This window comes from Hyperoodon ampullatus (genome assembly GCF_949752795.1).
Source record: "Hyperoodon ampullatus genome assembly, chromosome: 12".
NCBI lineage: Eukaryota > Metazoa > Chordata > Mammalia > Artiodactyla > Ziphiidae > Hyperoodon > Hyperoodon ampullatus.
Window position 1 is genome coordinate 38766481 of NC_136925.1, and position 72089 is coordinate 38838569.

At 38.0% G+C, this 72089-nt stretch overlaps 1 protein-coding gene across 1 annotated transcript; it reads right to left on the minus strand.

Annotated features, from left to right (window-relative positions):
- Positions 1 to 11752: 11752 nt before the first annotated feature.
- Positions 11753 to 48898, minus strand: OSTM1 (osteoclastogenesis associated transmembrane protein 1; the record flags this gene model as incomplete). Its single annotated transcript, XM_079716151.1, has 6 exons — positions 11753 to 12061; positions 15817 to 15982; positions 18256 to 18423; positions 22953 to 23050; positions 34091 to 34205; positions 48494 to 48898. 6 exons carry the CDS (start codon positions 48896 to 48898, stop codon positions 12006 to 12008), a joined length of 1008 nt encoding a protein of 335 aa, XP_079572277.1. The 3' UTR covers positions 11753 to 12005.
- Positions 48899 to 72089: the final 23191 nt, after the last annotated feature.

Genomic DNA, 72089 nt, shown 5'->3' on the forward strand with positions numbered 1-72089 from the left:
AAAAAAAAAAAAGTAGCTTAAGCAACATGGAAGTTTATTCCTCCTTCACATAAAATCTGAGTGGGCAGGCCTGAGTTGGTAGGGTGCTCCATGGTGTCAAGGACTCAGGCTTGTTACTCTGCTATGCATGGCCCTTGTCCTTTTCTTTCAAGATGGAGCTCCAGCCATCACAGCCACTTTCTAAGCAGCAGGATGGAGAAAGGGGAGAAAGATAAAGGGCCTTGTGAAATAATAGAAAATATATATTGGTCACTGCCTCCCAGGTCCAGGCACAGAGATCTTAAAACCTTTGTAATTTCCTAAGTGATAAGGGCACTAGGAGCATCTTTTGTTCTGATATTTGGCCTTTGACCCCAGTTCCTGACACAGAGCTCCTAAAGCCCTTGGAATTTTGGATGATAGGAATTTTGTTATTCTAATGAGGCAACTCTTGGTGGGCTCTTGAATAGCTTCAGGATGGGGGCTGGTAACCAGAAAGACCAATCCATGATTAGAAGCTTGGAATTTCAATCCCACCCCTATCCTCCGGGAAGGTCTGGAAAGGGGCTGATGATTGAGTTAATAATTGATCATACAAAGCCTTTATAAAAATCCCCAAAGTATCGGGGGTTTGGAGAATTTCCAGGTTGGTAAACACATCCACGTGTGGGGAGGGTGATGTACCCCAAATCCACAGAGACAGAAGCTCCTGATCTCAGGACCCTTCTGGACCTCTCCTCTTCATCTGGCTGTTCATCCGTATCCTCTACCATATCCTTAATTATATAATAAACTGGTAACTGTGTTTCCCTGAGTTCTTTGAGCCATTCACAAGGAGAGTGTCATGGGAATCCCAATTGTAGCCAGTCAGTCAGAAATATAGGTGACAAGCTGAAACTTGTGATTGACATCTGAAGTAGGGGTGGGATCTGAGGCTATCTCCAGGTCGTGTCAGAGTGGAGTTAGATTGTAGGACACCCAGCCGGTGCCAGAGAGTTGCTCGATGTGTCAAACCCCACACACCTGGCATTAGAAGTGAAGTGTAGTAGTAGCGTGAGAGTAAAGGAGGAACGTGGAAACTCACCTACACCAGTTCTCTCTTAAAACAAGCGTCCTAGAAGTTGCCATTCAACACCCCTGCTGTGAGCCCGTGGGCCACTAACCTCAGGTGGATGCCGCTCCTCTCCCCCACTTCAGGGAGGCTGGGAAATGTCATCTTTATCCTGAGAAGTCAGGCGTCCAGTGCAAACTTCTGTAGCTATGGAAGAAATGAAGAGCAACCACTGGGGGCAACAAGCAACTTCTGTAAAGACGTCTTCCTCTCTACCGCTCTCCTTCCTCACCACAGTCAATAGGAAAAGAAGGCAAGGAGATTTTTTTTAAAAAACCGGTGTCATCTTGACAGTAGAAGAGGGCATTTTATAGTGGTTTTCAGCTTCTCAGAAGAGGTATGGTGTGAAACTAAAAGAAAACCAGAGGGATTTCCCTGGTGGTCCAGTGGTTAAGACTCCACGCTTCAACTGCAGGAGCCACGGGTTTGATTCCTGGTTGAGGAACTAAGATCCTGCATGCTGCTGTGGTGAGGCCAGAAAAAACAACAAAAACAAACCAGAAAGCTGTACTGTCTCATTCTGCCCCACCTTGAACTCTGCTCAGAGCCTGGTTTCCAAACATGAGCAATCAGTAGACTTTGTCTTAGACTGTTGCCACTGCCCAAACATACCAAGCAGTCAGAGCACAAATCTGGATAAATATAGCATTGACTGTAACTGGAATTACAGAATACATTTCATATCTGAGACGTGGAGACAGCCTGCCACGCGACATGCAGGACCTTAGCTCCCCAACCAGAGATGGCCCAGCCAATCATAGCACCTCATTCTCCTGGGCACAGTGATTGGTCCAGGGAAGGGCATGTGCCCCAGTCTGGGCCAATTAGAGCCCTTTTCTGAGACCAGGTTGGAGCTGGAGGAGAAGGGGTCTTGCTTTTTGGAAGTATGTCAATGGGGACTGCCAGCAGCCATATTTTTTTTCACTACATGAAGAACACCTGTCTGCAGTAGGAAAGAATGAAGACAATATAGACAAATGGGTAGAGGGCACAGGTGGCAACCTCCCTGCAGTTCCTCAGTCCAGTCAAACCCGAAGCTAGATCAATTTCTGGACTTCCCAGTTAGGTAATCCAATAAATCTCCTTTAATGCTTAAGCTAGTCTGAGTGGATTTCTGTCACTTGTACAAGTCTGAACTAAAAAAAAAAAAAAAAAAAAGTAAAAAAAAGTTAAACAACATGCTCTTTCTATTAGAGATACACTTAATAAACTTCTATGAGTCCACAGTAAATTCAGCGAGATGAATGCTTAAGCAGGTTGGTATCTAAGAAATATTCGTTAGCATACTATGGACAAATCAAAAGTGTTATAGGAGAATGTTGAGGAAGTCAGTTTTGCTCATTTTTGCTGTCTTCCTTCTTACACTGGTAGTTTTTGCTTTTGAAATTGTAAGAAGAAAAACAATGAGTCAGTCAAGAGAGAAGGAATAGATAGAGAGGCAGTAAAAGGAGGTATGGGAACCGAGTGATGGAGAAGGGAATAGTGAGAGATGACACCGAGTATCAGAGCTCCAGCCTGGGAGTCAGGGGACCTGGGTCACAGCCCTGGCTCTGCCACTACGGCTCCATCTGCTTGGGTGAACCACTTTGACTAGTTGTAATTTCTACACCTGAAAAATAAGGAGGCCTGGAATAGAGGTGATTAAGGTCCATCTTGGCTCTAATAGTTGATCCTTCTAGTATATTCTTATTTCTAGCAGGAAAATGAAGGACGCAAGGGAGTAGGGTGCATCACTATTGGATTCACTGCTGTCAAGAGCATGACCTCAGGTTTCCCAAGAGGTCTAGCTCAGAAGGCAGCTGTTCCAATACCCCCAAACCAGCCTCAGATCATCCCAGGCAATTGAGGCTCTGGCTTTTCCCTGGAAGGGTCAAAACTTGGTCAACAATTATTAGACTGGGGGTAGAGGTATATCCAAGACTGAGCTCCTTGTTTATAACTCATTAAGGAATTCATCAGACGCCCTGGGCAGAGAGGGCAGAACCCACCTAATTGCCTTCTTCCTTCCCCACCCTTTTCCTGCCCACTGAGAAATCCTGAGCCATATTAGATCCTATACAAAGGAGCATGCTGGAACTCATCCAACATAGCAAGCGCAGCCTGCCCAGCAGAGACCTGAGCAAACCAGTTTCACACAGGAAAATTCAATTGCCTGCTATTGTCACAGCCAGGGAGGCAGGGGAGGAGCACTCCTATCCATCACAGCAATTTAAGTAGGAGGAGAGATGAGAATGGGAAGAAGTGATGAATAAACACGGGGAAAGAAAGCTCTACAGAAGTGTGCTCCTGCTCAAAAGTTGGGGTTGTTGGGCTTCCCTGGTGGCGCAGTGGTTGAGAGTCCGCCTGCCGGTGCAGGGGACACGGGTTTGTGCCCCGATCCGGGAAGATCCCACATGCCGCGGAGCGGCTAGGCCCGTGAGCCATGGCCACTGAGCCGGCGCGTCCGGAGCCTGTGCTCCGCAACGGGAGAGGCCACAACAGTGAGAGGCCCGCGTACCGCAAAAAAAAAAAAAAAAAAAAAAAAGTTGGGGTGGAAGGGTAGTGTCTGAGAAGAAAGGAGTTTTCTTCTAGCTCTTTTAAACCATTTCCCCCATTTCAGCTAAAATAGCCAGCAAGAAATTTCTCAGTTCTTAGAGTGCTGACAAGTAAGACTTAGCACACAGCAGGTGCTTAATAAATCTTTATTGAATGAATAAATCAGTGAATGGATGGAAAAATCTGTTGGTCACCATACTGACTCTCTTTGACGAACCACAAAAATGGAATATGCTCCACGGAAGAGAAGGCATGATGAGGATGGGGCTCCTTGCAGGCTCAGCTGAGGCTAATGGTCCCCTCTCCAGACTATCCAGGCAGAGTCATAATGGGTCACATCACACAGAGGTTATTTCCTTCAGTCAAGGAGCAATTACTGGGCCCTTCTTTTGGGTTCAGGACCATATAGACGTTAGTCCCTGACTTCTGAGACCTTGCAGTCTAACTGAAGAGATAGTCTTAGCCCATATATAGAACAATGATATGAATCATATAAATCACTAAATAATCAGTCTTAAGTAATGTAGGGAGAACTATATTGCAATTAGAGTCCAAAGAAAAGAGATGAGTGGGGCTCAAACAGTCTAGAAAGATCCATTGGAGTGGGATTTGACCTTGATGCAGAGAACAGACAAATGTGCATTCACTTGGGGAAAACTTGGGTTAATTTTCTGGACTCTGATTCCACCTGAGTCACAGTGCTATTTTCCAGATGCATAGTCAAGTCCCCTTCCAACTTCCCTTCCACAGTCTGCATGGCAGGCGAGATTTTCATCACCGTTAGAGCAGAGGGGGGCTTCACAAAGAGCAGTGTAATTTGAGTGCTGATGAGGCCAACAGGTTTGATTCTGAAGATTGTTATTGCTGCCAGGCTATAACCTAGACATATAAATGTACTGCTTCAAATGTTCCATCAGGAGAATCGGCTGGGGAGCACTAATCCTAAGTGAGACCATCTTGATTACAAAGGAAGAAATGACAACACCATATTGCTTAACTGCTGAACCTTACAATGAAACACAAAGTGGCATTAACGTTCTCTGCCTGTAATGCTGCAGTTTAAGCAGTTAATCTTATTTTAGCTGAATGGCATGTTCATTACAGCAAATAAGTAGGTAATGTGTGGGATTACTGAAAGGAAAGATAAATTAAACCAGTTATGGTTATCATGTTGATTTTATTTTAACTGTCCGATTTAACTTGGTATTTGTCAAGAGTCAGATCTAATATACACTCATTTAGCAGAGATTAAGCAGATGGGACTCTTGCCCAGAAAAGGTATTACATGCAACTTAAGATGCTACTTTTAAGGGCAGCAATCCATGACACTCGATACTGGCTCTAGCCTGGAATCTTCAGTGCTTAAACTGGAGGGTTCCTGAATGGTAAGATAGCACTTCTCTCTTTTCATTAAATAGTTATGTTTTCACCATTTATGCTTTTCAAGGGCAGCTGAAGGACTTTTCTTCAAGGTCTCAAACATCTTTCTGTGTGGACCTGCTACAAAACAGTGTGTAGTTCAGGAATGTATTTTATCTTGTTTACATGTGCTTTCTTCAAACAAGTGTTACCCTGACTCCAAAAACCCTTCACTGAACTACAGGTACAAGAGGAAAAAGAGATATAGTCCCTGAACTGGAAAGAATTACAATCTAGTCAGGAGAGGTGGGATAATAATCCCAAACATAAGGAACCTAGGAAACAATGTGAGAGGGTGTCTAATCAAGTGCCAAATTGCATAGTGCAATTGAGCAGTATGAAGTACTAGATACTGGGCACTGCACTGTAGGCTCTTCATATACCTAATCTCATTTAATTTGCACAATAGGGCTTCCCTGGTGCGCAGTGGTTGAGAGTCCGCCTGCCGATGCAGGGGACACGGGTTCGTGCCCCGGTCTGGGAAGATCCCACATGCTGCGGAGCGGCTAAGCCCGTGAGCCATGGCTGCTGAGCCTGCGCGTCTGGAGCCTGTGCTCCGCAATGGGAGAGGCCACAGCAGTGAGAGGCCCGCGTACCACCAAAAAAAATAAAAATAAAATAAAATAAAATAATAATAATAATTTGCACAATAATCTTGTGAGGCCAGTATTATTACCTCCTATTTGTCCAAGGAAGGAGAAGTAAATTGCCTGTCCAAGGAAGGGAAAAAGCAGGAGTTTAAACCCAGGTCTAATTCTAAAGGCCTCATTTTTTCCTTTATGACAAGCTGCTTCCTTAAATATGAAGAGTCAAGAGCAGAAGAAAATCATAAAAGATGTCATGAAAGGAGTGGAATTGGATCTGAGTCAGAATGCACCTTCAATCCAATTTAAAAACAAAAAAGTTCTTTACCAGTACCCACTTGACAATCAATTTTACTTCCAGAAACAGCCTAAAGAAATAACCTTCTTTCCACATAATACAACGACCTTAAAACATTTTAACTCCAAGAATCCTCTTTTGATTTTTATGCCATTGTTATGTGTTTTCATTATATATATGTTAATCCCACAGGGCATTATTGTTGTATACAGTCAATAATTATTCAGGTTTATTTATCTATTTTATCCTTCTGTGTCTTTGGGTTTCCACCTAAGTTCATTTTATTTCTGCCTGAAGAACGATCTTTAGTATTCCCTTTAATGCAGGCCTTGTTTGTGGTAATTCTCTCAGACTTTATGCCCAGATATGCCTTATTCCCCTTTCAATTTTGAAGAACACATTTTTGCTGGGCATAGAATTCTAGATTGTCAGTTACTTTCTTTCAGCACTTTGAAAATACTCCGTTTACCTTCCCGCTTTCATTATTTCTCTTGAGAAACTAACAATAATTTTAATTATTGCTCTCATGAAGGTAATGTCTTTTTTCTCTAACTGTATGTATGTATGTATGATTTTCTCCTTGGTTTTCATTTACTATGAATGTGACTAGGTTTCTGGGTTTGTTTTAAATCCTTTTTGCGCTTCTTAAACTGTGACAATGTTTTTCACCAGTTTGGGAATATTCTCAGCTATTATCTTTTCAAAAATTGTTTCTGTTCCATTTTTCTCTCTCCTTTGCTTCAGGGACTCTAAATACACTTATATTAAATCTTCTCATGATATCCCCTATATCTCTTACCCACCCCACCCCCGTTTGTATTTACAAACTTTTTTCTCTCCAGGTTTCCTTCTGGAGATACTCTTCTAATTTATTCTTAATCATCTCTTCAACCATGTCTTATTGGTTATAAAACCCTTCCACTGAGTTAATTTCAGCTACTATATTTTTTGGTTTGGGATTTAGTTCCTATTTATGTTTTCCATCATTATCAACCCTGCTTCTTTTGTTTCATCTCTTTACCCATTAAACAAATTGCACAGCAATTTGCTGTCAAGAAAAAACTTGACAACAAAGAAGCAATCAATGAGTTCCAGTCCCACTTAGGATATAGAAAAACAAGAAGCTCTGCTCCTACAAACTATGTTTCTTTGGGCAGAGTACAGAAGGAAGAGTAGCAGCCAAAACAGTAAGAGGAAAAAACCCGAAATTTTAACAAATGCTTAAAGACAAAGTATGGGCCAGTGTGACAGCTTAGAATCTCCAGGAGCCGCAGATACAAGAAGGGTCTGCCCTCACTTGCCAGCTCTTTTCCATAGGCCTCCACTGGGTGTTCATAAGAAAAATGGGGGGCAGATCAGGAAAACTGAAAGAGCCACCCTTTGGTGACACAGGCATGCAGATAAACCATCTGCCACTGGGGTAAAGGCATGAAACCCATGTTCTTTTATACAAAGAAAGAGCCATTTGCCACTAGTGGAGTGGTACAAAACCTTCCTGTTCCCTGGTTCCAGGAAAAGGCTGTGGTAGAGAAGGAGTTGAAGGAAAAAGCATCAGATGCTGGAGGGGGGTAGGAAACCCACCTGTGGCCAGGATCCTGCTCTAATGCAAAGCATTAGGTCTGCTGCCAGTGAGAGAGGGACAGGAAACTTACTCTCATTTAAGAACCGTCCCCCACCCCCATTACAATGCAGAGTCTGACTGCCATGAGGAGAAGGAGGTGCACCTATAAAGCTCAAGAGCCCAGGGCCTGCATGAGACTGAGGCTAGGGGGGAAAACACTGCCTGCCCCAACCACAAAACTTGCTCAAAGAAACAAGCAACAGATCCCTAGAGCTAAGGGAGGGGCAGGACTTGTAGAGATTCCACTTGTAGTACAGTTGTGCAGTCTGCTGAAAGCAAGAGGGTGAAGCAGGGACACTGAGAAAAACTCCCTGGCATTCTAGGCCACTCACTAAACACAAAGTAGCAGCAGTTCACCACTGGATGAATTTTAAAGCTGTGGTATATTCAAGGTTACAATATCAACAATAAAACCCAAGCCCAGATCAACTACTACTGAGAGTTACTTGGTACCCTCACACTAATGGCCCAAGAGAAGGAGAGGTGTGCCCGCTGTAGGTATAAATACTATTTACCTCAGTTTCTACTGTTCTTTTACATGCAATGTCTGACATTCAATCAAAAATTGTAAGACACATTAAAAAGCAAGAGAAAAAAATGACAATGATCCACTGTCAAGAGATAAAGTAGTTAACAGAACTAAATCCAGAGATGACCTAGATATTGACACTATCCAACAGGAATTTAAAATAACTGTGATTAAAATGCTAAGGGATCTAGTGGAATGAGTGGACAGCATACAAAAACAGAGAATTTCAGCAGAGAGATAGAAACTATAAAAAAGAGTTAAATGGAAACCCTGGGAATAAAAATACATCAAGAGATGAAGAATCATTTTGACAGGCTTATTAGTAGACTGGACACAGCACAAGAAAGAATCAGTGAACCTGAAGTAGGTCGATAGAAATGATGCACACTGAAACATAAAAGAAAAAGAGAGTGAATAAAACAGAAGAGTGCATCCAACAGAGCTGTGGGACAGTATCAATGGTCTAACATAAATCTAATTGGAGTCCCAGAAGGAGAAGAGAGAGAGAGAACAGGACAGAAGAATATTTGATGGTATAATGGATGAGAATTTTCCAAAATTAATGATATACAACCAAAAAATCCAAGAGGCTCAGAGAATCCCAAGCAGAATAAATACAAAGATAAACATACCAAGACACATCATAGTAAAACTGTTGAAAATTGAAAGTTAAAAGGAAATCTTGAAGGCAGTCAGAAAATAAAAATGTTACATAGAGAAGAACAAATATAAGAATCACAGCAGGCCTGTCATTAGAAAATTTGCAAGCCAGAGGGCAATAGTGATTTCTTTAAAGTACAGTTGACCCTTGAACAACATGTCTTTGAAATGTGCAGGTCTACTCATACACAGATTTTTTTTCAACATATATACAAAAATATATGTGTAGAACATCATGTGGAAGACTTGTATTGAAGTGGATAGCCTATCCCTACATAGGCACAAGGTAAGTGATATTTAACATAACATTAATGATATTAGTTTTCTTACTGTTTTATAACTTTGCTTTCAAAGAATTACATAACTGTACAGTATGCCTCTCTCTTTCATAATTGGAGAAACTGTGTTATCAGCCTATCATCACAGGGAAGTGTTTTTTAAAAATATATAATTACGTTTCCAATACTGTATCATGAATATGACTGCAATAATGCATGCCATAAATATTTTATGCATGCCATAAAAATTTTATAACAATTCATTCATTAGTGAGCAGGCTAGGCTATCATGAAGCAATTGTATTGATTATCCTAGGATACCATAAAGCAATCATATAGCTGCTTCTTCATTATCAATGCATGAATTATTATACCTGTAAATAAACTGAATTTCTTTTTCATGTTATCTCTTCATTTTTGATGTCTAGTGTTAGTAATACGTATAACATCTACAGTATTTTGCATCATATAAGACAATACTGATGTAGGTACTGACAGACAATTCATCTTGTAAATAGATGACATAAACTTATAGTATTGATAAATACAGTACAGTACTCTAAACATATTTTTCTTCCTTATTATTTTCTTAATAACATTTTCTTTTCTGTAGCTTACTTTATTGTAAGAATACAGCATATGGACTTCCCTGGTGGCGCAGTGGTTAAGAATCCACCTGCCAATGCAGGAGACACGGGTTCGAGCCCTGGTCCAGGAAGATCCCACATGCCGCAGAGCAACTAAGCCCATGCGCCACAACTACTGAGCCTGCACTCTAGAGCCCACGTGCCACAACAACTGAAGCCCACGTGCCTAGAGCCCATACTCTGAAACAAAGAGAAGCCACCGCAATGAGAAGCCTGCGCACCTCAACGAAGAGTAGTCTCCACTCGCCGCAACTAGAGAAAGCCTGCGTGCAGCAACGAAGACCCAATGCAGCCAATAAATAAATAAATAATAAAAATAAAATATAGCACTTTAATTTCCTTAAGCTACTTTGTTTATTTCAAAGTGCCAAAAAACTAAAGATGTTCCGGTGCACACACATATGCTGTGAATCTAAGAATTCAGAACTATGCAAAGAACTTTTCAATACAACTTTACAAATGAAATATTTATACACTTTACTGTAGTGCTTAATGCTTTTTTGAAATCTATTGCTGATGCTACTTCTAAAGAGCAATGACTCAACCAGAAAAATATTAAAGGCTGCCTTTTCTTTTGTAAAGTGCTTATTAGCAACCATATCCAAAAGCAATGGTTTTCAGAAATACATGATATTAAAAGGTGCTCAGAGTCACTTCTTACAGAATCAAATATGCCATTTTGTAACTTTGTACATGTAAACTGATTTTATCTGCATTAATGAAAGATTGCTTTCAATGGCCCTCAACCATATGCTTCAAATCAAGATAGTGCTATTAGCATCAGCAGCATGAACAGTAACAGCAGAATAAACCCCAGTACATTTTAAATGGATCACAGCAGACTAGAAAAACTGTAACAGCTTTTGGATATGTTGCATATCCAAGGATGAGGCTTCTCTTTCACTCTGCGTATATGGTAAACATTTTAAAAAATAATAAAAACACTTTCTTGTCTCTCTATAAGAGCATTTTACAGTGTATAAAAGGATTCAGATTCTTGTACCAATTAAGCAAACTATTTTTCTATATAAAGTAGGCTTTATATTAAAGAAAGAAAGAAGGAAAGAAAGAGAAAAGAAAGCCTATTTCCACCAAGACAGCTAGAAGGAATTAACAAGTGAAACACCTAATGCTAAAAACCTGAGGGAAAAAAATGTGAACAATTCTGAAATGAAGCTTTTTTTGAAAGGTTGATATAAACATTCCAAAAAGGAATTTGTTTTCGAGTGTGAACTATCTGACTTCATTTCAATCATATATCACTTTTATCTGATTAAATAATTTAGAAAAAATATGCATCATCTTATCTGAACTACTACTTTCTGTATCAGATTCTCTTTCTGACTCATGCCCCCCAGTACGAGCCATTCAATACTCTTATAGTGAGCATCCCCTCAGGTCCCTGTCTATTTTCTGAATCTTAAGCTTTTTTTACTCCTCCTTTTTTTCGCTTCCAAAACTCCCCATATATCCCAAGAGAAAATCCCTATTAAAAAAATCATAATTTAAATACATTGTGACAATGTTACATTTGATTTAAAGTGGTAATAAATTATAAATTGCCAAATAATATAATTCACAATGCAAATCCCTGGTATAAAAAGAATCCATCTTGCCCTGAATATAATAAAGCAGTCCAGTGATTTCAAATTACTTATGAAATAAAGGCAAAAATAAGGTGTAAAACACTATTTATAAAAGTCAAGTAAGAAACCAGTTACCATAAATCTTTTTACAAAGATAAATGTAATGTGCCTTTCCATTTCTAAAAATTTTGGGGGAGGTTTATAACTAGTGGTTTCAAAAATGACTTTAAGGAAAGCAGAGATTGAATTACATATTATTTGTAATATATGACATATTAAATATATGTGACAATAATACTGCAATGGTGAGAAACTTAAATTAATCTTTGGACTTGCTACTTTTCGGCAAGTAAATATTTTTCAAAGTCTTTGCTATAACTGATTAATTTTTAAATGTTAGTTCTCAAAAACTTTGCTACTAGAGATACTATGTTAACTAAGGAGATACTGGAAGTCTCAAATAGTAACAATATGCCTACAAAATAAAACAAGATTGTTCTTGCATCTTTTGTTATTATAACAAACACACTTTAAAATAGACAACATTGCTATGCCTGTAAATTAAAAATACCCAAACCCTTAAAAAGGGGGTGGAACAGGAAAGAAAAATTGAAAATTCTTATTTAAAAATAAATCTGAAGTCCTTGCATTTCTTAAGAACTTGACTTGTCAAATCACGGTTTATCTTCTTTTGGACCAAGCTGTGTCTTCCATCATTCATCCATGGGATATGATGTCAGTTCTCCATTCTGTAGGTTTCAGTGTGAATTTTCTTGAATGTTTGCAAAGCTGGTACTGGACTTGAGACGTTTGGCTAAATAAATCAAAAGTATTATATTTTAACTTAAATTTAATTCTCTAAACATAATTATTCATTATTTTATGTAAACTATAGTATTCATCTATTAATTCTATGTTTGAATCTGAATAGATTCAATCTTATAAGAATTAAACCTAAATCTATTTTTTTCTACCAACCTCAAAAGATAAAACTTTGCTAGAAGCTGCACATGATTTTGTTAGAAGCAGTGCCAAATAAAACAGACATAATTTATATCATCCTGAACAATACAGTCTTAAATATGTAATAAAAATGAAAGTACTCTACTTTAAAAATGGAAGTGCTGTAAAGTATAATAATAAAATTATATATTTGAAAGTCTAATCTAGAAATGCAAATCTAAATTTCTCTTAAAAGAATTCAGTGAAAGAACTCTGTAATGTTTAAAAAAAAAATTCAAATGGCTTACAAAGAAAAGTGAGTTGGATATTACATACATGTGCACAAACATATATGGCAGCTAATAAAATATGTACAATCAGTTTTGATCATGATGCTAAAGGGACTGAGTCATTAGAGTTAATAAAGAAAATCATGGCTATTTGGCTTGGTAATATGTTTTGTTCTTTAGTTAAACATGAATGTTTCTCATGTTCCAGAAACTAAAAACAACCATGCCATAGTTAAAGTATCTTACATTGGATAACTAGGAATCTCTCTACTTCAGAGGTTCTCAACACTAGAATAGAGGTTATGATTTAGAAAGTCTGCAATGGGATTCAGACATTTAATTTTTGTTTTTGTGTTTTGAAAGCTCTGCAGACAATTCTGATATGTGGCCAAGGATGAGAACCACTGTTCTAGTTTCTATCAGGGTCTCCCCTGACAACTCTAAGTAGAAGATGACAACATGGCTTCCTGGACCAGTGTATTGCTTCAGCCTAAACTTAAAAAGCAACTTAAACTAAAAAACAGCCTAAAGTAAAAGTCTACTTCTTAAGCCTTCAGTGGATTTGGGAAGCAAACTAATCAAAAGGGTTTTTTTTTTTAATGTTGTTTAAAACTATTAAAAGTAATCTAGTTTCTAATTACCAAATTCATTAAACTAACCAGGTAGCAATACCAGTGAGTACATATAACTACAACTTCCTTGCTTCCTTATTTCTCTATCTGATAAATCCCTACATCCTCCAAAATTCTACTCCAGGGATCTTCTAATGGTGAATTCCAACACCCTAAATGCAGAGTTCGTCTTCTATGCCTCTGTGGTCCAACCACACTGTATGCACTTCTACTACATTTGTTGTAATGATTGGATTATGGTCGGTATGTTCTTTGAGGGCATCTATTGTGCTTTGTTCCTTTTTAAATCCCTAATTCCTACCATAGGACTTGATGAATGGAAGCATATAAAATGGTAGCATAAAGAAAAGTAAGTTAAGATTTCCATGAGGTATCAGCACAAGAACTATTTGCTTACACTAGCATTTCCTTAAGTTCATCATTTAATTTGTAAACAATGCTTCTATGAAACATTAATAGGTATTATGCAAAGGTCCTATTGTCAAGTTTGGGGGATGTAATCTCAGAGGCCTTAATTTATATTCAGGTACATTACGAAGCTCATGGAAAGGAATTTCACAGGACTAGTATTTTAAGGAACTCACTCTAGGAGTTGCTAACATTAAGTACAATGTTCTTTTATTCAACAAATATTTTTGAGTATCTACTATGGGCCAGGTACTTTCTAGATGTTGGTGATATAGTGGTGAGCAACATAAACAAAATCCTTTTTCTGATGGAACTTAGAGTTGAGTCAGGGTAGACAAACAAATGAGGTAGAAAATAAGTGGAAAAGTTAATTTAAATAGACTAAATAGTGATTAAATGCTATTAAAGAAAGATAATACAGAAGAATTTTAAAAAGGGTGTATTCTTAGGTTGGGGGGGTCATAAAAGTTCTCTTTGTGTCAGTAACCTTTACCTAGACCTAAGACCTGGATGACAAGGAGCCAGTCAAGGAAAGCAGGGATGGAAATATACAAGAACCTCTGAAAGAGGGCAGTGTGAATGAGCTTGGTGTTTGAGAGGAGCAGAAACAAGGCCAGACTGCCTACATACAGCATCACGAGAAAGGAGAGGGGTAGACACAGGAGTTTAGGAAGGCAGATGGGGACCAGGTCACATGCAGCTTGGAGAGCAGACCTTGGAATAAGTCTGTATTTTATTCTAGGTGCGATGGGTACACGGGAAGGGTCTCAAATGGGAGAGGAGCACGTGGTAAAATTTGTGTTTAAAAATTTACTCTAGCCACTATACGGACAATGGATTGTAGTGGGTCAAGAAGTAGAAGTAGGGATACCAGTTAAGGGACCTCTGCCTTAGTGCTGGTAAGAGACGGTGATGGCCTGGGCTAAGGTATTACCAGTGGGGACAGAGAAAAGATAAGTTAAGATATATTTTTGGAAATAGAGCTGGCAGTACTTGCTGATGAATTGAAAAGGGGTAGGGGAGGGAATAGGGGAATGGGGAAAGAAAAGAAAAGAAAAAGTTAAGAAATTGAAAGATAGTAAAAGAAATTAAATGACAAAAAGATTTGTGGCTTATACAAGCAGATGGATGGTAATGACTTTTATTGTGAAAACAATCAAACAAAAACACTGATCAGAAGTACTATACATCTTCTGTAGAGTTAAATAGATTTGCAAAGCAAATAAGATGCTAAACTTTAAAAGTACACCAAGCCCTGAAAAATAAAGTTTCTCAATGGTGAGGTCCCTGCAATGTTTTGTTATTACCCTAAAGAAGCACTTTTAGGCCCGAGTTATTACATATTTACAGAATGCTGGCAATCTTCAAAATACTTTACTAAATACACCCATGATAAAGACTCTCTCCTCTAGTAGCTAGCTTTTTGAGGTGACAAGACATTACAAATTCAATGTAAACTGATCTACAAGCAATCTGTTTTTTTTTTTTAAGTTAGATATATTAGAAGTCAAGTCAGATAAATCATGAAGAAATGCCAGAAAGAAATTTACAGGGGAAAGAATTTTTATATCATAGGTTCCTAGACTAGGAATAATATTTGAGAGAAAAAAAGCCTGACTTTTTTTCTCCAGAAAACATTCTTTTATAAAAAAACTAAAATTACTATGGGATAAGCCCATACTTTCATTCTGATAATAAACAAGAAACCTATGAGATTTGGAGGTCACTTTTCTTTGGCTAGTTGGGACCTTCTAGTTAGTGTTTTTTTCTGCTCTGCCCTATTTGATGGGGAGAAAGGAAAGGAATGACCACATACTGAGCACATGCTATATGTCAAGTAACTTTCTTGCAACTACAATTCCAATTTGTTCATAAGCAAATTGTCTGTGTGTAAGCTACAGTTTCTCCCTGCCTGCTACTTGTTTGGTGGTTCTGTCATGGGTGGTTCTGCCAATGGGCCTAAGAGCTCTCTACTATTTATCTCCCTATTATGGCCATTTCAGGTCTGCAAAGCCTTTGTCGCTATTCCTTTGTTGTTGTCAACCTTATTCCAGGGAATCTAGCTTTCTCAATTAAAGCTTCTGAAAGATACTGTATGTTAAAGTTTGATTATAAAGTCACTTAACTTACACATCTCTTCTGTTAGTGAGCACAGTTGTAAAATTTGAAGAAGAGAGCTGTTTTAGGCTAATATAGTTTGAGTTCTCAGAGTATATATTATTTCTAAAACAGGCTTAGATTTTTTTAAATACAGGTTTTTAGTCTAAGTAAATAAACAACAATAAAAAGAAACTTACGTAGAATGAGTTTGCGTTTCTTTTGCTCTGAGTGAAGAAAACTACTAAGGTAGAAGACAACAGGTAGAAAGAGAATGAACACAGAAACAGCAATTACAGGCACTGTGTCACTGCAAGGGACTGAACAGTTGAAAGTTCGACTCCAAAGTTTTCGAGTAATATTCATCTGAAACAATAACAAATAATGTTACTCTATTTTATATTTAATTTGTCTTCAACTTCATAAAATTATTTTGTCAATAACAAGAACCCCAAATTTAGACTAAATACACATCCCTAAAAAATCTATTAATAGTTGAGGACAATTTCTTCTGTCAGGGAAATAAGCTGGTTCATGATTAGTCATTGTATAAATTTATATCCATACAGAAATTTCATATTGTAAATTCATAATACTGTCCAAAGAATGTCAGCTTTTCACAGACTTCAAACACAGAACTTGTATCAATAGAGATATACTGTGCTTCATTCATTAAAAAAGATTTAAAAGGATAACTATGTGAGGTGATGAATGTCAATAATTAGACTGTGGGAAATCCTTTTGCAATATGTATTTATATCAAATCATCACACTGTACACTTTAAATATATTATAATTTTATTTGTCAAGTACACCTCAGTAAAACTGGGGGGGAGGGGAAGTCTCACAAAACAAACAAACAGGGCTTCCCTGGTGGCGCAGTGGTTGAGAGTCCGCCTGCCGATGCAGGGGACACGGGTTCGCGCCCCGGTCAGGGAGGATCCCACATACCGCGGAGCGGCTGGGCCCGTGAGCCATGGCCGCTGAGCCTGCGCGTCCGGAGCCTGTGCTCCGCAACGGGAGAGGCCACAACAGTGAGAGGCCCGCGTACCGTAAAACAAACAAACAAACAAACAAACAATTTTCTTTCATATGTTACCTATGTAATCTCACTGAGCTTGTTGCAATATTTTTAGAATGGAGATAAAAATATCAACTTTATAGGGCTTCTCTTCAAGAGATGATATCTATGAAATGCTTAATAGCTTATCTAAGATATTATGAAAGATTCATACTCACAGCAAATAATTTTTTAAGTACATAATATCTAATGAGTCATGGAAACTTTATCAAACAATATTAATATCTTATTTAGCCCCTAGATACACTTAGGGGCCGCAGTACCTCACTTTCATTGAGCTCATGATTTCTGTCAAACAGGCTAAATGATGTAAGGAAACTACCAAATTTAGCGTTTAAAACTGTTCTTTCCTGGATTTTGTTTAACTGAGATATGGTTTACAAATGGTGCACTATACGTCTGTTGTAATTTTTGCTTATTGCAAGATGGATGTTCTAAAATAGGTTGGTCATGTTGATTTTCTGTGTAATCCAACTTGTGTCATAGAACCAATATTCATTTTTCTTCTTTATTTAAAAAAAAGAAAGAGACTATTATTCTTTAAAAAGATGTTTATTATTTATTGGGAACCTACTAGAAGCCAGGTACTACTCTAAACATTAGTAACAGAGCAGTAACAAACAAAAATCCCCATGGTGTATCCATTTTAAGTGCTTTTTACCATTCTGAATATTACAGATCCACTATGTTCACTCTGCGCTGCTATAATTCACACTCATCATTCTCAAACATTAAGTTTACCAATTTTGACCACAAGTTCTCTGCTTTTTAACAATAAATTTTCAGTTTCCTCTAATGCCTCAATAGTCAGGCATCGTATTCCCATAAAAAGGCATGATTGCCATCTAGTGGTGCCCCATGTAAAGGCAGGCTATTCAACGGAGGAAAAAGAGTTTTTGTTGACCATTCAATCAATACATGTTACTAAGGGCCCACTATTTGCTAGGCGTTGTTCTAGATACTGAACAGTGAACAAAAATGGACAATGACGTCCTTGTCCTCATATGGCTTATATTTTAGTAAGGGGAGAAAGACTACAAATAAGTAAACAAAACTTTTCAGATGGTAATAGATATAAAGAAATAAAGCAATGGGATAGGAAGTAACTGAGGAATGGCTTCAGAAACATATTGTAGCAAAACCTAGAGACTTCTTGAATTAGCAACAAGGGCACAAGAAACTGAAATGAAAACATTTAACAGTATACCCACACCTCTGAAAATGACACACATTATCAAACTTAAAAAACAAAATGTATAAATGGAGTATAATCTATAAACATAGTAAATCACTATGTTGAATACCTGAAACTAATATAATATTGTAAATCAACTATACTTTAATAAAAAGAAGTCAAATATACCAAATTATCAACTTACTTATGAAGTATCTGATTAATTTCCATTTTAGTCTGACACATCAGGATATTCTAAAACTTTACTACTTAGCAACTAGTTATTTCTGGTTGAAGACACCATATGCAAATTCCAGTAATAATACTGAAGGCACATTCAACAACACTGCAAAACACGCGTTGTATCAGGAGCAAAGTACTTACTGCATCTTCCACATCAATGCATAAGTGTGTTCCAGATTCATCCTTATTTTCAAGTTCATTCATTTTTTGCATTTCACTGTACAGACTACTCAGAGTTTTGTATGCGTCACGACAGTTTTTGCATACTTCCGAATAATTTCTTAACTGAAGAAGACTGTGTGTGCTCCCCTAAAATGTCAAAGGCACATATAATACACACAATAAACATTACATTTTTTAAACTTATTTGTCCTCCTGGAGGAAATAATAGAGTATGTTAAAGTGCTGAGCTGTGATGTGGGGCAGGTTGCTAAACCACTCTGAGCCTTGGTTTTATCTATAAAATAGGGATACCCTTACCTGTATTACAGGTCCCAAGGAATACAGACTGGTATGTAGCACACAGCAAAATATTTGGTACTTTCTAGTCACCCCTGAATTTTGAAAACCACTGCACTAGCCACTGTTAACTGAGGGCAACACTAGCTCATATACCAAATTATTGATACCTAAATACCAAAAATTTACTAAGTTATCTTGTCATTTATACATCTGCCCTTATCTATCCTACACTCACCAAATAAATAAAGTATACCCTTGCCTGTGATGACTTGAACCCTGAAGTCTGCCTTATTGAGACAGAGAAGACTTTATAATGAGTTAGGAAAAGGCACCCAAACTACATCCCTCCCCCAGACCTCTTACCCCAAGGCTTTTAATCCAGGCCTTTCAAGTCAACAAAAAGGGACTAATACCAATGAATCGTATAACCTAAAATATAACCTCAGGTACTGGATATAAGACATTATGTTAGTGAATCTCAATCTTTTCCACTTCTGGGACTGACACATATTTCAAGAACAAGTTTGCTAAACAGTCAATTCACACTTTTGTTTTCTATTCCCTTTATTCTTTACCTTACAGCCTGGAGAAATAATATTAACTATCAGAATGAAAGAGAAAAGGAAAAATTAAAGGAATTAAGCTGATGTAGCCCCTACAACATTACCCTTACTATCTACTTGACAAATAAACTCAGACTCTCTTTAGTTCTGCCACAAGAAACAGCCCATTGCCTGTTTTTCACAGAACAATTGTACATTCAGCTAAATGTGTTCGATCAAAAATGGAGCACAGTACCTTGATGGGGGAGTATAATTTAGTCATTTATATTAAAACTTAAAATGTACATATCATTTGGCATTGCAATTTCACTTCTAGGAATCTACCAGACAGATAAAGATACAAATACCTGCAAAAGACTGTCCATATTTGTGATAGTAAAATACTGAACCAAACAAAAATCTCCACTGATACAGGGACTGACTGACTAAATGGTGGCATAGTCAAACAACAAAAGCCCTGCAACGTTTAAAGCAAATGAGGAAGTAGGATTCTGGGAAAATGATGACATCAGCATGTGCCATTCCTGATTTCTTTTCTGAAGAGGCTCAAGAACTCAAGAGTAAACCCAGGCCCTTGATAGCACTGTTAATTATAGAGGCATGACATGCACATTTCATCACAGGAAGGTTGTATGACAGCTGTCACACCACTCCCAGAGAAACTAGCTGGAACCACAGTCTCTTGTGACCCTCTATCCCCTGCAACCACCTACTGTCCTCTGGAGATGCGAGGGGCTGGAATAATAGCCTCACCCTGCCTGTGGGACCACCCACAAAAAGCAGTCTCGACAGCCACCCAGACAGTCTAGGTTCCCAGAGAAGCCACCTGCAAACACATACTACATAAGGTGGAGCTGGTCTGGAACCTAAACCCACATCTCTGCCTCATCACTGAGCCAGAAGGCACTGCCACAGCCAATACCATTAATTTCACTGCTACCACCTATCTCTTTAGTTGGTTCCCCTCCGCTTTCAAACACACACACACACACACACACACACCCTATAAAACATTGGCATTGCCCAGAACTCAGTCCTTGGGGCCTCTTCATCATCTCTATCTACACTCACTCACATCCAAGTCTCCAGGCTTGATACCATCTGTACCTGATGACTCTCAAATCTACAGCTCCAGCTCATACCTCTCCCCTGATAATAAACAAACTAATTAGTTAATTAATTTTTAAAAACCATTCAATTTAAGGAAATAGAAAAATGACAAAACCAGAAGAATATAGGAGGAATTAATAAATGCAAAAGCATATCTTAACACATTAAGAAAAATAAAACAGAAACTGATAAATAAAGCCAAAGGTGGGTTTTCAAAAAGAACAATAAATATAAATGTATCTTCAACAAGCCTAAAGAAAATTCAAGGGAAAAAAGGACTCACAAGTACAGCATCTGGAAATAGAAAGGAAATGTAGCTATATATATGATAGAAATTTTAAGGAGTAACCAATTACTAAATGCAATGCATTATCCTGGAATGAATTCTGAAACAGAAAAGGACATTAGTAGAAAAACTGGTGAAATCAGAATGAAGTCTGGCATATAGTTAATAGTTATATACCAATGTTCATTTCTTATTTTTGACTAATGTACCTTGGTAACATAAGGTGAACATTAGGGGAAACTAGGTCAGGGATATACAAGAATTCTCTGTATTCACTTTGCAACTTTTCTGTAAGTCTAAAATTATTCCAAAAAAAAAAAAAACCATTTAAAAATAGGCAGTTAAAATCTGTAGTGGGGGAAGAAAAGGTATCATTCATAAGGGCACCAAACACTATGTAATACCTTGAAATAAACTTAAGAAATGTATAAACCTATATGAAATTTAAATAAATAAATAAAACTGTGCTAGAGAACATTAAAAAATAAAGAATAATGGTGGTTGCCAGGGGCTAGAGAAGGAGGAAATGGGGAGTTATTACTTAATGTGTACAGAGTTTCAGTTTGAGACGATGAAACATTCTGGAGATGGATGGTAGTAGAGTTGTACAACAATGTGAGTGTACTTAATGCCACTGAACTGTACACTTAAAAGTTGTAATGTGGGGCTTCCCTGGTGGCGCAGTGGTTGAGAGTCCGCCTGCCGATGCAGGGGACACTGGTTCGTGCCCCGGTCCGGGAGGATCCCACATGCTGCGGAGCGGCTGGGCCCGTGAGCCATGGCCGCTGAGCCTGCACGTCCGGAGCCTGTGCTCCGCAACAGGAGAGGCCACAACTGTGAGCGGCCCGCGTACCGCAAAAAAAAAAAAGTTGTAATGTGGTAAATTTTATATTCTATTTTACTGAAATAAAAAATAGTGAATATATACTGTACTCCTAGATAGGAAAGCTTAATATCATAACAGGTCAATTTTTCCCAAATGATGACTTTAAAATGTAATGCAATTCTAATAAAATATCAAAATGATTGATTATTTTGAACTTGGTTCTAAAATTCATTTCATGGATTTATTTAGTAAATCATGTTTTGAAAGTCAAGAAGCCATCAGGAAAAAAAGGTTGGCGCTAAGCCTTACATCTTACACCAAAATAAATTTCAAACAGATAAATGATGCTTAAATGTACAAAAAAAACCATGAAAGTCCTAAATCAATCACAGGAGAAATTTTAAAAATAATCTCAATGTGGGAAAAGGCCTTCTAGTGTGACACAAAATCCACAAGCCATTAAATGAATTTTGGTAAATCTAACAACATAAAAATTAAAATTTTCTTCATATCAAAAAGAGAAGCATGATAAAAAGACAAACAATAAATGAGGAAAGAATATTTGCAACTAACATCCCAGGAAAAATGCTAATTTCCCTAAAGTACATTCATCAGAACTAGTGTCTTTGGTCTCTAAAACCAGAGTTCCTAGTCAAATAGTCTTGGTAAATGCTGTATACAAAGTTACCATTTGAAGTTCTATATAATGTACATTAGTCCACTAAAGTTCTGCAGTCCTGTATTAAAGCATTTCTTACCCTTATTAAGAACACTAAACCTTTTTTATGGGCTATCTATTAAAATTTTGCAGAACATATTTTGGGAAATGTTCATCTAATAGTTTTTATTATACTCAGGGAAATTCATGTTCTATGTTATCACATTTATTAAAGAGAAAGTCATACATACCTATATCCTAAATATATTTCTATCTATTTGTGGGGATTACCTACTTGTTAAAAAGCAAGTTTCAAAACTAGGATTTTACCAGAATTCCAATTTCACCCCTCACCACTACCAGGAACGTTTCAGTACTAACATTCAAGGGTCAGAGGTGGAGAAAACAAAACCCAATAAGGTAGGTTTCTTAAAGGCTACCTTTTATATTATAATTCAAAACTCAAAGTTACCTTATTAAACAGCACCTTTTAAAGTAGGTAAAATATATTTAAGCAAATATTGAGGCAAAGAATAAGCTTTTTATAGACAGAATCAAACTGAATTGCAAAATACATTATTGCATAAACAAAGTCAAGAAAAATTATTGTCTGATAGAACAACACTGTGTTTTAATTAAACAATCACATGCCTCAGTTATTATGTTCATACTCATGAACTCATTGGATCCTGACTACAAAATACTGGAAGGTAGGCAGGGTAGATCTTACTATTCCCATCCTACAAATTAAAAAACTGAAGTTTTGATGATTTGCCTAAGGGCTAGTAATAGAAGAATTTAGCAGAAATCCAGGTCTACCTCTACATTGTGTATGTAGATAAATATCAACAATTAATGCTATAAAAATTGGAATTATTTATTATTCACTTGGACAAGACAGCATTTTAATTTCAAGTGTCATATATAAAATACCTGAAGGTTATTCTCAAAGCAGGTCAAGGTGTGATTAAACAGATTCAGGAAGTATACTGTGCTATTTGATAATTCTTCACTTTTGTTCGTTAAACAATCTGTCAAGAAACCAAAAAGTAGATTAATATATCTCAAGCAACAATTATATATAGTCATTTATCTCTCAAGCTGTTATCTTCTGTTTCACACTATCGTAATCATTTATTCAAACAAGCATGAAGTGTTCCACATTAAGAGAATTTTCCAAATACATGAAGCTTACCCCTTTTAGTTTCCAAAAGATTTTTTTTACATCATGACCATTTTAATGAAAATATTAAAAGTCACATACTTTTCTCTCTTTGTAAAAACCATATACCAAGTAAAACTGATATTGATTTTTGATGGTGCAAAGTCTTAATCATGAATATCAGTTATCAAATGCCGCCTTAATAGGAGTACTCTTAGTGCTGTTTAGGCATAAGACTATTTATCCTGCATTAATTTTAGCTAAATTCATATGCTGTTTGATTGTTTTCTGTGTTAAATTTAGTAGTTCTGGGTCTCTTCCATCTTCACTAGTGGGTCAGTTATTGCATCTAAGAGGTTAATCTTTTAAAATCTGCTCTTTCTAATCTATTGTGAGTTGGGAGACCAGAGAAACAAGCTGGTGAGAATTTTGCATAAAATACTGATAAAGGGACTTCAAGTAAAATCTGGAAATAAATATACTTGTTTTATGTCTTTCTAAAAATCTTACATAAATGATATTCCTCTGCAACTTGCTACTCTCACTTAGCATTAGCTCAAGTTCATTCCTTTGAATTGTTTTCTATTTCTATGTATGAACATAGCACAATTTTTAAATCTATTCTCCCTTCTTGGATGAACTTATTCTTTATCCTCAGTTTGCTTTTACCTCTCCCTGTGCTCTCAGCTTACCCTCTGGGATCTAGGTTCAAGTGCCTGGCATCATATCCTGGAACTCATGGTCAACCATTTCAATCTCACTTTCCTATCCTTGCCCTTTTTACATTCCACATACTCACAAATATTTAAAACCTTCATTAACTTTCTCTACTCCCAATTGTGGTTGTAGAACACTATTATAGAAAATTCTAAAGTTATAATGAGGGGACTCAATTCAAACTAGTTTCAGGGCCACAAAACAATCCTTGTAGATGCCTTACCAATTACTCCACAAGGGATGTTCAAAAACTTTCTATTCTCTAGTACTCAACCATACTCTTGTTCTTCTTAAATTTAACTGAGAGCTGTATATTATACACACTCAGGGCCATCTATTATGATCTTTCAACTGGGAGGGGAGAGACAGGATAGAAGGCTGTTGCAATTATCCAGGAGAAAGATGGCAACGCAAACAGAAAGAAATCAATGGATAAGAGATACACTGAATAGGTAGTGAAGAGCACCAGAATATGCCAACTCAAAATATGCCTCTTTGGCATATGGATTATTCTGAGCCAAAGGCCTTTAAGGACTTCCCTGGTGGCACAGTGGTTAAGAATCTGCCTGCCAATGCAGGGGACGCGGGTTCGAGCCCTGGTTGGGAAAGATCCCACATGCTGCAGAGCAACTAAGCCCGTGTGCCACAGCTACTGAGTCTGCGCTTTAGAGCCCATTAGCCACAACTACTGAGCCCGCGTGCCACAACTACTGAAGCCTGCGCGCCTAGAGCCCATCTCCACTACAAGAGAAGCCACTGCGGGGAGAAGCCCGCGCACCGCAAAGAAGAGTAGCCCCCGCGCGCCGCAACTAGAGAAAGCCCGCGCACAGCAACGAAGACCCAATGCAGCCAAAAATAAATAAATTTAAAAAAATAAAGGCCTTTAAGAACGAACAGATTCAGGAAAAACTCTAAAAACAGGGCACAAGTTTTTATTTTGTAGATAAAATTTACACTTGTAAAGGAAATTACCATTTGTAAAGATGTCTCTCTCTCTCAAGAAAAAGAAAAGGGAGGACTCTTAACAACTAACTCTTACCAATGGAGATGGTTCTAACTTAAATCTATATAACAAACCTTACTAAACCGTACTTTTCCTGGTCACTTTCCCATAACTTGCCTCCTTCATCCAGAAGACCAAAACCCTTTCTCCTCTGATTATCCTAAGATGGTATATAAACCCAAATTCTAACCATCCATTTGGGTTACTCATCACTGGGTGCTCCCGTGTGTACATGTGCAATGCACTTGTTAATAAACTTCTGTTTGTTTTCTCTTGTTACTCCGTCTTTGGCCAGTCTAATTAGAGAGTTCCAGCCAGAGAACCTAAAATGGATAGAGGAAAAAGATTTTTTCCCTCCTTTAGAGTAGACATTAGGATATGACACACTATACGATGCATGCACTATTATGAACAATCACTACAATGAAAGCTAATGTTAACTGAGTAGTTGCCATGTTCCAAGCACCATGCTTGTACTTTAAACACATTTATTCAATTCTTACAACAATCCTATGAGGCAAGAACTATCATCTCCATTTTCTAAATAAGGAACAAAGGCAGAGAGGAATTAAGAAGTTACCCAAGGTCATAAACCTGGTAAGTAAAAACCTGGAATTTCTACTCAGTCTGATTCCTGAGCCTGCACTTTCAAACACTGCAAATATAAAATATCTACACTCTAAACAATTAAAGTTCAATACTGGGAATCAATAAGTACATGCCACTGCTCCTCCCTCCACCACCCATAGATTTCTTACACCATGCAGGGATTCAGGCAGTCGCTACCAACTGATCAGTGCTGGCAACTGAGATGAAGCCTAAAACTGGTAAACAGGGCAGCAACTAGCACATAAAGACTCCTTTGTGCAAACTGGAAAAAGACATTCCCTCCCGGTGGATTATTTACAAAAAAGTGCTCCTACCTCCAGAAGCTGAGCTGGAATCCAGCCCCACTCACCCCCTTACATGGGCCCCTAGTGCAGGACTTGGCCTGCACCTGGCATACCTGGGGCCCTGCTGATGAACCTATTCCAAGAGTCTTTCCCTCTCTGAACTCACACACTCTACATTCTCTGCAGCTTTATCTTCTCCAGCATGTAAGTCCTGTTCTGACTGTTCACCTTATCATTTAAAAATCTGAGGGATCACTTCACAAATTAGGAAACAGCTAGAGAAATAAAGTGATATACTGAGGATCATACATCAAGTTAGTAAGGCATTGAAATACAAAATATACTTTCCAGGCTCTTGATTAAGTATTATCTTAATTATACCATTTTCCTTTACTATTTAAAAATGTTACTCTGTTGGCTTTCAAAAAGTTCACACACTAAATTCTTAAAAAGAAAAATAACATAAGTCTCTCTTAATCCTGGTTTAACATCATCACAAAGTAGCCTTGAATCTTTTTACATGAGGTAGAGTATATATAAATAAAAACAAACAGTTACAAATATGCATAATATTATTATATTGTGCTAACGAGATTGAAGTTTTCAGTTTTTGTAGTTGACATTTTGGAGGGAAGTAGAGGGAATACAATTTCATCCACAACAACTGTACATCTGTGTATAATGAGCCACGTCATGGCAACTGACATGCACAATATGGGTGTGTGTGTGTCCCTGTATTGTCTTACAAAAGCAGTATAAAGCATGAATATGAGTGATTCATACTTCTATACAAAGTATGTAACTGAAATAATTTCTTTATAAAAAAGTAATTTATAGAATGAAAAATAAATAAAAAAGTAATTTATAAAAGGAAGCTTCTCTGAACAACAAAGAACTTAATCTCTTTTATTTTACTAACAGTCATTCCTCTTCACTTGAAATAATTTGAAAATTAAACTAAAAGCTAATATAGACTGGCCATCTTATTACTGTGTTAATGCAGTACCATCAAAATTTTTTCAATGATCATTAGACAGTGATATTATAAAGCACAAAGGAGTTCACTTATAAAATGAGATTTAAAATATCTTCATTATTAAAAAGCCCTGACTTTCTGATTTAAAACAAAGGAACTCCAGTAAAATTCCTCTTTTATCCTTTTGTAGGAATTGGGAGCATAAGGTTATAAGCAGTGAGAAGCTATATATTTTAGAAATTAGTAAGTTAAGAAATATTAGTAGTAATAAAGCTTCCTATAAGCACTAAGTGAAGTGGTCATTATGAATTTTCCTCATCTCAGATAATCAATGCAGCCTCATCAAGGACAGATTAGCATAGCTTCTTTCTCAGTGAGGGCTCAAGCATCAGCTCAAGAGGCATTCTTAAAGGTGTTAAGGATTCAAGTTAAGACCTTACATAGAAACCCACTAAATATCATAACAGGAATTATGTATGCATCTTTAGATAAAGTATTTGGCATCTATTAGGAGTTTGTGTAAGGATCTCTGCTGTTTTTCAAAACTAGTTCTATAGAGAACAACAGAGACAATTATCAATTTCTGAAAAATAGGGCAAGCTTCAGAAAACATAGTATTAAATTATGGGAACTTTGTACTTAAACAACATAATTAAGTTTAATAAGTATGCAAACTAGGACATTTTAAGTTACAAGATATAAATAAGTGAGTCCAATGCTTAGTATGTTACCATTTAGATAAAATATGGGAAAGATGGGTTCTGATTAATTGATCTTCTGCTCAACTATCAAGTTTTATTATTGATTTTTTAAAAATCAAGACATAAAAAGTGAAGGGTGGCAGAATATTTGCCATAAGGATTATTCTGAGCTGACAGCACTTGGAAAATAGCCAAGGCAGAGAGAAGCTTTCTGTGAATTCCCCTTATCTGCTTGAAGACAGAGCTTCCAAAAGAAAATCAGTGGTCATAAATCCCTTCTCCAGGAGTTTCATCAACTAGGAAAGATTTTCTCCTATCAGAGGAAAGGAGACCAATCAAACAGAATGGAGAGTCCAGAAATAAATTCCTGTATACACAGTCAACTATGAGCTGAACTCCTAGAAACAGAGAGCAGAATGGTGATTGACAAAGGCTGGGGGGTGGGAAAAATGGGGAGATGTTGGTCAAAGGGCACAAATCTCCAGCTGTAAGATAAGTTCTGGGGGTCAAATGTACAGTATGGTGATTTTAGTTAGCAATACTGTATTCTATACTTGAAAGTTGCTAAGAGAATAAATCTTAAATGATCTCACCACACACACACAGACAAAATGGTAATTATGTGACATGATGGAGGTGTTACCTAACACTAAGGTGGTAATCATTCTGCAATATATAAGTGTATCAAATCAACACACTGTACACCTTAAACTTAAACAATGTTATATGTCAATTATATCTCAATTAAGTTGAAAAAAGAAAAAAATCAAAAACAAAGTACCAAAACACTTTACCATAAAGCAATTCATGGTCTCATCAAATCTGGTCACTCTACTGATTATTCACCTGTCATATGCATAAGATAACCAAGAAGCATCTCAATAACCAGGCTATCCCTATGTCAACAATACACTTTTTTTTTAACTTTTTTTTTTTCAAACACATAGACTTTTTTAAATTTATTTTTTTACACAGCAGGTTCTTATTAGTTATCCATTTTATACATATTAGTGTATATATGTCAATCCCAATCTCCCAATTCATCACACCACCACCACCCACCCTGCCACTTCCCCCCGCATGGTGTCCATACATTTGTTCTCTGCATCTGTGTCTCTATTTCTGCCCTGTAAACCCGTTCATCTGTACCATTTTTCTAGGTTCCACATATATGCATTAACAATACACTTCTGATAACAGCTTTAAAATTGTGAAGAGGAGAAATCCTTGATATATGTTCTTTACTTCTTAACAGTCACTCTCCACAAGAATTAATTTCCATGTTATCTGTAATATGAATTGGAAGAGTCGTGTACACTCCTTTTGAGTTTCTATCAGTTTCCAAAAACTCATTTCTAATGAAGACTAATATCATTCAAAGACACAGAAATTCTAAAGATAAAATAGATGGTAGTGGTAACGGATGGCACTCTCTCTTTTTTTTTATATTGGAGTATACTTGATTAACAATGTTGTATTAGGATGGCACTCTCTTTCACTGAGTGTCTAGCCTTCCTTTCATCAAGTAATAATGGCAAAGACTAGGTGCCAACCCACAGCTAGATCAAGTAGAAAGGTGACTTTTTTGGGCAATGTATTACTTTTAAAAGTATTCTTTTAAACAATATTTTAGCTTTTATAGTTTTACATGTTTATATTTTTAATAATATTATTTAAAAAAATTTTAATAGCCCCTTAAATTAACTTTAAAAGATTTTTATATAATTATAGTTTTGCATTTTCTAGCACAGAGGATGAAAAAGGAATAGTCATTTTATATCAAAATATATATTCTTATAAAATGGATCACATATTGGTTTAAGTCTCAATTAAAAACAAATTTTAAAAACACCTCAGTAGTTTTTGTTCTTCCTTTGTAATTTTTTTCCTTCCCATTTTATCTTTTAGGTGCCAGACTGAATAGACTCCAGATTATTTACCATTAAAGAGTTCTATTGCTGGCATCACTTATCAGCTCTGTATTTGCAAATTTAATAACTAGATCACCACAAAAAGTTAACTGAGACAAAAGGGTTCATAGATTGTATTTAACAGTTTTACATAAGTTCTGAGAAAACTGACCAGTCTTTTTTTTTCTGTGTCTATTTTTTTTATTTTTTATTTTTTTAACATCTTTCTTGGAGTATAATTGCTAAAAATATGGAACGCTTCGTGACTTTGCATGTCATCCTTGCACAGGGGCCATGCTAATCTTCTCTGTATTGTTCCAATTTTAGTATATGTGCTGCCGAAACAAGCACGACCAGTCTTTTTTTATGTTTAAATAAAAAAGCAAATAATCTAGATTTGGGGGGGAATATTTATATTGTGTTTTCACGTATATACGGTAGGGGAGGAAACATAATTTTCCCTCTACCCTTGCAAGTTCTCAGCTGGGTCCCCTGTAACAAAAGACAGATCAATAGGAGAAAAACAAACAGAAGTTTGTTAACTTGTATATCTCGCATATACACAGAAGATACAAAGGGAAGTTAAGTACTCAAAGGGGTCGTTTAGAAGTCAGACTTGACTATCATCTTCAGGTAAAAGCAAAGAAAGATGGGTGTGGGGGAGGTCAGTTATCGGGAAATGACCAGGAAAAGTGAGGTAAACAAGCATAAGGTTATGCAGATTATGTCCCTGCCTTCTCCATCTACAAGATTCTCTAGTGGTTTAAAGTCATCCTTTTCTTCCTGGTACAGAGAGGGAGACACCCTTACAAGTGGAGATTTCCTTAATAAATATAAATTTCTCATACAAAATGGTTATTTCTACTCTGTTTTCAGAGCTTCTCCTGTGTCTGCGGTTTCTCAAAATAATCAGCTCAAAATAATCCTTATGCCAAAGAGGCATATTTTGGGATGGCACATTTTCGTCTCCTACAATACAAAATGACAACATCCTAGGCAAACTTCTGATCAGGCACAAATTCATTTAAAATTATAGTGTGATATGATTGCTTTCTTCCATTTTATTAAAAGAGTAAATACCCTTTGTATTCATTCTTTTACCTATTTCTAAAGGCCAAAGATTAAAAAAAAACAATGATTGGATAGGTAACAAATGGATTATCTTTTAAGTAAAAGGAAAAGAGAAGCCTTTAGCATCATTTATCAAGAAAATAAAAGAGTGAGGATCCCATGAAATCAGTGGTTTAATAGATCTGGTTGCTAGAGACGCGATTGTCTCAGAACCTGATGCCTGATTCCTGATCATTGCTGAGCATTAACATTAGAAAATGTGCAACCCTATTAAAAACTTTTTTTTCACATTACCTAGTTTTAATTTTATGTAGTACTGATAGGTCTTTAGAAAAAAAAGAGTATTTTACATTTATATTTTTAGTAAAAGGCTAGGTTTTCCATGATATCAAACATGTATATAGCATAGATATTAAACTTTGTAGGGCTAAAGTGTAGGGCTAATATTTCTTAAAATGGAGACTGTGCAATGAATTTGTCAAATAGCACTTTAAAAACAAAATTAGGCCTTAACTCATGAACACAGTCTATTCAGATGAACAATCTTAAAGCCCTCCGATTTTAGTTCTAGGCTCTTGATCTGCAGTTCGTTTACACTTTCTGAGCCCCCATTCTACCTCACAGGGCTTGGCTTATTGTGAAGTTCAAATGAACCAAGGGCCATGACATTGAGAAATATTATTTAATTTAATTGCTGACTTGCTATTCACCTTCTTTAGCTTATTTTCTCCTTCCTTCAAATTTCTTTTCTCACTGCTTTGTAACAGACTATGTTGCTCAAGTAAGAATGCTTTATTAAATTTTGGTAAAAATTGCAAAGTTTTTTGAACAATTTTTTAAAATTTTCAGAAAATGTTCATGTTATCTTTATTACAGAGATTTGCAGAGAACATAATTAGAAGTGTTTCCAGGTAATTTGGTAAAGATTATTCATTTCTAGGTAAGGTGATTATTTTATTTTATTTTATTTTTTTTAAAGATTTTTTTTGATGTGGACCATTTTTTTTAAAGTCTTTATTGAATTTGTTACAATATTGTTTCTGTTTTATGTTTTGGTTTTTTGGCTTCGGGGCATGTGGAATCTTAGCTCCTCAACCAGGGATCGAATCCACATCCCCTGCATTGGAAGGCAAAGTCTTAACCACTGGACCACCAGGGAAGTCCTAGATGAGTACTTTAGAATGAATACCCAAGGAAAAACAGCTGAGGAGCACAAATTTATAAAACTATTTTATTTCCATATAAAATACAGAATATAAATTATGATAAATTTTAAAATGTGAAACAATGAATGGAAGATAACTTTTTAAAATGCATAATCTGGAAAAAGAAAATAGCCAATCTCTCTGATTACATCTAACATATGAATAATCATGGCAGATTTGACAGTCCGTCAAGTTTTAAAAATTTTTATGTATTTTTGAATAGGTATTAAATGCTATGGTATACAATCCAAAGGGTACAAATGTAAGGAGAATGAAAACTAAGTCTTCCTGTCTTTCCTGCCCACTCAGCTATCTAATTCTCCAAAAGATGTCATATTTCTCTACACCTTGCTTGGTCATATATTTTGGCCAAATTAATTTTAATTAGGAAGTAAACATTTCATTTTTTCTTCAGAAGAAGTTCAATCAAGGAATATTTTCAAGATAGGATGCCTCACAGAAAAACAAAAGTACCCTAAGAATTTATTCTAAAGAGTTTTATATCTACCACACTGAGTAAATATGCAGCAAAATGTTTTCCTTCCTTTTTTTTTTAAATAGCCAGAGAAGAAACCTATTTTAAATTAGTAAATTCATTACAAAATACCTTTTAAAGAAAAGATGCTTTACCTCTCAAGTATGTAAATTAAGTAACATCAGTCGAAAGAAGTGAATCCCAACACATACCCCACTTATTCTAATTAACTGATTTTAAATTATTTGCAATTAACATATTTTTTCCTATATCAGTGGATTTTTCTGAAGGGCTTAAGAATACTTAAAAACAGCTCTTCCATATAAGTTAAGCAAACTCTGTTCAATCATATTTATACTAAAAAGTTTTACTCCAAAAAAGTAAAGATTTGCTTTAAAAAAAAAAGTTAGCTGTCAGCCAAGCCTCTGTTCAAATTACCAGAAAATTTGAATTAATAGAGACAAAATTAAAAGAGTTAATATTCAATATCCATGGTATACTACAAAGGGAAAGAAACTTAGCAGGGAGTCTTTTTCCCATTTACAGTTTTTCTTCATATGAACTAAACAAAAAGACAAAGTCCTTAAAAAGTTAAGTTCCTTAATGACTTACAGGTACACAGATTTTTAATTCACTCTATCCTTTCTATTTCCACAGCCCATGCCCTACTTAATGTTTTCTTTGCTTCTTGCCTAAACCATTGTAAGAATTTCCTCACTGGTCTCTCTCTTCCAATGGGGTTCCACAAAAAAAAAAAAAAGAAAAAAAAAGGGTCTTTATAGTTAAAAAAAAAAAAAAGCGCAGAAAGTGCTAGGTTAAATGAGGTTTAAAAGTTTTTTTTAACCTATAGTCCTTCTCACTGCCTTTAATATTCTATGTGTATTGTAAATTCCCAAGATACTATGGTATATAACCATTTCTTAATACTATGCTGGTGTTCTAAGCAGTATGAAAAATGTTGGCATAAGTGATAAACTACTATATAGGTCAAGGTCTTACCTTCCCTTTCCAAGTTTACCTCCCATTGTGCTTCCAGCATCCTGTAACGTCTACTACTCTTTTATACCTCTGTGCCCCTGTTCACGATGCCTCCCTATCTGCAATGTCCTTCCTCTCATCTCTACTTATTGAAATCATGCCCAGCCACAAAAGTGTAGGATCAAAAGGTACCTCCTCCAGGAAGTATTTCAAATTCTCTCCAATCTGATTTATTTTCAGCTTCCCCAAGACTCTATAACTTTATTATAGCAGTTATTTGTCTGCTTTAGGTTATATTGTAACTATAACTTTCTTCCTCAAAAATTATAAGGAATAGAAAATAAGAATTTCCTAATACATAGTTGGTATTCAAAACACTTATGAATTGAAATAGTGATTTTAATTTTCCCAAAGAATGCTTGAAAATAGATCTCATTTCATTATACAAATACATACAAGCCTGCAAAACTGGTAAAACAGACGTTATCACTTTCCCCTATCACCAGATGACATATTATTATAAACATCATAATTACTATTATATTAAGCAGCTAACATTCCTTGAACATTAACTATATGCCAGATACTAAGCTAAGTGCTTTACACAGTCTATTTCATTTACTCCTCAAAACAATCATATAAAGTAGGTTCCATTATTACCACCAATTTACGGATGAGGAAACTGAAGCTCCAAGAGGTAAAATTACATGCCCAAGGTCTGACAGTAGTAGGTTAGGGCTAATAAATGGCAGAGCTTAGAATAAAATCCAGATCTGTCTGACTGCAAAGCTCACTGTTAACTGCTACACTTTTCTGCCTTTCAGTATTTGCCCAAGCATTTCTCACTAATAAACCGTGATGCTAATCACAGTTCATTTAAACTTAGTAATAAAAAATATTCAAAATTTTCAGAGTTCAAATAAAATGACATCTATACTGTTGAACCATGACAGCAACATGAAAATGAAAGAATTACTTACTCGCACAATTTGCCTTCTGCCATGTGGAATTGAAAAACTCAGACAGAATCACAACTATTTGCATTCTATCTGCCATTAAGAGACTTCTGGCACAACTATGACTCTCTGAGGAATTCTATAATGACAAAAGAAAAAGAAAGAAAAATACAATCTGAATATTTTCAGACTTCCCAAACAACAAGTTGAGGCAAAAAACCTTATAAAAATAATTCAAATATTTATTATAAGCATTTAATTTTTTTGCTATAATCAAATAATGATGTCATTAATAACAACTGTAATAAAACAATAGCAGCTAACATTTATTGGTACCAGGTTCACTTGCAAGGGAAGAAAATCTTTGCTTCTTAAATAAATAAGTACTTGCTTCTATGGTACAATCTCAACTGCTTAGGCCCACATGTAATATTTCTTACTCCTTATGCACAGAAAAAAATTCTGGAAAGCTATTCACCAAAATGTAGCAGTAGTTATCTCTGAATAATGGAAATAGAGCGATTTTCATTTTCTTTTTTGCCTCTTTCATACTGTCTAAATTTTTCTACAATGAACATATATTATTTACACATTTTAAAAAACCTGGTGGATAAATGATCACAAAACATTGTTTCATCTTCTTGGCATTTTTTGGCTCAAAATCTTAAAATCCACAAGAAAATGTGATACATCTAGTTTGTACAGAAATAGTTTGTACCCAGATAGAAGAACATGCTTTCCACAGATTGTTTTAATAATGAAACTCACACTATGCAAATAATACATTCAAGTTCCTAAATTATTGGATCCTTATCTATTTCCTTTCCTTTTTGCCCCAAGCAAGGAACTAAGTCCTGCTGACTCTTCATTCTTTCAAAGTTATTTAACTCCTACTATTTACCAGGCACTATAAGAATCTTGGAGTTCTGAGTATACAAAGAGTATAAAGGAATGCCATCAACACTGGGTCTTCAGAACCTCCTCAGAGACATACAGATAAGGAATTAAATAGTGTCATTAGTAATAAAAGAGAGAATATGTTAACTCTAGAAAAGAACTGATCAGCCATGTGGGATAAGAAAAGAGGGAAGGAGGGCTTAACAGCAGAATTCTTGTTTCAAAATATCTCAAGATCATTTTGGGATGATTACCCTTTCTGTGGCTTAGTTTTGTTGTCTCATTAAAACATGCAGCCAAATGAATGCTTGCCTTTAAAATAGTAAATTGAATAAAACATTTTAAAAAGCCCTTTTCGGGCTTCCCTGGTGGCGCAGTGGTTGAGAGTCTGCCTGCCGATGCAGGGGACACGGGTTCGTGCCCCCGTCCGGGAAGATCCCACATGCCGCGGAGCGGCTGGGCCCGTGAGCCATGGCCGCTGAGCCTGCGGGTCCGGAGCCTGTGCTCCGCAACGGGAGAGGCCACAACAGTGAGAGGCCTGCGTACCGCCAAAAAAAAAAAAAAAAAGCCCTTTTCTTGGAATTGCTTTCAGAGCAATATCAGCTATAGAAGAAGATTTCATAAAAGATCAAACAATGTTTTGTGATAATTTACCCACCAGATTAAAGTAGAGCACGGCCTAAAGAGTCAGAAAAACCTGGATTACTAGCTGGTAATCTTGGACAGCTGAGGTAAACTCTCTGAGGCTCAGTTTCATGATCATGAGTCCTACAGGTACAGTATTAAATGAAATACCATACATTAATCACTTAGCACAATGTCTGGCACCTAGTAACTGATATATGCTATTTCACCTAGCTACCTGTTGCCAACAAGAAGTGCTCTAAGTGGGTGTAGCTGGCTAAGTATAACCAGTTACTTAAGTAGAGTCTTGTAAGTGGATGATTGGATATTTTAAAAATCAATACAGATAGAAACTAGGGGCCTGAACCAAGATGGTGGAGTAGAAGGACATGCTCTCACTCCCTCTTGTGAGAACACCAGAATAACAACTAGCTGCTGGACAATCATCGACAGGAAGACACTGGAACTCACCCAAAAAGATACCCCACATCCAAAGACAAAGGAGAAGCCACAATGAGATGGTACGAGGGGCACAATCACAGCAAAATGAAATCCCATAACTGCTGGGTGGGTGACTCACAGACTGGAGAACAATTATACCACAGAAGTCCACCCACTGGAGTGAAGGTTCTGAGCCTCAGTCAGGCTTCCCAACCTGTGGGTCCGGCAACGGGAGGAGGAATTCCTAGAGAATCAAACTTTGAAGACTAGTGGGATCTGATTGCAGGACTTCGACAGGACTGGGGGAATCTGATTGCAGGACTTCGACAGGACTGGGGGAAACGGAGACTCCACTCTTGGAGGGCACACACAAAGTAGTATGCGCATCGGGACCCAGGGGAAGGAGCAGTGGACCCAGGGGAGACGGAACCAGACCTACCTGGTAGTGTTGGAGGGTCTCCTGCAGAGGCGGGGGATGGCTGTGGCTCACCATGGGGACAAGGACACTGGCAGCAGAAGTTCTGGGAAGTACTCCTTGGCGTGAGCCCTCCCAGAGTCTGCCATTAGCCCCACCAAAGAGCCCAGGTAGGCTCCAGTGTTGGGTTGCCTCAGGTCAAATAACCAAGAGGGAGGGAACCCAGCCCCATCCATCAGCAGTCAAGTGGATTAAAGTTTTACTGAGCTCTGCCCACCAGAGCAACACCCAGCTCTACCCACCACCAGTCCCTCCCATCAGGAAACCTGCACAAGCCTCTTAGATAGCCTCATCCACCAGAGGGCAGAGAGCAGAAGCAAGAACTACAATCCTGTGGAACAAAAACCACAGCTTGTGGAACAAAACCCACATTCACAGAAAGACAGACAAGATGAAAAGGAAGAGGGCTATGTACCAGATGAAGGAACAAGATAAAACCCCAGAAAAATAACTAAATGAAGTGGAGATAGGCAACCTTCCAGAAAAAGAATTCAGAATAATGATAGTGAAGATGACCCAGGACCTCGGAAAAACAATGGAGGCAAAGATTGAGAAGATGCAAGAAATGTTTAACAAAGACCTAGAAGAAATAAAGAACAAACAAACAGAGATGAACAATACAATAATTGAAATGAAAACTACACTAGAAGGAATCAATAGCAGAATAACTGAGGAAGAAGAACGGATAAGTGACCTGGAAGACAGAATGGTGGAATTCACTGCCATGGAACAGAATAAAGAAAAAAGAATAAAAAGAAATGAAGACAGCCTAAGAGACCTCGGGGACAACATTAAATGCAACAACATTCACATTATAGTGGTCCCAGAAGGAGAAGAGAGAAAGAAAGGACCTGAGAAAATATTTGAAGAGATTATAGTCGAAAACTTCCCTAATATGGGAAATGAAATAGCCACCCAAGTCCAGGAAGCACAGCAAGTCCCATACAGGATAAACCAAGGAGAAACACGCCTAGACACATACTAATCAAACTGGCAAAAATTAAAGACAAAGAAAAATTACTGAAAGCAGTAAGGGAAAAATGACAAATAACATACAAGGGAACTCCCATAAGGTTAACAGCTGATTTCTCAGCAGAAACTCTACAAGCCAGAAGGGAGTGCCATGATATACTTAAAGTGATGAAAGGAAAGAACCTACAGCCAAGATTATTCTACCTGGCAAGGATCTCATTCAGATTTGATGGAGAAATCAAAAGCTTTACAGACAAGCAAAAGCTAAGAGAATTCAGCACCACCAAACCAGCTCTACAACAAATGCTAAAGGAACATCTCTAAGTGGGAAACACAAGAGAAGAAAAGGACCTACAAAAACAAACCCAAAACAATTAAGAAAATGGTCAGAGGAACATACATATCGATACTTACCTTAAATGTGAATGGATTAAACGCTCCAACCAAAAGACACAGGCTTGCTGAATGGATACAAAAACAAGACCCATATATATGCTGTCTACAAGAGACCCACTTCAGACCTAGGGACACATACAGACTGAAAGTGACAGGATGTAAAAAGATATTCCATGCAAATGGAAATCAAAAGAAAGCTGGAGTAGCAATACTCATATCAGATAAAACAGACTTTAAAATAAAGAATGTTACAAGAGACAAGGAAGGATACTACATAATGATCAAGGGATCAATCCAAGAAGAAGATATAACAATTATAATATATATGCACCCAACACAGGAGCACCTCAATACATAAGGCAACTGCTAACAGATGTAAAAGAGGAAATCGACAGTAACACAATAATAGTGGGGGACTTTAACACCTCACTTACACCAATGGACAGATCATCCAAAACGAAAATAAATAAGGAAACAGAAGCTTTAAATGACACAATAGACCAGATAGATTTAATTGATATTTATAGGACATTCCATCCAAAATCGGCAGATTACACTGTCTTCTTAAGTGTGCACGGAACATTCTCCAGGATAGATCACATCTTGGGTCACAAAGTAAGCCTCAGTAAATTTAAGAAAATTGAAATCATATCAAGCATCTTTTCTGACCACAATGCTATGAGATTAAAAAATGAATTACAGGGGAAAATACATAAAAAACACAAACACATGGAGGCTAAACACTACATTACTAAAACCAAGAGATTACTGAAGAAATCAAAGAGGAAATAAAAAAATACCTAGAGACAAATGACAATAAAAACACGACAATCCAAAACCTATGGGATACAGCAAAAGCAGTTCTAAGAGGGAACTTTATAGCTATACAAGCCTACCTCAAGAAACAACAAAAATCTCAAATAAATAATCTAACCTTAAACCTAAAGGAACTAGAGAAAGAAGTACAAACAAAACCCAAAGTTAGCAGAAGGAAAGAAATCATAAAGATCAGAGCAGAAATAACTGAAATAGAAACAAAGAAAACAATAGCAAAGATCAATAAAACTAAAAGCTGGTTCTTTGAGAAGATAAACAAAATTGATAAACCATTAGCCAGACTCATCAACAAAAAGAGGGAGAGGACTCAAATCAATAAAATTAGAAATGAAAAGGAAGAAGGTACAACAGACACCACAGAAATACAAAGCATCCTAAGAGACTACTACAAGCAACTCTATGCCAATAAAATGGACAACCTGGAAGAAATGGACAAATTCTTAGAAAGGTATAATCTTCCAAGACTGAACCAGGAAGAAATAGAAAATATGAACAGACTCATCACAAGTAATGAAATTGAAACTGTGATTAAGAATCTTCCAACAAACAAAAGTCCAGGACCAGATGGCTTCACAGGTGAATTCTATCAAACAGTTAGAGAAGAGCTAACACACATCCTTCTCAAACTCTTCCAAAAAATTGCAGAGGAAGGAACACTCCCAAACTTATTCTATGAAGCCACCATCACCCTGATACCAAAACCAGACAAAGATACCACAAAAAAAGAAAATTACAGACCAATATCACTGATGAATATAGATGCAAAAATCCTCAACAAAATACTAGCAAACAGAATCCAACAACACATTAAAAGGATCATACATCATGATCAAGTGGGATTTATCCCAGGGATGCAAGGATTCTTCAATATACACAAATCAATCAATGTGATACACCAGATTAACAAATTGAAGAATAAAAACCATATGATCATCTCAATAGATGCAGAAAAAGCTTTTGACAAAATTCAACACCCATTTATGATGAAAACTCTCCAGAAAGTGGGCATAGAGGGAACCTACCTCAACATAATAAAGGCCATATATGACAAACCCACAGCAAACATCATTCTCAATGGTGAAAAACTGAAAGCATTTCCTTTAAGATCAGGAACAAGACAAGGATGTCCACTCTCACCGCTATTATTCAACATAGTTTTGGAAGTCCTAGCCTCAGCAATCAGAGAAGAAAAAGCAATAAAACGAATACAAATTGGAAAAGAAGACATAAAACTGTCACTGTTTGCAGATGACATGATACTATACATAGAGAATCCTAAAGATGCCACCAGAAAACTACTAGAGCTGATCAATGATTTTGGTAAAGTTGCAGGATACAAAATTAATGCACAGAAATCTCTTGCATTCCTATACACTAATGATGAAAAATCTGAAAGAGAAATTAAGGAAACACTCCCATTTACCATTGCAACAAAAAGAATAAAATACCTAAGAATAAACCTACCTAGGGAGACAAAAGACCTGAATGCAGAAAACTATAAGACACTGATGAAAGAAATTAAAGATGATACCAACAGATGGAGAGATATACCATGTTCTTGGATTGGAAGAATCAATATTGTAAAAATGACTATACTACCCAAAGCAATCTACAGATTCAATGCAATCCCTATCAAATTACCAATGGTATTTTTTACGGAACTAGGGCAAAAAATCTTCAAATCTGTATGGAGACACAATAGACCCAGATAGCCAAAGCAGTCTTGAGGGAAAAAAACGGAGGTGGAGGAATCAGACTTTCTGATTTCAGACTATACTACAAACCTACAGTAATCAAGACAATATGGTACTGGCACAAAAACAGAAACATAGATCAATGGAACAAGATAGAGCGCCCAGAGGTAAACCCACACACCTATGGTCAACAAATCTATGACAAAGGAGGCAAGGATATACAACGGAGATAACTGTATCTTCAATAAGCGGTGCTGGGAAAACTGGACAGCTACATGAAAAAGAATGAAATTAGAACACTCCCTAACACCATACACAAAAATAAACTCAAAATGGATTTGAGACCTAAATGTAAGACTGGATACTATAAAACTCTTAGAGGAAAACATAGGAAGAACACTGTTTGACATAAATCACAGCAAGATATTTTTTGATCCACCTTGTAGAGTAATGGAAATAAAACCAAAAATAAACAAATGGGACCTAATGAAACTTCAAAGCTTTTGCACAGCAAAGGTAACCATAAACGAGAAAAAGACAACCCTCAGAATGGGGGAAAATATTTGCAAACGAATCAATGGACAAAGGATTAATCTCCAAAATATATAAACAGCTCATGCAGCTCAATATTAAAAAAACAAACAACCCAATCCAAAAATGGGCAGAAGACCTAAATAGACATTTCTCCAAAGAAGACATACAGATGGCCAAGAAGCACATGAAAAGCTGCTCAACATCACTAATTATTAGAGAAATGCAAATCAAAACTACAATGAGGTATCACCTCACACCAGTTAGAATGGGCATCATGAGAAAATCTACAAACAACAAATGCTGGCGAGGGTGTGGAGAAAAGGGAACCCTCTTCACTGTTGATGGGAATGTAAACTGATACAGCCACTATGGAGAACAGTATGGAGGTTCCTTAAAAAACTAAAATAGAATTACCATATGATCCAGCAATCCCACTACTGGGCATATACCCAGAGAAAACCACAATTCAAAAAGACACTTGTGGGCTTCCCTTGTGGCGCAGTGGTTGAGAGTCCACCTGCTGATGCAGGGGACACGGGTTCGTGCCCCGGTCCAGGAAGATCCCACATGCCGCGGAGCGGCTGGGCCTGTGAGCCATGGCCACTGAGCCTGCGTGTCCGGAGCCTGTGCTCTGCAATGGGAGAGGCCACAGCAGTGAGAGGCCCGCATACCACAAAAAAAAAAAAAAAAAAAAACACTTGTACCCCAATGTTCACTGCAGCACTATTTACAATAGCCAGGTCATGGAAGCAACCTAAATGCCCATCGACAGACGAATGGATAAAGAAGATGTGGTACATAGATACAATGGAATATTACTCAGCCATAAAAAGGAATGAAATTGGGTCATTTGTTGAGACGTGGATGGATCTGGAGAGTGTCATACGGAGTGAAGTAAGTCAGAAAGAGAAAAACAAATATCGTATATTAACGCATATATGTGGAACCTAGAAAAATGGTACAGATGAACCGGTTTGCAGGGCAGAAATTGAGACACAGATGTAGAGAACAAACGTATGGACACCAAGGGGGGAAAGCTGCAGGGGGGGTGCGTGTGGTGTGATGAATTGGGCGATTGGGATTGACATGTATACACTGATGTGTATAAAACTGATGACTAATAAGAACCTGCTATATAAAGAAAAAATAAAAAAATATAAATAAATAAATAAATAAATATAAAAATCAATACAGAATAAGCTGTATGAGTGGTCAATGTGCGGAATAGTTCAGTTGAGGAAGACATCAGAGTAGTTGGGAGAAATATGGAGAGTTCATGGAGGAAGCAGGATTTGAACTAAGCCCTATACTAAGAAAGGGAAGAAGGTTTTAAAATGGGGTAAATAAAATGATCAAGGGGTGAAAGTAGGAATGGTTATGTAGTATTCAGGGAGTATTCAGGAGGCCAGTGGAAGGTACCTCTATGAAAGTAGAGGCAGTAGAGGGAGAAGTCAGGGCAAGGTAATGAAGGGTCTTGAGGGTTATGAGAGTCACACAGTGGGAAACTTTTTAAGATTTTTGAGGAAGATGGCATGAAAAGCAGAGTTTGGAGAGCATAGGTCTATGTCACAATATGTAGGGCGAAGCAGGAGACTAAATAGACTATTTCCATAGTTCATGTCTAATGAGAAGACAGTAGCAACAGTGAGAATGGAAAGTTAGCAATGAATAATCCCAACAATGATGATGTACTTTTGAATACCTAATGGTTCTAAAAGCTCTAAATGTATAACTCACTTAATCCTTGTAACAACTCTATGAAATAGGCAGTAGTATCCTTTTGGATTCAAACCCAGCCTCTTTCACTGCATGGCCTTGGGTAAGTTACTTAATCACTCTGAGGCTCAGTTTCTTTTTTTTTTTTTTTTTTTTTTGCGGTACACGGGCCTCTCACTGTTGTGGCCCCTCCTGTTGCGGAGCACAGGCTCCGGACGCACAGGCTCAGCGGCCATGGCTCACAGGCCCAGCTGCTCCGCGGCATGTGGGATCTTCCCGAACTGGGGCACGAACCCGTGTCCCCTGCATCGGCAGGCAGACTCTCAACCACTGCGCCACCAGGAAAGCCCGAGGCTCAGTTTCTTAAAGCATGATATCCACCTATATATGTCTAGGTTCCTTATCTGGAAAAAGTTCCTTTAGGATGGAAACTTTGTCTTATATCTTTGTATTCCCAACACCTAGCACATGACAAAAAACATTGGCCTTTGGTTTATATTTAGAACTTTTAATACTCAAATCTGTCACAACCACTTAGCAGAAACCTAACCACAGTGAATCCAACAATCCACTTTCATCATGCCTATTTGGCAAAATGCAAACAACCCACCAGATTATTTCCACAATAAATCCATAATCCCAAACTGTACTACTCACTTGCCTGTCTGCTCATTCTCCCCTGTTTAACACCACTATTGCAATCTTCTCCACTCTCCCTTGAAACTCTGATATCCCTCTCACCCTTTACTCTCAAGTGAAGATCTAGCCTCCTGGTTGACAGTGAAAACAGAGACCATCAAGCTGAAACTCTGATCTGCCTACCCCTCTACACCCAACCTCTCCTTCTACCCTCCTGTTAGAATGCAGAACGTGCCTGCCCCCTGTCAAAGGCTCATCTCTCTCTCTCTCTCTCTCTCTCTCTCTCTCTTTCTGTGGATGCCTTAGATCTCAACTACTCTGCCTTCTCAGGAAAACTGACCTTGTTTACTTTCCCACTGTTTCCTATATCTTCACTCTCTCTATAGGATTCTTCCTATCAGCATTTAAACATGTTCAGGTCTCTCCCATCTTAAGAAAGGAAGAAGGGAAGTAGAGACAGAGGGCTGGAGGGACAAAGGAACAGAAAGAAATTAAAAGAAAATCCCTGAGTCTCAATTCCTCTTTAGTGACCTCTCTTTCTTATATCTTCCTTATGGCCAAACTTTGAGTTGTGCAGGATCACTATTCCCACTTCCTCATCTTCCATTCACTATTTAATCTACTTTCATCTTACTCTCACCCCCAAGTGCTCCCTCAAAATGGCTCTTATGGCACCAAGAATGCCAGTGTTGATAGATTCACTTCTGGTCCTATCAGCTGGATTCGACACAAATAACCACCCCTTCCCTTTTCCCTGATTTATAGGACAGCACATTCTCCTGATTTTTCTTAATTTCTCCGACTCTTCTTTCTTGGTCTCTTTCAATATTTTATCCTCTAACCAAATCTTCAACCCAGCATTTCTTATGTATTCTCACTTCTTACTCAAACTCATCATGCCATGGTTCCAAACACTACTTTTAAGCTGACTACTCCCAAACCTATTATCCCCAATCCACATCTCTAGACATACGTATCCAACCACATATGCAATATCTCCACCTAGATGTCTCACAAACACCTCAGAATCAACAAGTTCAATATCAAGTTCATGATCTTCCCCCACCAAACAGGTTCCTCCCTCCATCTTAGTAAATAGCAACCCTATTCACTAAGCTGCTCTTATTAAAACCCTGGAAATCATCGTTCCTTTCCTTCACATTCCATATTCAATTAACCACCAAGTTGTCAGTTCTACCTCCTAAATATCTCTGAAATCTATCCATTTCTCCCCATCACAATGGCCCCCATGTAGCCCAGCCACCACCATTTCTCACATCACTGCAAGAGTCTCTTAATTCATTTCCCCACACATACTCTTCCCCTACCCTCCCCAGTTCCTGTCCCCTCCATTTTCTCTCATGTAGCCATAATGACCTTTTAAAGTACAAATCGGATCATATCGTTCACAGAATTGAACCCTTCAGTAATATCACACTGCTTTAAAATCAAAGACTAAAACCCTTAGTAATACCCTACAGGTAATATGACCTGGCACCTGCCCACTTCCTCAGGCTCAGATCACTAGTCTCCTCCTGGCTCACAGTGCTTTGAGTTCTTTCTAGTCCTCAAACACACCAGACTCCCATTCAGTCTTCACACCTGCTACTTAGTAACATGTATACATTCTCTCTCCTCCCCGACCTTCTCAAATTTTAGGTGTCAGCTTTAATCACTGACCACTTCTATCTACTCCCAGCTGATCTTGAATGCTCAAGATCAGCATTCTTGTTATATGCTTTGGTGGCATCTGGGAATTTTTTCTTTGCAACACTTATCACACCTGAATTAAATAATTACTTTTATAACAATATGTTTAATGGCTGTTTCCCCTACCAGACTACAAGCTCTGCTCATTCACAGCTATATCCCTAGTTACTACCACTACCCTGCACATAATAGGTACTCAATAATTTTTTTTTTAGTGAATAAGAAGCACTACATTTTCTGATCTCCAATGAAAGACATAGATTACGTTATGCTATGTTCCAATTTTCTCCCTATATTCCTAACGATTTATTAATCTACACTAAAACTATGTTGAATACTTCCAGATACATACCTCCAATCACAGGTTATATATATATATATATATATATATCTGCTTACATAAATTTTAAACAAACCAAGTATAATAAGATGAAGATTAGCAATTCAGAATTTGGGGGGCCAAAGCATCCTGGCAACCACTCTGGTGATGCTGAACAGCTCAATGAAACTACATCTCTATTCAGTTTAAATTAAAGAAGAAAGTATGACTCTAAGTAAGAGGGAATCCGTCAATTCTACTATTCAGGTTTCACAAATCACTGTATTCTTTACCTTAAGATAATAAAACTATATGGAGTCCTTGACCCAGTAATTCCAAGAGGAAGTGACTAGAAAATAGAATTCTCATCAGATAACTCTATTGCAGTTGAATGAATCAGCTTGCTGTACCACAGAAGTAGCTTGCTAATTTCTACCTTTGATTATCTTTCTCCTTGTTATACTCCCTTCCTCTCTCAATCAATCCATGGACATGGATTCACCCTAAAGAGGTGAGAAAGAATGTCTTGTTCATAATTCCGCTTGTAGGTATTCTCTGATTAACCCCACCTTGCTCTGTTCCCTCTTTTTTTTTTTTTTTGCAGTACATGAGCCTCTCACTGTCGTGGCCTCTCCCATTGCGGAGCACAGGCTCCGGACGCGCAGGCTCAGCGGCCATGGCTCATGGGCCCAGCCACTCCGCGGCATGTGGGATCCTCCCGGACCGGGGCATGAACCCGTGTCTCCTGCATCGGCAGGCGGACTCTCAACCATTGCGCCACCAGGGAAGCCCTAGTTCCCTCCTTTAATTCAGCATCTCCTTCACTCTTTTGTTCTAAAATCCTATTGTACAATTTATAACATTCACATTGATGATTTTTTCCCTTTTTCTTTTTCTCAGTATAGATTTATTTTTATTTCCCCAACTACACTGATAGTTTAAGGCCTGGACTTTACCCTTCTTTTCCTTCAAATACCCTTTAACCAGCCCAATATTTAAGAATAGCATGTGCTTGCTAATTAAGCTGATTTAAATGAAAGACTGAGTCTATGTGAGTCAAAGAAAATACATTACTCTCCAGAAACAATTTCCTGCCACACACACACAAAGGACAACTGATTCCTTTAAGTTCACTCCTGAGAAACTCAGACATAATTTTCCATAGGTTCATTATTACACATAACGGTTCAATTCCCAGGCCAATGTGAAAAGGCCTATAAAATCCACGAAGTACCTCACAACTGCAGAAATCATGCTTTTGAGCTACCACATCCAGCTCTACTGAGGAAAGGGGGTGGGGGGAGGCAAGATCTAGGATGAGTTGGAGAGGAAATATGGATTGGGGAAAGGGGCTTCTGCCTCTTTTTATCTCTTTACCCCGTTCCTTCACATAACAGTGAGGTGAGCTGGGTGCACAGGTCACTGGTAGAATCAGACACAAAGCAGAGGAAGCAAGTTTCTGCCGTCTCCACACTGGGAAGACTCCTGTAGGCAGGGAATTCATGTGGAAATTCATATACAAATAGGCCCATAATTGGCCCACAGATGCCCATATCACTGTGCCACCAGAGTCTGGGGTAATTTTTTAACCTCTTCTTAATTCCACAGAAACTACACAAATGAGGAATGTGTTTGCTGCCTCAAAAGATCCAAGCTTTGCTTCAGGACTCACGGTCATTCTGGCCACAGAACAATGCACCTAATTGCTTAAAACAGAATATGATGCCATATCATATCCTGCTGTAGTTGACAGGGACAAGTCTTTGGTGTTTTACTTTAAAATCATGGTGAGATATACTATATATATATATATACATAACACACACACACATATATATATATATCCCTTGCTATACCCAGTAGAAGTATGCCTGAAAAATACTGCATGTAGGTCTACATTTACTTAAAGTACCTTGAAAAGTAGTTCTTTACAGAGACTGGCCACAGAATTTATTTAATGCAAATAAATTCCCTATTTTTGTAAAAAATACTTATTTATGTCAAGTAATATCAGGCTGACAAAGTAGGATGCAACTATATATGTTTATATTTTGTCAAATCAACTATGATTTATGAAATAATTCCAACCACATTTTCATGAGACTTTTTTTCCCAGTACAAGAGGAACTTTCCACTCCATAATCGCAAAGTCATTTCTCCTGTTTTTCCTCTACAAGGCATATCCAGCCCATACCTCATGACTCCCACCAGCCCTGACACTCTAATCCTTTCCTACTCTAGACCCTATAAGGTACTTAGGAACAAGGACATGTCTCTGTGGCTGCCTGCCTTCCTTCCTCCCTCCCTGCCTTCCTTTCTTTCTTTCTCTTTCTTTCAATTAAGACCCTCACAGCACCAACCACATGACCAGAAGAGCTCGAAGAGTACCAAGAGTGGAGGGCAGATTTACCATTTTGTAAAATTTTAGTTCCCATTTACTGAGAACTGTTACTATGTGTAGTAATAGTTTTCTAAGAGTTCCTCTCACCCCCATCTTACAGATGAGACAACAGTTACAGAGAATATAACTTGCCCAGAGTTCACCTTTAATAAGCAGAGAAGAACTGGTCTCCTGGCAGAATGGCTCCAGACTGTATTAATGACTAAAATGAACTCTCATGCATTATCTCTTTTTATTTTTTTTAACAGTCACATCTGGCAGCGGTTTTTCTCCATTCTATAGAGGAGGAAACTCCAAGATACTTAATCCAAGGTCAAACTGCTAGAAAGTGGTGGATCTGAAAATGCCTGGCTACAAAGCTCAAGCTCCTTACCACCAGCACACTACAGTTTCCCCACTCCACCTGGGGTTTCAGGAAAGTCCTTCCTGGGAACTCCAGGTGGAGATGGGAAGAAGCTGTGGCAGACTGGGGGGAAAGAGGTGACAAAAGGTAAGAGTTGGGAGTGCAGAAGCCCCAAGAAAACTAGTCATACCTATCTGCAAATATGTACCCAAAGATGCCCAACAGCAGCCATGGAAGCAAAAATCCAAACCCCAAGCCCCATAATGCCACCCACTTTTCTGATGCCCCTAACTTCACAGTCCCAATCCAACCTCTTTTTCTCACAAAAGGGGAAACTGAGCACCCCCCCCACCCCGAGTTAACCATCATTCCATCCTCCTCCCTTTCCAACAATCCACGCCAGAGGTCCCGGGTGTGCCTTCTACCCACCCCCACGGCTCGGCTGATGTTGTCCATCTTGCTGGCGACCTGTTGGAAGAGGGGATAGCAGGTCTGACAGAGGCGCACCGGCCGGGCGCCGCGCACCAGACACCCGGTCAGCTCTGCGCTGCTGTTGGCGAAGTCCAGCAGCAGCTCCCGGCACTCGGGATCCAGATCCGGCAAGTCTGGGGGTAGTGACAGTGGCCCCATCGTTCCGCCCTGCAGTAGAGCCAGGGACAAGTCCTCCACCTTCAGCAACTGCTCCTCCGACAGGAGGTCGTGGAGGACCCGGTGGGGACTGCTGCCCAAGGAGAAGGTGCCCAGAGCCAGCCCCGACCACAGCAGCGCCACCAGCAGCAGCCGCAGCAGCAGCAACGATGACCTCCGCCACGCGACTGTCCGGTCCGGGTCCATCGCGGGGTTCACGAACCCCAAGGCGCAGACCTCCACCTCTCCGCCCCTAGTCGGTGCTGCGGACAGCCGCCGCTTCCGGCTTCCTTGGGCGCAGGCCGCGAGCAGGGTCACGAGGAGCGCGCGTCACGGCCCCGCCTCCGGCGCGCGGCGCCCCGCCCCATTGGCTGCAGAGAGCCTCGCGCGCCGCGGGCCGGCGCACGTGCGGGAGCGCGCACAGAGGGGCGGTTTCGCGTTCCCAGCCTGTGCCAAGCGCCTGACCGACGGGCGCGCGAGACCCGGGCGGCGTCAGCTGTGGAGGCCCGAGCTGAGGCTCGCCTGCCCTATGAATACAGGAGTCGGCCGCTTTGAGCAGTTAAATTTCGGGAGTCTTGCCCTCGGTTGCCCACCTCTTTAGCAGTTCGCTGAGTTCCAGAAGTCTGAGGAGTTATGTGCCACAGAAAGACGGACGGCCTCCGCCGTGGGAATTACGAGTGAGTTCCCTGAGAAAGCCTGCTGGCACGTGCCTTGGCAGGTTTTTTTTACTTGGTATTTCTTAGCATAATTTACCCCCTCAAAATATTTGGAAAGAGTAATGACGTGTGTTGATTATTTTTGATAGTGGAGCCTAGCGGCTTACAAGCTTTTTTTTTTTTTTTTTTAACTCAGCTGTGTCAGCGCTGTCCGATAGACTTCCTGAGGTGATGGAATTCTGTATCTGCGCTCATACAGTAGCCACTAGCCACTTGCGGCTGTGGAACACTCGTAATGTGGCTACTGCCACCGGGGAACTGAATTTTTAACTGTATTTAATGTGAATGTAAATAGCCCTATCTGGCGAGCGGTGCTGTGTCGGACAGCGCAGGTCTAAGTTCTCTCACTGTGTAGCCTGGTCCTTGGGTGGCTAATGTCCAGGTTTCCTTGCGACTGAAGGGGTTCCTGGGGTGCAGCCCAAGCCTGTATCCCAGTGCAAAAACCTGGAAAATCCTTGCCAAAGCGCTCAATTTCAAACTCCTATCCAGTTTCTGACAAGCCCAGGGCAATCTTTGGGGACACTCTGAAAAGCGTCCTGATACCACTACTGGGCTGTAAAAAGAATTTAGCTAATGACCTGGAAAACGGTTTTCTGACAAGTATCTGCTAACAAATTTGGTAGAAAAATTATTTCCTGGCTGTTTTGTGTCATCCCGCTTTCGTTTTTGCCTTGTAAATTGCAGAGCTACTGTACTAATTCCTATTCATCTTATGGTGCTAATTTATGTTTCTGGGAGTTGGTAGAGTTACTTTTTTAGCCAGTCTGATTATTGTTTTGTGTTCCTAATGGGAAGGGAGAAAAGGCCCATAATTTCTTTAACATGCCTCTTTATTCTTTTACTATTGCAAACAATATTGCAGGTAATAATCATATCTATACAAGGTTGGTATATGTTTAAGATAAATTCCTACCAGTAGACTTGCTGGGTCAGAGAGTATGTGCATTTGTGATGTTGTTGATTGTGCTATATTACTTTCCAGGTTTAATAATTTACTCATAATGGTTCCTAAAGAATGGTAATTCTAACATGTAGAAAGACCTAAAAGTTATAGGATGACATTTGAGAAAATTTATTTTACTGGGGTGGCTAATGTCCAGGTTTCCTTAGGACTGAAGGAGTTCCTGGAGTGCAGCACAAACCTGCATCCAATGCAAAAACCTGGAAAATCCTGGACAAACCACTCAATTTCAAACTTCCCTTCCTGGAGCAATTCCATCCTAAAGCCGTTAGATCAAGTAGCGTAAGGTTGGCATCCATGCTTGGTGGGGTGGGGGTGTCAGAGGCCCAGAGAGGGGTGTCAGAGCACAGGGAAGAAGAGGAAGACATGACCGGGGTGGGGGTGGGGGGAACCGGATGCAGGGTATTGGATCCTGAGTTGGGTAAGAAGGGTTTCCCTGTAAGGGAGGGTACAGCAGTGACTGGGAGTTTGCTTACCTTCTGAAGGATTGACCAAATAGGTAAATATATTAAGGATAATGGGAGTCTGGTTTCTCATTGTCCAAGAAGGGAGTTACAAATATGAAAAGGGAGAAAAGTAGAATGAACTCTGTAGTGTTGGATTAGAATTAGCAATGTATGTATTATTAGTGGCTGCAAATACATATAGAACTAGATTGTGGCTTCTAAATGTCATTCTCCACTAAAAGGAATCAAGAATCCTTAGAGAAATAGCCAATTCTACCACTGGGGTAGGAAAAGCAGAAGTTTAGCCTGGATCATCTTTTTGTACCAGAAAGTAAGGAAGTGCTGAAAGAATGATGGGGACGTGTCAAGAATACACAGAAGCCAGCTTAACTAGGCTCCCACTGGCCAAATCTGGAACAATTTGAGCATCAAAATAAATAATGTTGGTTAGTGGGTCGTAAACCATTGAATAAAACAGGAAAGCATGAACCTATAGTGATATATTTAAATAGATGAATAAGCTGAATGTTTCATGGGGATTAAAATATTTACATATTTTCAAAGTCATCTGCTAAAAAAGTATTAATTATAAATGGAAAAAATGAGTAAATTTACAGTGGAGAAGTCTGTCAGATCCCACATTAATCAAATGATTAACATGAATGTCATCATAATGGGACAAATAGAAATTGTATGCCACCTGATAGAATGCAGTTAGAAGAACATAGCACCAATTCTATTATATTCCTACCAAAGATGCATAAACTGATTCTAATCATGAGAAAACATCAGATAAATCAAGTTGTTTCATTCTGCAAAATATCTAGCTTATAATCTATAGTGTTATGTCTACAAGAGTCAAGAAAAGATTGAGGAATTGCACCTGACGCAAAGGACATTATTCAGACAACTAGCGAAATTTGAATGGGATCTGAGAATTAGAAGGTAGTAATGTATAATGTTAATTTCCTGATTTTTATAGTTGTATTGTGGTTATGCAAGAGTTTTATTTGTAAATATAAAATACACAGGAAAGCATTCAGGGGTGATAGGACATCAGGTCAGCAACTTACTTTTTTTTTGAGGTATAGTTGATTTACAATATTGTGTTAGTTTCAGGTGTACAGCAAAGTGATTCAGTCATATATATTTTTTTCAGATTATTTTCCATTATAGGTTATTACAAGATATTGAATATTATTCCCTGTGTTATACAGTAAATCCTTGTTGCTTATCTATTCTACAGTTGCTTATCTATTATACAGTTGCTTATCTATTATACAGTTGCTTATCTATTATACAGTAGTGTGTATCTATTAATCCCAAACTCCTAATTTATCCTTCTCCCCCTCCCTTTCCCCTTTGGTAACCATAAGTTTGTTTTCTGTCTGTGAGTCTGTTTATGCTTTGTATATACATTCATTTGTATTATTTTTTAGATTCCACATGTAAGTGATATCATATAATATTTGTCTTTGTTTGACTTACTTCACTCAGTATGACAATCTCTAGGTCCATCCATGTTGCTGCAAATGGCAATATTTCATTCTTTTTATGGCTGAGTAGTATTCCATTGTATATATGTACCACATCTTCTTTAGCCATTCATCTGTCAGTGGACGCTTAGGTTGCTTCCATGTCTTGGCTATTGTAAATAGTGCTGCTGTGAACACTGGGGTGCATGTACCTTTTCAAATTAGAGTTTTTCATCTTTTCTGGATATATGCCCAGGAGTGGGATTGCTGGATGATATGGTAGCTCTATTTTTAGTTTTTTAAGGAACCTCCATACTTTTTTCCATAGTGGCTGCACCAATTTACATTCCCACCAACAGTGTAAGAGGGTTCTCTTTTCTCCACACCCTCTCCAGCATTTATCATTTTTAGATTTTTTGATGGTAGCCATTCTGACCAGCTTGAGGTGATATCTCATTGTCGTTTTGATTCAGCAACTTTCAGTTGGTTCTGGAAAGAAATGATTTGTACTGTGCTTCCAACTTTTTTGTAAGCTTGAAGTTGTTTCAAAATTTAAAATACATTATAAAAAATTTAGGGTACAGCAATGCAATAGAATTCTGTGCATTTGACATCTTATGTACCCAGTGTGGAACAATTGCCAACATAAATTAAATGGAAAAAAGGAAAGTGTCAAGAAAAAGAATTTTTAATGCTCATGCATACATATGCATAGACTGTCTCCAGAAGGATACACTAAGTGTGGTCACTTTGATAGAAGAGGAATTGAATTGAGTAGTATGGGAACAGGGCTAGAAGAGAGACTGTTCATTGTAGACTTTATTACTTTTAAATTTTTGTTCCATGTGAATATTATTCTTACTCAAAAATTAATAGAAATGAAAAGATAGTTTCTTAACTTGTCAGCTATCAGTGAGTTCAGGGCATTTGTGAATCCTATGCAACTTTTTCATAGAATTTTGTACGTATGTATATCTTTCTGAGAAGAATGACATAATTTTCATCATAGTTTTTTTTTTTTGCGGTACGCGGGCCTCTCACTGTTGTGGCCTCTCCCGTTGCGGAGCACAGGCTCCGGACCCACAGGCTCAGCGGCCATGGCTCACGGGCCTAGCCGCTCCGTGGCATGTCGGATCCTCCCGGACCGGGGCACGAACCCGTGTCCCCTTCATCGATCGGCAGGCGGACTCTTAAGCACTGCGCCACCAGGGAAGCCCTCATCATAGTTTTTAATAGGGGTCTGTGATCCAAAAGATTAAGAACCATAGATTTAAACCCAAATAAAAATTCCTTCCTACAAGTTTAAGAATTACATTAAATTGCTTTTTATCTCACTTATCTTAGAACATGTGACACAAAAAACAAAGCAAAACAAAGAAACAGTAATTTATTGTGGTATGCACTAGAATAAACAAAGATCACTAGAACACCATTGTGCTCACAAAGAATAGGACATAAAATCAAACTGTGTACAATAAAGTTAAATATTAAAGGCGGTAATGTGGAGGTGTTTTAGGAACATTAAATATTGAAATAACTGTGCCTAGGGGTTTGGAGAAGAGTCAGAAACCTTTTCAAAGAGGAGGTGATTTTCGAGTGAGGTTTTATAGAATGAATAGGAATTCACCCAGTGGCAGCTCTAGAATGTCTCTATCAGAGGAGTGAGTGGCAGCAGTCTAGATAGAAGGAAAGACTGGAGAACTTGTCTTAAAGCAGAATCTGCATGGCAAGCACACTATTTTTACTTAGAGCTTATGTTTATTAGGGTTACTGATGGAGATTATAGGGATGGTGCTAAAAGCAATCTGCCCACTTGGTACTTTCTATGCTAAAAAGCTTAAGTTTTATCCTGTAGGCAATGGGGAACCATTAAAAGATTTAAGCAGGACAATGATATAATCATACAGGCATTTTAGGAAGAGAACACTCACAGCAGTGGAGATTTTTTTTTTTTTTTACGGTACTAAGACTAAAGCCTAATTAAAGTAACTACATTAAAAGCCTAAAGGAGGCTGAGGTGGAAGTAGGAGAGAAGAGGGATTAGATTAAAGAGATAGTTATAATAGAGAAGAACGAGAATTGATGGTTATGTAGATATGGGCATGTGAACCAGTGATGATGACTCGAAGTTTACAAGTTTAGGTAACTGGGTAAATGGTGGTGCCATGGACAGGAATAGAGTAGAAATATTGGAAGAGTGGAATACATTTGGACTGGAATAGAAACAATGAATTCAACTGGAATTGTCAGTTCAGGATGCTTCTGATAGAGATACCCAGGGAGCATTTTAAATTACAGATCTGGTATATAGTAGAGTGGCCTAGGTTAGAGATTTAGAATTGGGAATCATTGTGGTGGTTGAATCCCTGGAGGTAAAGTAAGTCAGCCAGAGATTGAGACACTGATTAATTAATGATTGTTGAAGAAGATTATTTTCATAGATGATATACATAATAGCCCTGGAATATCAGAATAGGATCAAGAAAAGGTCTCGTTCTGAGTTAAACCTAATAACCAAAGGAGTGCCACTGCCTAAATGCAGGTACTTTGCATCTCTTACATACATTAGTGCAACAGCAAAGGACAGAGATTAAAGAAAAAAGGCAAGAAACCCAGAGAAGAAGAGAAATTGACCTTAGTACCATCCCAGATTCCTCTAGTAAGTTAAAAATGTGAATCAAGACTATCTGTGAGACTTTTAAAAAATTTGTCTTCATGGAAATTTTTAAAGAAAATTTACCCCAAATTTAGAAGTAAAGCAAAAGAGTCAGTACACTGGGGCAAGCAAGGATTACTTAATTTTCAAGTCTAGGAGAATGAACCTGTGTTTGGCTCTTTACTATTTAATTAGAGCTCAGACACTATGAAGTTACATGTTAATGTGTAGATTTCTCTCTGCTAGGAAAGATAACCCCAAAGATTATGGTTTGATTACCCTAAGGGACATTAGCACATTTTGCATCTAACCTAGCAATATTCTTTGTGTTTTTCAGTGCCTTTATTCAGTTTGAGAAACATTAATGAGCTAATAAATACTTGACACATTTTTATTCTATATTTGTATGAGAGTCATGTTTTTATCTTTTTGAAAATTGTATTTTGACAGTTCTTTCCTTCAAAATATGTAGAATGGAGGAAAACTAAGGATATAAGGCAAGAAGGTAGTCAAAGATGATCAGAAGAGCTCAGAGATCAAGGCCAATAACCAGTCTCCCTGCTAACAGTCTTTCTCCCCTGTGGTCTACTCAACCATTCAGGCAAAGTGATCCTTTCAAAGCCTCAGTTGGGTTATATCATCCCTTATGCTCTGACCACACCAGTGGCTATACATCTCACTCAAAGTTAAAGGCAAAGTCTTTACTATGTCCTAGAAGAATCTACATGATCTGCCACTCCCAACAACATGCTTTTTCCCCCAACTGGCTTTATTCTTCTCCATAGCCCTTAATACTATACAAAGTTCTATATATTTGTTTATTGTCTATCTCCTTCCACTAGATTTTTGTTGTTGTTGTTCCACTGCTCTATCTCTAGTACTTAGAACAGTGCTTGGCACTTAATAGATGCTCAATAAATATTTATTGAAAGATGATTTCATTTGGAGAGGGTGGAGTATAAGAGGCTCAAGGCTTGAAAAGAAGGTGAAATAATTGTTTTAGATAGTGAGAAAGTGAACATATTAGGTAAGTGTGACAACTTTGCCAGCCAATATTGAATGCCTATTTGAGATTTGTGGACACAATTTTAAGGTTTGACCAGTCGGCCTAATTATGTGTTCTCTTCAGCAATGGTCAGCTGTTCAGGTGAAAGCATAGAGCAGCATAAAGGCTGAGCTTAAAATTGTTGGGGCATTGCTTAATCCAGTACGATGAAAAGAGAGAGCACATACCACCTTATACATCTCCTCACCTGACCCAGTTTCCCATGGCTTCCCACCTTCCCAAATCATTCCACTGGGTCATTTGGAAGTCACAGTCTATCGTCCATAATCTCCCTTTCCCTCAATATTTTCTCTTCCTCTTTGCCCTAACAAAACCTGGGTATCCTTTGATGACTTCATTTCCACTATGCTTCATGACCTCTAAAGATATCATGGAGCTTCCTCAAGAGTAGCCCTAGGTCGAGGGTAGGTGGAGATCAGGCAGTATTCCTATCCCCAAGCAGAGCAGTTTACTTTGATCTACTTTACATGTTGGAATTCCACATAAGATTTTTTTTTTAAAGTTCTACTAGGGGAAAAAAATAGTTTGGAAACCACTGTTTTATTGCATTTTTGCAGTGGCCTACTGTCTGCTCTATGTCTCCATTCTTCCTATTTATAAGCTTATACTGATCCTGTTCTACCACCATGTATTGGTATATGAGGCCAGATAAGTTAGCTTTTTAGTTTGTAGGTCTCTGGACCCAGAAGAGCCACATTTGAACCTGCTATAGAGACTACCACATATCACCCAAAGAAGTGAGTCTAGACTCAAACAAAGAGTCTAGACTTTGAGCTTTATACAATGACAGCATGGGACTTTGGAGCTGTTTCCCTTGGAGGGGGAATGAGTGTATTTTGCTTGCAGGAAGGAGAGTGAACCAGTTATTTAGGTGAGCTGTGGTAGTCATTAATATTTTTTACTAAATATTTCCAGTGTTTCTCCTGTGCACATAATAGGATTGCATTTTGCTGTGCCCTTGAAGTTTGCCCTGATTTGAAGTTAGGTTAGCCATTTGACTTAATTTGGCCAGTAGAATGTGAACAAGAATGACAGGTGGAAGCTTTAGAGATGAGTGTATGATTCACTAGGGGTCCCACCCACCCGCCATCACAGTGACTAACACTTTTCTAAATGATGGAAATTCTGTTGGCCTAAGTGAGAAAGCATGGAACAGAACTCCCAGCTGACTGACTTGTGATGGACGTGCAACTTGAATGAGAAATAAACCTTTGTTTTTGTAAGCTACTAAGATTTAGGGATTGCTTTTTACCCCAGGAAAACCTAGTCATCTTAATATATATTTATTTGCTGATTTTCTCCCCACTATTTTCTCTTTCTCTCTCTTTGGATCTCCTTTTATTTGGATGTTAGACTTTATCGAGGAAATTGCTCAACTTCCTTCAATATTCATCCTCTTCTTCCTTTTAATAACTCTCTCCTGAGTTTTGACAGCATAGGCAGGACTGATCATCCCCCAGCCTCCCTTGCAGCTAGATGTGAACAGAAGTGATACATGTACCTTATGAGTCATATCTTTAAGTTTTGACTTTTATTGACCTCCTTCCTGCTAGTTAGGGAATGTTAACAACTGAAACAGCAGCCCTGGCTACAGGGATGGATATGGATGTAACATGTTTGGCATGACAGAGCCAGCTGGTCATAAAGCAGAGCCATTTACCTACCCTAGGCTACAGAGAAATAAACTTCTTTGCTATTTAAGCCACTATATATTGGAGTCTCTTTGTTATAACAACTTAAGCTGCTTCCTAATATAGTCCCCCTAGGCTGTTACTTTAATTTTCTCATCTTCTATGTCGTCTCCTATTTTTCCATTTCTGTATCTTTTTACCCTACTTTCTGGAGATTTCATTACCTTTGTTTTCCAGTGCTTCTTCTAAGTTTTCATTTCTGCTGCTACATTTTTAATTTCCAGTAGTTCTTTTTTTGTAGATGCTATATGCTATGCTCTCTTTAAAGTTTTCTTCTTCCTCATAGCCTGGTTTCTCCAAGCTGCTTTTTTCTTCATTTTTCCTTGGATTTCTGGTGAACTTTGGCTCTTTCTGCTTATATTTAAGAGAGAGGCACTACAAAGCTGAATGGAAGCTCTTGGAAAGGGCTTTTTGACTGTAGGGATCACTATAGGCCAGTGGTTATCAACTGGGGACAATTTATCCTCCTCCACTGGGGACATTGGCAGTGTTTAGAGACATTTTTGGTTGTTACAACAGGGAGAGGGGTGTTGCTAGTATCTAGTGTGTAGAGACCAGGACTACTAAACATCTTACAATGCACAGAATGGTCACCCAAAACAAAGAACTGAAAACATAAATATTTTAGATCTTTTCTCTTGTGCAGATCACGCTCTTCAGAAAAAACTTGCCAATATGCTATCTGGCTGCCAGCATTCTGAGATCCTAGCAGTGGAAAAAGACTGTCAGTCTTTGCATTCTGTTAGTAAACCTTTATTTAATTACCCTATTTTTAGTAAAACACTCCTGCCCTCAAATATGCTTGCGCCTCTTGGTCCAGACTTGCTCTGTTTCACTTTCTCCAGAGATCAGAACTTCAGGGCTCTTCTGATGGACTCAGAGTGAGGCAGAGTTGTAGGGAGGCTATTGTAAACAAACTTTCAAATATCATCTTCTTTTTAGCTCCTCCACCTACATTTTCAGAGATACCTGAGGACCCCCACTGCCTGGGTTATTTGAGAGTTCTATAATGTAATTCACTTGTTTTTTTTTTTTCCCTCCCACTGCAGGCTTAGGATTTAATTTTCCTGGTTCTGCTAAGTCAGTTATCATTAGTCCATCTGCTTTCCAGCTTCCAATATTCTTATTTTGTTTTCTTCCCTCCTGTTGTCTATGTCCTTGTGTGTCTTTAAAAAAAAAATCCTTTTACTGTCATTTTGGTGAGATTTCAGGAAGAAGCAGATCTAATCATGCATTCAACTTGCTATCTTAAATGGCAGTTTCCTCTGTTTTACCTCACTCTTCCTTAAAGTAACTAGAATGTGTCTCTTATTCACCACCCCCCACTCCCATGAGGTGATAACCTCATGGAGAATGTGAACTGTGTCCTGTTTATATTTGTATACTCAGAAGTACCTGGCCTTAATAGGTACTCAGTACATTTGCTACCCTGAACTTATGTAATGCAAATACACATCTGCTTTAAATGCTTTTTCCATTAATATATCAGTGGAAACTTATACTTCTATTTTCCTAATTCTTTAATATGCAAAAAGCAATAAGTCAACTCCTAATGTCCGTAAACTTTGCATGCCTGACTAAAATGACCTGAACACATAAATCATGTTGTTCATTCATGACACTTAGCAGAGAGCCTCACATACTCACTCTGGTGGCCAATCTTATTTCCAAATCTCCTACTCCTAAATAGAGTATTTTATAGCTTCTGCGTTAGAAGATTTTTTTTTTTTTTTTGCGGTACGCGGGCCTCTCACTGTGTGGCCTCTCCCGTTGGGGAGCACAGGCTCCGGACGCACAGGCTCAGCAGCCATGGCTCATGGGCCCAGCCACTCCGCGGCATGTGGGATCTTTCCGGACCAGGGCACGAACCAGTGTCCCCTGCATCGGCAGGCGGACTCTCAACCACTGTGCCACCAGGGAAGCCCAGAAGATATTTTTAAAACAGTGAAGTTTAATTACATTTACCTGACAGGCTATCTGATTGTAAATGTATATTTCTAACAGATGAATCTTATTAGGACTTCATGTTTGTATCAATATGTTTTATTTATTTATTATTATTATTTTTTTGCGGTACGCAGGCCTCTCACTGTTGTGGCCTCTCCCGTTGGGGAGCACAGGCTCCGGACGCGCAGGCCCAGCGGCCATGGCTCATGGGCCCAGCCGCTCCGCGGCATATGGGATCTTCCCAGACCGGGGCATGAACCCGTGTCCCCTGCATCGGCAGGTGGACCCTCAACCACTGCGCCAGCAGGGAAGCCCCTCAATATATTTTAAATAAATATCTGCTCAATAAAGAAATGAATAGAGATACACATTAATATGTGTGTTCAGTATTTGTACATTATCAGTGACCAAATTCTGATCGCCGAATCCATGTCCTAATATAACAGGAAAATCTGGTTGTTAATTAGATACCTAATACATGATGCCGTTTCTCCCATTGCTAGGATTCACAGGTCCAGGGCTCAAGGGGTAGAAATGGGGAGTGTCACCACTCACTATCACCCCTAGTGACTTAGTAGCAAAATTTTTGCTCCCTGTCCATGTGACCTTATGTTTTGCTAGCTTAGAGGTCTTAGTTCCAAAAGGTGGAATGCTTCCACCAGGAGACACAATGATTCCATTGAACTGGAAGTTAAAACTGCTGCCTGACCACACTGGGCTCCTCATGCTTTTTAATCAGTAAGCAAAGAAGGAAATGTCTGTGTTGGCTGGGGTGACTGATCCTGACTACCAAGGGGGACTTGGACTACTGCTTCACAATGGAGGTAGGGAAGAGTATGTCTGGAATATAGGAGATCCCTTAGTATCACCATGCCCTGTGATTAAGGCCAATGGAAAATTACAACAGCCCAATCCAGGCAGGACTACTGATGACCCAGACCCTTCAGGAATGAAGATTTGGGTCACTCCACCAGGTAAAGAACCATGATCAGCTGAAGTGCTGAAGACAAAAGGAATACAAAATTGGTAGTGGAAGAAGGTAGTTATAAATACCAGCTATGACCACATAACTAGTTATAGAAATGAGGACGTAATTGTCATGAGTACTCTTCCTTATTTTGTTATGAGTATGTGTGTGCGTATCTCAAATATCTTTGTTTTTGTTTTCTTCCCTCTCTTATTCCTTTATCATATAAAATAAGATATATTGGCTTTATGTCATAGTATTTAAGTATCGTTAATTTTACATCATAGAATTTAAGTTATGGGATATCAAGGAAAAGAGTAAACACCATTCCAGGACATTACCTCCTCTTCTGTGGAAGTGGTTAGTGTGTTTCTGGCCATATGCAGGATAGTTGTATCATGGTAGGTAGAATTATGACCTTGTTATTGTCTTTATTTAGAGATTAAGCTTGTTTTTAGGAGATGCACATGGGTGCCAAGTTTACAAGGGGTGGACTTGTGATGGTTAATTTTATGTGTCAATTTGACTGGGCCATGGGGTGTCCAGCATTTAGTCAAACATTACTCAGGTTGTGTCTGTGATGGTGTTTTTGGGTAAGCCAACATTTGAATGAGCACAGTGAATAAAGCAGATTGCTCTCCCTAATGTGGGTAGCCTTATCCAATCAAGCAGAGACCTAAAGAGAACAAAAGGGTTGAGTATGAGGAAACTCCTCCTGCCTCACTGCTTTGAGCTAGGACCTTGACTTTTTTCCCTGCCTTTGGACTTTAACTGCAACATTAGCTCTTCTTGGGTCTGGAGCCTGCCAGCTTTCAGATTGGAAGTTACACCATCAGCTCTCCTGGTTCTCAGGCCTTCAGACACAGACTGTAACTATACATCAATAACTATACCCACTACAGATCTTAGGACTTCTCAGCCTCCATAATCATGTGAGGCAGTTTCTCATAATAAATATCCCTCCCTCCTCCCCATGTATATCTATATATCTATATCTGTATCTATATATATCTCCTGTTGGTTCCATTTCTCTGGAGAACCCTGACTAATATGGATACCTAATTATAAATAGAAAGGTGATTGCACTATTTTAAAAATCTTGTTAATTATTCAATTCTTATTAATAACCACATACTATAGATTTTATGTATCTATTGGCAGTTTCAAAGTATGTTTTATTATTTATTGTTTGTTATCCATTATTAAATTTCCTGGGATACATAGATACTAGAGAAATAAATAAGGTGCTATTTCTATACAGTATGCCTTTTTAAATATCAAAATTTAAGTATTCTTTGAAAGTTAAATCATATTCACTGTGTACATGGCAACAGAAGCAGGAGGAAGCAAATGTTACAAACAAGGTAAAATGTATGAATGTCCATGTCTCAGAGAAATAGATGTTTTTCAGTTTACCTATGACAACATTTGGAGCAAGTACCACTTGTTGTCATCCCTTACTTGAAGACCCGGCCAATGTTAAATTGTTTGCTTTCCCTCTTTTGTAAACTATTTTATTTTCCTTCCAATTCTAGTTCTGCCCAATTGCTGTATTCAAGTAAAGTCACTTAATCTCCCCTGTTCTGATTGACATTTTAATTATTCAGTTATTTCCAGCTGCGTCCACCTCAGCTTTGTATGAAGAATGGAAAACTATGCTTTCTGTATTTGAATAATAAAACTGTGGACTGCGTCATTTTTTTTCTCTCCAAAATTAGAGAGATAAATTACCCACACAAAAACAACCATTCTGCTTTTCTGAGTACCATGGAGGAGATAGTTGCCTATCTGCTTTCCCTTTTGTTAGTCTGCTAACATTTTAAAGGGTATGGCAACTATTTAAAATAATTACTTGGTTTTACAGCAAATCAATCAATCAATCTTGGACTTGTCAGATGTGAACTAAGATATCATTTTGACTCTCCTGGGTACCTGGCTTGTATTCCTAGATCTTCAGAGACAGAAATTCTCTGTGTATTTGAGAATAACTACTGGCTGATCTGATAGAGGCAATAATGTGACTGTGGGACTTGACAGTAGGCTTCCATCAAGACAGTCTGTCTGTTGGATCTCTTTAGGTTTCAAGAAACAAAACCCAACTCAAGTTAACTCAAGCAAAAAGCGGAAAATATAAGGATCAAGCCAAGGCCATGTCTCAGGATGGGACTGAAACTATGCACCAGACACTCTCTCTGTCCTTATTGCCCACTTTATGTATCTCTTTACCCAGTCTTCATGGTAGAAAATATGGCTGAACAAACTCCATTTTTTATATCTCATGCATTAAAGATTTCAACCTAGGCAAAGACCAGATCTTTTACTCCCAATTTGAAGTTTTCCAAGGATGAATCTCTGTTCAGCCCAAACTGTAGACAGGACAAAAATTAGGGTTCATAATTTATACCCATGGCTGCTTGGAGGCTATCCTGTGACCATGTAGATGAAAGGGAAAGGGAGAAGTTTGCAGAGAAGGGAGGCTGGATGGCACACTTAATAGGTATCTACTGCAAGGCCCTCCTCATGGAAAATTGATCTTAAACAGTAGCCTACTGGAGTCCATGCTGTGGAAAAGGAAGTGGATGGTATTAAGGTATGTTGGGTAAAAGGAGGAATTTTGAGGCAATTGGGCTTTTGGGGGTCACTTCAATATATACCATAAGTATGTTTTTTAAAAATATAGATCATTATTTGAACGATTCTTACACAAAGAGCTTTAATTGACTGTAACAAATTTATTCCTGGATTTTGAGCCATCTTCAAATTCAAATGTATGTTAATTATCCAGGTCAGCTTTGCAGAGATTCAACTCAATTATCATAGTGTCTGAAATGACCATAATGGAGAAGCAGTGACTCAGTTGTTTTTGTCCTGTAAATCAGTGGGTTCCAGCCTGAGATCCCTAGACATCTAGGAGTCCGTAAGGGAAGAACTGAAGATACATAAGCTATTTGCACTATTTCATAAAGTCGAAAGGAAATCATATACTTACCTGACCCAAAGCTACCTAAAACATCAAATTTCTCTGTTTTAGAATGGAATTATATCAAGTTGGGGCAGCAAGTCTGTTTTTCCATGCTGAGCTTAAGCTCTGGTTTAATGCATAGATACAGATATCAATATTGATATATACATATACAGTGATTGGTTAAATAAATTCTGGGTAAATGAATTCCGTCCTGGGAGAAATGTGATTTTAATAAATGTATATATGGCTGCTGTTATTCTGTTTATATTGTAAAGATTGTAGAAAGAGAAATTTAAAGCTCAGGATTACTAAAGTCATCTTTCCTGGAGATCTATAAACATGAGATAATTAGCCAGCTCTCTAAAATAATGATCTCTGGAAAATCCTTCTACTTTCCTCTTAAAAGATATTAAAATATCATCTACCCCATTATTAGAAGATATATTGATTAGGATACTACCATGCCTTAATGACAGAGACCTGTGGGTAATAAGTTGTTTCCAGAAATGCTCTCCCTTTAGAACATGAATTCTAGATCATCCTGTGAATATCAAGACCTTGGATGTTTAGGATTTCCTGCAAGTCCTCATCTCCATAATGATCATAAGCACTTGGTTATTTCTCTGCTTCGTCCCATGATTAGGTCCTCTGGACCCAGATTTAACAATAAAATGGATAGGAAAAATTTCTAAGACACTAATTCTCTACTTGTAGCCCTTTAAGCCCTAGGCAGTTGTACATATAATTGCCCGAAATCCACTTTGGAACAAAGCCATTCCTCTTCCTATAGCCAAAACATGTCAGTAGGGTATTTTCAGCAGCCTTGAACTCATCTCCCTCACCTCACCAAGACTCAAACCTCTACACTAAGTGGCTATTCCATTCTACCTTTCAGAAAATTAATTAATCCCAATTAAAATGAGAAAGCCCATAATTGCAACATCATCTTTAAATGTACCCTCTACTTCAGTCTTAGAAATGATACATCTAAGTTTGAAAAGAAGTTAATGGGATTTAAAGCAGTATTGAAGACACAAATTCTAACAGGAAATATTAGTTTTCTAAAGCATTGTTTTAAATATAAAGCTACAAAAAATAAATATAAAGCTACATATTTATTCAAAATTGATTAATATATGATGGACAAATCACTTCCCAAATGTGCTTCTTTGTAAAGCTATGAAAAGCAGGGAGGAGAAGTAGGTAGGACATGCATTAGTGAGTGTAAAGTCTTCTCCTCACCCTTAAATACTTGTACAGGATGTTCTTTTTAAAACAAATGTAGTGAAAATTCCCCTTTTCTTCCTTGAAGCATCTGTGAGTCTTTCTTTAGATAAAATGAGCTTTTTTGGTGAGCACATGACAAGAAAGAGGTTCAGTGTAACAAGCAATCATGTTATTTTAAAAAGCTCCATCTCAAATTAAGTTTACATATGGCAGCTTTTTAGAGAGGCTGGGTTGCAACATGTGAACAATTTAAAAGTGTAACGTTTCATTTACAGGTTCAGAGTAGCTTTCAATTCCTGTACTAGTGTGCTTCTAATTAAATCTTAATTGTACCATTCATTATGAATTGAAAGAAACACTGATATACTAGATTTTCTACAAGAAGAACACAACATAGCCCTCATAAAATGGCTGGCTAATCCAAAGAAAAGGAATAAAATGTGGAAATGATCCTTAAAAGTAAAGCCTAACATTTGAAGTTGCATGATTATTAAATTATCACAAATAATATCTTTTTTATAGGCCCATATGATTTAAATATATATGATTAGTTATAGTAAATCACCAGAATGCATGAGGAGCAGTGAGTAGGTAGCAAGTGTAATGAAAATGACACATCCATTAATTTAGTTGCTACTTTATCATATACCATTTAATATATCCTTGTGAAATAAACATTTTTAAAGTTGGTTTATCTTAAGGTCAGAAGAAGAAAGGACCAAAAATGTAAGTAGCCCAATGCTGCTTTCTCACGGAACAGGAGTTTTGTCTGAATTGTAGGATAATTACATTTGTCTCATTACACCTCTTTGGCATGTGCTTGGGTAATTTGAATTTTCAATGTAGCATGAAATAATTTTCAAAAATAAATCAATGCCCCTTCCATTTTTAATTCCTCCTGTCTATAGAGTCATCATTCCTGAAATCTGGTGATTTTGAATTTAGAATTTAAATGAGCTCACTCTCTTTTCCATTATCTCCTACAAACAGCCCTATAGAGAATAAATGAAGCAATAACTTAAAAAATACACCAAGAGAGGCTCCAACAACTTTGTGGAACTGAAGCTGAAAACAAAAGGTGTATTTCTGATATCCAGAGAGCTGGAAGATAGCATCTCAGCCCTAGGTTTTTGTTTTTGTTTTGTTTTTTTTTGCGGTGCGCGGGCCTCTCACTGTTGTGGCCTCTCCCGTTGCGGAGCACAGGCTCCGGACGCGCAGGCTCAGTGGCCATGGCTCACGGGCCCAGCAGCTCCACGGCACGTGGGATCTTCCCAGACCGGGGCACGAACCCGTGTTCCCTGCATCGGCAGGCGGACTCTCAACCACTGCGCCACCAGGGAAGCCCTGCCCTAGGTTTTTTGATAGTCTGGGATTGGCCATTTATTCTTTTTTGAGATATAAAGAAAATACAGAAAAACACAATAATGTACCAAACACCCATGTATCTACTACCCAGATTTTAACAAATAACATTTTGTAGTGTTTGTTTAAAGTCATTTTTATAAAAGTAATTTTTAAAATTCTCCTTTGTTTTTCCTCTAATCCCATTCCCTCCTACTCCTTCCTCCCCAGTCCAGGCTGTAACCCTCATAATTTGATGTGAGTATTAGTATCTATTACTGCATAACAAATTACCCCAAAAGTTGGTGACTTAAAACAACACCATGTATTATCTCACAGTTTCTGTGTGTCAGGAATCCGTGTGGTTTAGCTGGATCCTCAGGCTCAGGATCTTTGACAAGGCCTCAGTCAAAGTGTCACCTGGAGCTGCAGTCATCTCCAGGTTCAACTGGGGCAGAATCCACTTCCAAATTCACTCAGTGGTTGTTGGCAGGATTCAGTTCCTTGAGGACTGTTGTAGTGAGGGCTTCAGTCCCTTCCTGCCTCTTGGCTAGTGGCTGTCCTCAGTTCTTTGCCACAAGAGCAGCAAAGTTTCACAATATGAAACTTGCTTCGTCAAAGCTAGAAGAGCCAGAGCCAACAAAGGAGAAGTCACAGTTTTTTATACCTCATCTTGGAAGTGACCTCCCATCAGTCTTTTCATTACAAGCAAGTCACTAAGCCCAGGCCAAACTCAAGGGGAGGAAATTATAACAGAGCATGAAGTGTAGGAGGCAGGATTCATTGGGGGCCATCTTAGGGGCTAGCTAGTGTGTATCTTTCCAGCTAATTATTATATACTTTTGTATAAATATCTATCAATGAACATTTTATATATATAAATATGTACAATGTTACATATGTTTTCAATTTACAAAAATGGTTTCATAATGTGTGAATTATTATGCATCTTGCTTTTTTCATCTCAATATTTTTGACATCTATTCATATTGATCTATTTAGATCCGTTTAGTTCCTTTTAACCACTATTCAATATTCAATCTATGGATTACCACATTTTACTGAAAATTCTACTCATTCATTTTCCTATTAATGGACATTTGTTTCCTTTTTTTTTCTTTTTTGGTGTTACTAATGAAGTGACAATGAGTATCTTTGCATGTGTCTCTTTGAGTACATAAGCAAGAGTTTCTAAAAACCTAGAAGTTATTTAAATATTATTGCCTACTTCCAAATTGTTCTCCTAAAGTCATTATACCTGTTTATACTTATGCCAGTAGTTTAAGAGATTTATCTTTACTCAACTTGCATGCCAATCCTTAGTTGGTAATAATACATGAAATCTCATTATTATTTTACTTGTTTTTTCCTAATAACCGATAAGGTTGAGCATCTTTTCACATGTTGATAAATCATTTGGATTGCCTAGTCTCTTCATTCTCTGTTCATATACTATGGCCATCTTCCTATTGAGTTACTCGTGCTTTTTATTACACTTTGATTATATGTCTTCTGTCATACAAAAAAAAATTTTAATGTACCAAATTTTAGTTCCTTGCCTTTATGATTTATTGTTTTTGTTTTTAGTTTAAGACATTTTCTGTGACCCAAGATTCTAAAGATATTGCCTATATTTTCTTCAAGCAGTTTAAAAGTTTTGGTTTTTTACACTTGGAGCTTTCTTTAATCTATTTGAAATTTGCTTTTGTGTTTTGTGTGAAATAGGGATCTTAATTTCTGTATGGAAAGTGAGTTCCAATCTTATTTATTAACTCATCCATCCTTTCACCCCTGATTTAAATATCACTTCTGTTATAGATAAATATCTTTTAAAGGCACAAGTCTATTTCTGGAGTTTCTGTTTCACTCAGCTGATCTCTTTGAACACTCTTCAACCAGTACCAAACTATTTTAATTGCTAAAACTTTATAATTACTAAGTATTTTAAAGAGTAAGTCCCAGGCTTCCCTGGTGGCGCAGTGGTTAAGAATCCACCTGCTCGTGCAGGGGACGCAGGTTCAAGCCCTGGTCTGGGAAGATCCCACATGCTGCAGAGCAGCTAAGCCCGTGCGCCACAGCTCCTGAGCCTGCGCTCTAGAGCCCGTGAGCCACAACTACTGAGCCTGCGCGCCTAGAGCCCATGCTCCAAAACAAAGAGAGGCCACCACAATGAGACACCCACGCACTGCAACGAAGAGTAGCCCCCGCTCGCCGCAACTAGAGAAAGCCCGCGCGCAGCAACAAAGACCCAACGCAGCCAAAAAATAAATTAAAAAAAAAAAAAAGTCCCACCTCCTTGTTCGTTTTTTTCAGAATTTTGGGGGATATTTTTCGATATTTACTCTTCCATTTGCATTTTAATCAATTTCTCAAGTTGCATAAAAATCCAGGTGGGATTTTTATTGGAATTATGTTAAATTTAGACATCAAATTTTTGGAAATTGACATATGCTGAAATTGAGTCTTCCCAAACAAGAACATAGTATGTGTCTCCATTTTTAACAAGCTTTCCTTATATCCTTCATAATATGCTATAGTTTTCTTCTTAAAAAATGTATACATCTTTTGTTAGATTTAGACCCAGGTACCTTATAGTATGTTTACTATAGTGAATAGTATCCGTTTTTCCTATTAGGTTTTTAATTTTTTATTGCTGATTTATAGCAATGCCATTGATTTTTATGTTATAAACTTCGTGAATTTTACAAGATTGCCTATAAAATACCTTAGATTTTCCATGTAGATTATTGTAGCATCTTCAAATAACAACAATTTTTACTTTTTCTTTCTGGGTGGACATTTGTCATTTGTTTTAGCCATCCAGCATCTGAACTCTTTTCTATGTTTAAGGAAATTTCCTGCTTTATGAGTCTGGTTGTAAGACTAAGACTTCTTCCTCTGTAGGAGCTTAAAATATTCCAGACTTCCCTCCCAGCCTTCCTTGCAGCTGAGGAGCAGGCATTTAATGATACTGTAGTGGTGACAGCAGTGAAGTAACAGTAGTGATAGAGCAGAGCTGGCATCAGTATTAGCAGGGGTAGCAGTTGCAGTCAAGTTGCAGGAGCAGAAGTGACAGTGATCTAACAGTAACAGGGCTCAATGGTGGCAGCAAAGGATTCCTCGTCAGACTATTTCTACAGTGAGTTATGGGCACTTCTGGAAATTCAGCCTTAAGCCTGGTTTTTCAACTCTCCCAATGATTCTGTGAGCTGCCAAATATTCTTGTAACAAACTCTTTCTGCTTAATCAGCCAGAGTCAGCAGCATCTATTGCTCGTAACTAAGAAATGTAAAGCATATATTTTGGATCTTAAAACTCTTATTCTTTTTTAAAAAATCTCAGTGGATTTGCAAGGATCTCCAGTACAACACTGAATAATAGGAATGATAGTATTGAGTATTATCATGTTCCTAACTTTTTTTTCAAATATTTATTTATTTATTTATTTGGTTGTGTGGGGTCTTAGTTGTGGCAGTCCAGTGCCTTAGTTGTGGCTCACGGGCTCCTTAGTTGCAGCAGGCAGGCTCCTTAGTTGTGGCTCCAGGGCTCCTCAGTTGTGGCTTGCCAGCTCCTTAGTTGCAGCACATGGGCTTCTTAGTTGTGGTATGCGAACTCTTAGTTGTGGTATGCGAACTCTTAGTTGTGGCATACACGTGGGATCTAGTTCCCCGACCAGGGATCGAACCCGGGCCCCCCGCATTAGGAGCACAGAGTCCTATCCACTGCACCACCAGGGAAGTCCCTCATGTTCCTAATTTTAAAAGGCAATGTTTCTGAAGTTTAACCACTCAGCATACTGTTTGTGTATGTTTTTAGTAGATACCAAATAATCAGGTTAGGGAAATCCTCTTCTATTAATATTTTACTGAGAAGTTTTTAAAAATCATGAATGGGGACTGCATTTTATCAAATGCTTTTAAATGTATCTTTTGAGATAATCATACAGTATTTATACTTAATATGTTAATACGTGAATTAAATTAATAGTTTCCTAAAGTTATCATTTTTGCATTCTTATTATAAATCTTATCTGATCTTTTTAATACAATGCTATATTCAATTTTCTAATGATTTATTTAATATTTTGCATATGTGTTCATGAGATTACTTAAAGTTTTATTTTCTTCTACTCTGCTTTGTGTGTCAAGGTTATTCCAGCTTCATAAAGTGAGTTTGGTAGCTTTCCCTCTTTCCTATTCTCTAGGACAGTTTGCAAAGATAGAATTTTTCTTTCTTCAAGGATTGGTAAAATTCACCTATACCTGTATATTAATCATGTTTTTTATTTTTGGTATTCTATGATGCCTTGACATCTTGGGGCCTTATGTACTTGAGGAGGGACTGCTCCTTCCTGGACTAGCTATTCCTAGAGATAACAGATAATTTGCCTTTGAACATACCTTTGTTGTGCAAACCAACCAATCCTGAGTCTATAACTTCCTCCTTTTATCAGAGTGCTGCAGTCTGGGACTTTTATCCCCCTGTGGTAAATCACCCTAGGGCCAGGTGCTAGACAACTAGGGACTACCCCTTTATAGCACAGAGCCTGCCAAAATTATTCAAACTATCCAATTCTAAATGTGCTCAGTTTGCCTGCCATGCCTCACCCATTGCTTCCCACCAAAAGCCACAATAAAGGATCTGGGCATGCTTTCCCCCTTGCTTCTTCTGCCTCTTGATCATCCCTGGTGCTTTCCTCTGTGGCCTCCCTGCTTGGCATGCTGTACCTTCTATTTTTAGGGATCTGAAAGTATAAAAACTTCTTCCTTCATGACAGTAATTTTTGTGTCTTAATGTCTTACTACCTGATTAAGACAAATCCTGGGTACATTTTAAAACAGCCTTGTACCTTTTAGAGGAGTAAGAGTTTTTTTATGCCAGTAAAATTTTCTTAACAGTTATTGCTCTATTAAGTTTTTCTGTTTCTTCTTCAATGAGTGTTGGTGATTTTTATTTTTCTAGAAAATTGAGTACTATATCTGTTTTCAGACATACTGGCAAAATTAATAAAACGTTCCTGATTTTAAAAATATTTACAACTTCCGTAGTTATGTTGCCTTTAAAATTTCTAATATTGTTCACTTAATGCCATTCTCTTGTTTTCTTGATTACTTGATGAAAGGTATGCCTATTTTATTGGTCTTTTCAAACAAACTGCTTTTGGTTTTATTAATCTCTTATTTTTCTGTTTTCATTTTAATTTCTGATTTTATCTTTATTTTTTCTTTTATTCTACTTTCTATGGATTTTTTTGTAGCTTCTGGAGTTGAGTGCTTACTCCATTTATTTTTAGTTTTTCTTATTTTCAAATATGTTCTCCACTCCCCAAATTTTTTCCATGTTAAAAGAGCCCAATTAGTGTAATACTCCTGGCCTCTCTCTATCCCTTTACTTACTTCAGTGCAGAGCAAGTAAAGAGACTTTTTTGATTGGTAAATTTTAGAAGAATTCTAAATTCTTCTAAGAACTAAGGACATTTGACCTAACTCTTCTTCCCTTCTTCTTGAAAGTTAATGATGAGGAAAGAGCATGAATTTTCCTCTGCTATTCCATGATGTAAGTCCCACCTAGGCAGGATCCAGTGTAGGCAAACCCACCCAGATCCAGTGTCCTTGTATATAAATTCTCAGTTCTGGACCTATGTTCCCATCTTCATGAGTCCTGGTTTGTTACTGTTTCTCCATGAAAGCTACCTATGCCCTTAAGATTACTGTCTTCCTTACTTTCCTATGTGTCTTACTGAATGAAAGCATATTCCTTAGAGTTAGTAAATTGTAGAGGCCATGTCAATGAAGTATATTTAATATTGTTTCAAGTTATAATTACTGTGAAAATCATATAAAGGTATTAAATGAATATTGGAAATGGGGAAAAAGTGGCTAGTAATTATTCAACATCATAGAGCAGCCATTCTCACTGTTCTTTGTATATTCTTTTGTC